The following is a 72,089-nucleotide window of genomic DNA, read 5'->3' as shown; positions in this document are numbered from 1 at the left end:
TGTGATTGAAGACTGCCTCAGTTGTATGTATGGCCACAGGATACTGTGGTTAAATTATATTACAACTGCTGTTTTTTCCCTATACTGCATGGATCATTTTTACAGGCCACAGTTTCTTAAAAAAGGAGATTGAATGCTCTTTAGTAAATGCTTTTTAAATCAACTAAAGGATGAGAGCAAAGCCAGGGTGCTTGATAAACACACTAACAGATCTCTTTTGCTCCTGAAAACTATAACAGGCATTGGACCCTACCTTGCAGCTGTTAGACATCCTTGGGACAGATCATAGCTTTCAACATTTTATCTGTGCCATCTGTACACTGATTTATTTTCCTCCGGAACAGTTTGATCCCCATGTACTTTTAGTTTGTCCCTGTGACAGATGGTCCCCCAAACCTTGATACATCTGGTTTTATTCTGTCGATTTTATGATTTTCTGCGCAAAAACTATTTCAAATCCAGGAGCTTTTGCCAATTTCGACCTGCCTTCTTACACCAACAGCTATTACCTGATCATGCAGTAATGCTGGTGGTCTCTTCCTATTTAAGAAGTGCTCTAAATTGGAATAAAATTATGAGTGGCTCATTTGCATTGATTTGATAACTAGGTTGCCCTGTTTTCCTTTACACTGTTTGCTAACCGCCTACTGAATGTATGATATGAGCTCAATATGGTGGCCTGTATGTTTCAATGTTTTTATTGTATTTATGTGGTTTTATGTGTTATCTTTTATGATTATGATGCATAATCAAATAACGCTTCATTACTTGTACGTACTGTGAATGTTTGTTTGGTCTATGCAATTCGGCGGTTGTAAAGCGCTCCGATACCCCTGGGTCTGGCGACCGCTGTATAAAACTTCATAATAAATAATAAATAAATAATACTTACTTACTTACTATGGTGCTCAATAACTTAGAAGGTGGTTAGTAGGGATTTCAGGCCAACCGCGATAGAGCGCAGGCCAGGTACATAACCTATGCAGAACCCTGTGACCAAAGTACCTTATCTTGGTCGGACCAGCAAGATGTGGTTCAGTTGAGTGATGCATTGCGGGCAATACATTGATTCTGCACACGACGTGCCGTACCATGTCGCATTGGTACTGAAGTGCAATGTCGAATTTCTCCACACAGTCAATCTGTTGCATCGATCTCTCATAGATGCGGTGACAGCAATGAGAAGTTCCTTTTTTTTTTTTAAATGTTTATTATTGCAGGAAGAACATCTTCATCAAATTTAAATACAACAAGAGAGAACAAAAATACAATTTCTCCTTTAACAGCTAAAGCAGGGAATAGACATATATAGTTTCAAAAGTACTGTTTAGCAAACCATAGTTAAGACAACAGATTTAACACTGGTCTCTAAACATAATTACAGTTAAAAAAAAAAAAGGTTCCCCAAATTTTTTCCTTCTTTTTTAAGCCATTGGGGCCATTGGGTCCTCTAAGTCTTGCTAAGGAAAGTTCCATAACATTAATTTCGTTTATCAAGCTCCACCATTCCATTACGCTTGGAGGATCTCTTAAGATCCAAGATCTAGCTATAACTAGCCTAGCACATACATATACAATTGTTAATAGATCCCTATACTGACTAAGATTGTCTTGAATATCGAGTAGGATCAGCTGTGGCGATATCGGCGGAGTATTCATTTTTTCCCTCAACAGAGCATCAGTTATCCCTTTCCAAAATATAGATAGCTTCGGACAATAAAACCAACATATGCTCGATACCTGCTGCTTCCATATCACATTTCGGACACTTAGTACAATCATTAGTCTGGTTACCAAGTGTCCAACTAGATATTCTTTGTGGAGTATAATATAGCTGAGTAACTGTTCGATATAGCTGGAGCCTTAAATTTGAGGATTGAACTACCCGGTTTATTTGGCATAGTGAGGGTGAGATCTGTTTAAGGTTAATGTTAACTCCTAGTCTAGATGACCATTTAGCCGCTAGATTCCCACTATCGTCCCGTTTGTTTGCAATCAGATAGCAATAGCTTATGCTTATAAGTGATTTAACTTTGTCTGAGTAGAGACATGTTAAAAGTCCGAATGTGATAATTCTACAATCCTCATCTTACAGAATAAAAAATCCCTGATTTGGATATATTTAAAATACATATCCTCATTTAATTCAAATGTATGCCTAAGAGTGCCAAAATCTAGAAAACCATTCGGGCCATAAAGGTCTCCCAGAGTGATAATTCCATGCCTAGCCCATATCTTCCCTAAACCGTCTGAAAAAATACCAGGTAGCCCAGGATTGCCCCACAGTCTAAGCTCAGCATTGTAATAAGAAATTTTTTCTAGAGTCATAATTTGGTCCCAGATTTTCTTGATATGTCTCGTGATCTTAAATTTAACTATTTTGAAGTAGTTGGGATCATGTACGCAAAATTAGAATTGGTTGCAGTCAGGTCCCAGCAATGAGAAGTTCCGATGCATCATTGCTCTCACCCCAATGCTTTGGTTCCAAGAGCGATGCGCTAATTCTACTCACGCAACCTGGTTGATGCACCAATTCTGCTACACGCAGACAGGAGATACACTGATTTCCATGATATAAGGGCCCTATTCACAGAATGAACTTAAGACTCAATCCTAAACTTACTACTATTTTGGCATTCACAGAATGAACTTATTACTTTTGGTATTCACAGAAGTCAGGATTTTGTCTTAAGACAAACTTAAGACAGACTTAAGACAAATTTATGACAGACTTAAGTTAGGATTTTGTCTTAAGTCTGTCTTGAGTCTGTCTTAAGTCTGTCTAACGTTTGTCTTAAGTCTGTCTTAAGTCTGTCTTAAGTCTGTTTTAAGTTTGTCTTAAGACAGTGCCACTTTATCCAAACTCCTCGCCAAGGTCAAATCAGGTTCCCCTGATGACATCTGTCCCCCTTACATTCTGAAGTGGGAACCAGCATCCCTGCGGGCATACTTCCCATGCTGAATGGAACGCTCACTCAGGGTAAAGTCCCAGACAATTTTAAAAAGGCCCTTCTTATCCCTCTGATAAAAAAAGCAGGAGCTAACCCGTTAGACCCGCATAACTACCGGCCCATATCTTTGTTGCCTTACTGTGCCAAACTTTTGGAAGCCCATGTCTGTAATAGCATTTCCAAATTTTCACCTTTGCTTTTTAATTTGTACTTACGTCCCCTTCTGTTCTCCCTTAGAAAAGCCAAAGTTACCATCTTCAACTATGCAGATGATTTGCAGCTCATTTTCCCTTTGAACACCAAAGACTCTGTGGTAGAATTCCAAAACACCATGTCCCACATTTTGAGTTGGATGAACTGCAATCATTTGAAATTAAATCCAGGCAAGACCGAGCTGGTCTTGCCTGGACAGAGTGCAGCTTTTGGCCTTCTAGCATGGGAGTCCCCCCTTCTAAGTCACCCTCGGTTAAGAGCCTGGGAATTTTTATCAGCGAAGACCTCTCCTTGAAAAAACAGGTAGGAGCAGTTGTTTCATCCAGCTTCTTCCAATTGAAGAAAATTAAGAAAATCTCGTGCTTCTTCTCTCCGGCTGCCCTTACACAGATTGTCATCTCCTTGGTCCTGTCCGGAATAGATTTTTCCAACAGTCTCTATTTTGGGCTTCAAATTGGAGAGCTTAAACGCCTACAGCTGGTCCAGAATCAGGCTGCTAGACTTCTTTTAAATCTCTCTAAGAGGCAGTCTGTTAGACTTGGCTTGAAACAACTACACTTGCTGCCTGTTGAGCAACGTGTGGCTTTTAAAACCGGATGCATTTTATTTAAGTCTCTGCATGACTCTGGTCCTCTATTCATTAGAGATATGTTTAAGAGATACACTCCCTCCCGCAATCTCCGGTCCATCCACAAATCCCTTTTGATCGTTCCCTCTTACAAGAGGAAGCTTCTCGGGGGCAGCTGTTTTGACCATCTCGCAGCTGGCTTCTGGAATTCTCTCCCCCTGCATCTGAAACTGAATGATAACATCCTCAGTTTTAGACAATCCCTGAAAACATGGCTCTTCTCTCAGGCGCATTGCTGAGCGGCCTATTCTCTACTGTGACTGATGTGCTATGTTCCCTCCTACAGCGCCATGAAGCCCCCGGGCGTACGAGCGCTCAATAAATACATGCTAACATTAACATTAACATTAAGACATAATCCTAACTTCTGTGTATACCAAAAGTAGTAAATTCATTCTTTGAATGCCAAAAGTAGTAAGTGCATTCTGTGAAGACCAAAATAGTAGTAAGTTTAGGATTGAGTCTTAAGTTCATTTTGTGAATCGAGCCATAAGTATCTGTGCCCACTTCCAGTGAACCAGACACAGCAGGAAGGATAGATACTTTGATATCCCTGAGTCTCAAGCAAGCAAGCCAACAAGCCTGTGGGGCACACTTGGTTGAAAAAGCAGTCTAATTTTTCTTCAGAACAGTCAGAGAGTAGTAGGCACTTGGGCAGCATAAGAGAAAAGCAGGCCTTCTAGGTCAGCAGTCAAGCAGGGAGTCATTTTGTGCAACACAGCTTTTCTTATGCCAGTGTTGCAGTTGTAGGTCGAGAAGTGTCTGTTTTTAGGGGGTCAGAGACCCAGTACTCATATCCAAAAGTATCTTTGAAGCGGGGTGACTTCAAAGAGTGGTCTTTGAAGTGTATAAGTATCCTTTCAAGCCAGTCCTGTCTACCAGGCTATCTGTGGGGGGCAATCAGCCCTTTGTGAGGGGTAGGATAACTACCTATTGAAGTGTAAGTGTCAGCCTCATCCTCACTTCCTGCTCAGGAAGGGCCATCAGAATGCATATGCACCTAGAAGGGTCACCCAGGCATGCATTGGAGACAGACTGCAAGGCACACAGTGCAGTCAGAGCAGAGAAATGCCCACTTTCTAAAAGTAACATTTCTAAAATAGTAATGTTAAATCCAACTTTCTAGTAAAGAGGATTTATCATTACGATTACAACGATGTAAAACATGATGCAGCTTCTCCTTTCTGATCAGGAATTTTAGCTTTAAAGTGTTTTAGGAAATACCCAATGCTAACCTTTGAGAGGAGTAGGCCTCACAGTAGTGAAAAACAAATTGCGCTGTTTGTCACTATCAGGACATGCAAAACATTAAAGTATATGTCCTACCTTTTATCTACACTGCACCCTTCCCTTAGGTCTACCTAGGGCAGGGGTGAATTTTGTGAAATAAAAAGGCTTGGCAGTAGTTTTAAATGCCAATTTGAACTGGCAGTAAACTACACACCTAGGCCCTGCAATGGTAGTCCTGTAACACAGGTAAGGGGCTACTTATGTGGGTGGCACAATCAGTGTTGCTGGCTCACTAGTAGCAATCAATTTATAGGCCACGGGCACATGAAGTGCGATTTACTAGAGACTAATAAGCAAATTTAATATGCCATTTGGGGAGGAACCAATATTAGCAAGTTTAAGGGAGAGAGCACAAGCAATTTAGCACTATTTAGCAGTGATAATCCAGCAAAGACAAGGTCAGAAAAAGAGGAAGAGGAAGGCAAAACATTTGGAATAACTCTTCAGAGGGGGCCATTTTCCAACAGCACTAGCAAGCAAGGAAACACAAATGACTAGTTCAGCGCCTGAGAACTGTATATCATCTTATCTTTTGCAGGCCTTCTCTAGATTTCTGCTGAGAAAGCCAAAGAACCTGTCAAAAATCCCACTTTGATCTTAAGTTTCTGTCACAAGTATATTTTCCATTGATACTTTTATAAAAAAGAAATGCATAAAAAGAGGTGACCTGTTGAAATGGTCATAATTGAGTACTCAATATCCCTGGAAGGCAAATTACTGATTGCTTATTTTCTCTGTTTGCCTTAATATCCATGTTTCAGACCTCAAGTAGGCATGGAGCCATTGATTTTCTTTTACAGGATTTGTATTCGTCTTTGGAGTTCACTCCATTGCAGGCCTGGTTACATACACAACATTCTGATTTAACAATGTTGTGCTTGCGAAAGGCCTAGGAGAAAGGAACAGGCCAACGTGTTTATATTTTTTTAGATGCGATATGTGTTATTCTATTGCTGTATCAAGATTAGGAAGGAACATAGTATTTCTTGTAAGCTATATTTATGAGGACAGCAGCTGAAGAAATAACAATCAGAGAAGAGACCTGTGTGTTCCTTCCTGAAGGAAGAGGGTAGGAAAGTAGCATTAAGCTTTGGCATTTGCCTTTGAGGGAAACTGACTTTTTAGATTTCCTGCAAAATGGTACAGGAGCCTCACCCTTCTCGCTCTACTGAAGGCCATGCGTTAACATGCACTGGCAAAGCCAATACGTCCGGAGTCGTCTGCCAGAATGACAGACTGGCAATTCTTGTTTTGTTCTTTCATGGCTTTTGCAAAGCTTTTGAATTTGGGAAGCTGCTGGGATTTTGTCACTCTAAAACAAAAATGACTAAAGGCCAAAATCTGTTTTGTTCTTAAAAAACGCACATTACGATAGTCCACACTGGCACTGAAGGGAATTGTGTGTGTGTGTGAATGTGCTCCTTGTAAAAGGCCAGCATGCCATAACTCATAGTGAAGCCAGCCAAAGGTTGGAGAGGGGTGAGACATTGTCCCTTGATGCCTCTCATGTGGGTTGGAGAAAAATGTACGTGACTACAAGCAAATGGATAAAGTGTGACTGAAACCCCCTCTACATCGCTACATAATAGACATAATTTTAATAAAAGCAAAAGGTCTTGGTTAACACAGACTAAAAAAAGCCAGTCATTGTGCCTTTAGCTGACAGCCACCAGCCATTGAGAAATAAAGAAAGAAGGGAAAAAAACGAAAGAAAGCAGGCAAGAAGGAAAGAAAGAAACAGGAAGGAAGGGAAGACGGAAGCAATGAAAAAGGCAAAGCCATAAAGAATGAAAGGTAAAGGTAAAGCAAGATAAAGGGAATAAAAGACAAATGGAAAGAAGTAATGAATAAAGGAAATGAAACAAAGAAGAAAGAAGAAATGAAAGAAAAAAGAAATGAAAGAAGGAAAAAATAATGAAAGTAAAAAGAAAGCAATAAAGAAGGAAACAAACAAACAAAGAAGGAAAGAAAGAAAGAGAAAGAAGAAAGGAAAGAACGCAATAATAAAACATTTAAATGTATTGCAAGTTAAACACGATAAAGGCCGGTTATCTTCCTGGGCAAAGTTAATTAAAGAACAAAACATTGGTAAAATTGAGTCCAGAATCAATGTATACCTAAGAATTGTCCACTTATGGATTCACATGTCTAATATTGATGCTTTCGCTAACCTTAGGAAGAATAGTTTACCCCCTCCCCTGCTGATGATGGAACTGCTCCGTCATCAGCTACAGTTGGGCTGTGCTGATGACGGTGCGGTTCTGTCATGGACTGGCCGCCGCGCCTGCGCGGCGCTGATTTTGTGCCTGCGCGGCAGTTTTAATGAGCGGGGCGGGTCATGACGGAACCGCTCCGTCACCAGCACACCAGAATAGCCGCCGCAGCAAAGGGGTTAAAGTTGATGTAGTTTATTATCCTATGAAATACCATCAGTCAAGCAATAAACAAAAGACACACCAGAAGGAATTTACAACAGCATTAGAAGCTTGGAGCAGGGGAAACCTGTTTCTTCACACCAGCGCCAATGCACCTTGGCAGATCTGCTTGGCAGGTTTACCCCAATCCTCTGCTGGCATTCAATTACAAAAATGTTCGAAGTCCTAGGTTTTCAGGGATGTTAGGAGATGCTGAGTTAGAAACAGCCTAGGGCCACAGGACTTCACCAACAACGCTTAGGATTCGAACCTCAATCCAGAAGGGACTACCAGCAGGGCCAGGGTCAGGTACAGTTGGTAATGGATAGCTGGTCAGCTGGGTACTTCAGGAAAAGGCCTCTTGCAGCTTGTTGTGGCCCTGTGCCCACTTCTTCGCTGTGGGTAGAAATAGGAGCCGGTCCAACCCTCCAGGTCTCCCCACTGGTCTCAAACAAGTGCAGCCTCTTTCTGTTCTTACGTAGGCCCAGAGTGTTCTGAAGAATGTGTGTTGTGCTGCTAACATTATGCATGGCTCTAGCTTGTGAATGGGGGTGACTATTGACCCCTTTCTAAGCAATAGTTTAAACGTTCCCAGGTCCTACTTTTGCTGCAGTTCATGTGTACCCTACTGCAAACAATCCAACAGTGCCCCCAATCACTAATTCAAAGATCAAGAAACCTTTAGCCCTTTTTGAAGAGCCATTCCAACCCCCCCCCACCACTGGGTTTGGTTCCTGTCACACTGGTAGAACAAAAAGGGACTTGTGCAGGTGTCATCTGACATCTGTTTGTGAGGAGGGAGGCCCCTTTGGAGTAAATTAGGTTCCTGAAAGCCAGCCTAATTGGTCTCCCTGCTAGATGAACAAAAGCACCTCCACACATCCAGGATATTATCTCTGGTCAAAGAGCAGTTTTCACATCTCGTTAGCGTTATTTACCAGCTGGGTGGCATTTGGATGGTAATGCAAATTAGAATACACGAGCTTCAGCAATGGAAAAGTTACATTTCTAAAAGTCTGCTCTCCTTCACATTTATGAAAATTCCACTTTCACCATTATGTTGGGTCTTTAATAAATATAAAAAAATAGTCTGTTATTCAGAGTGCTAGTCTCTGTAAGGGCATTTTAACCATACATTTCTGAATGTCCTACGTTTACATTTTATGCCCCCTGCCTTGTGGCCTACAAGGACTACTTAAAGGTGGCTTATTAATATATAAAAGGAATATTTTTTCATACCAAAAGGGTTAGCTTTGACAGATCTGTGTAAAGTTTTAAAACTGTGACAGCTGGCTAAGATAGCAGGCCTGGAATCATCTTTGTCTTGTTGCACCAATAGATGGCACAGTGTGGCTGGATCCTATAGGTGACATTTAACTTTCCATACCATGAGTGTACATTATATACCATTTACTATGGCCTTATATGTAAGTTAAAAATACCTTTTGAGGTTTAGCAAATTGCAGCATGCTTTAGAGTTCCGGACATATGAATTTTGGCCTGATTAGCAGTGTCCTAGTGCACAGAGTAAAACAAATAGAAATACAATTCGGCAAACAAAGCATTTTCTCATAGTACGTCATTTGAAGCACGGTGCACTTGATTGTGAAAGTTAAAGCATAGACTGACAAGCAATCATTGATTGCTTAATAGTGGACAATTCATAGAAAATAAGAACACCACACATATGTATACATGTACAAATCTTTATTTACTATGCAGAAGACACTGAGCATGACACAATGTAATAAAGTAACAGATACGAATGAGATTGAAATCATGATTGAGAAATCAATTTTGAAAAATCAGAGACAGTATATTACACAATGAACATTATGCCCCTAAAAGAAGTGTGGTTAAGTGTACTTCCTTTACCGTAGATGCAACAGATTTCTTTAATTTGGGAAACAGCTGTGAATGCACATATTATTAAGTTGTTTCTGAGAACATGACAAGGAAATGTGCCTCATTTGTTTTTATTTACTAATGCTCATTTTGAGAAAGGAGCATACATTGCTGAAAATTGCATCCTGGAGTAAACACAAAAAATATCACAAAAAGGCAACTATACTCGTGCAAACGGATGTGCACAAACTAATGTTTGCACATGCACACATTGTTGGTGATACAGGCTCTATTGTATAAACCATGCTAAAAATCCCATGAATCCCTTCAACATTGGATTGAGCAAGTTGCTGTCTCTAGAAGAAGGGCAGTCCATAAAGATCTTAGGATGCGAAGAAGTTTTCCCCGAGCAGCCCTTGATGAGCGAGATATTTATCAATTTAAAATGTTCTCAAATTTGAAGATTACTTCAAGAAGAAACGATGCAAGTAAAAAGGACATGAAATTGTATATTTGTTTATAAAATCTATAATGTTTGTACATCACATCATGCATTCTCCTGGTTTCCTTAGAGAACTAATTTCATATTTTTCTGGGAAGCGGTAGACAGAGAGTATGAAAGTCCAGCATTGGGGAGCTATGGATGAAGTATCTCCTCCTGTTATGCTATTCCCAAAGTGCAGTGACAGGGCCTGGGCTCTTTGTGAAGGAGATAGATATTGAAGAGACCCTTAAGCTCTTCAAATGCAGTTGGTGGTTTTCCAGTGATCTAATAGACCTGCACAGCTGGTTGCAAAGGAAGTCACCTATTACACACAGAATTCTTACTCTGGTTTAATCTTACTTGACCTTCTCTGATTGGTCAGAGTTGCCTGCCCATAGCAGGTATATGCACTAGGATGCCCTTTCTACATCCCAAGTCCTTTTAATGCTTGGCATTATGTGTTGTGAATAGGGCAAAATAATTTAATTCTTTGATACACTGGAAACAATCAAGGAAATGCCTTGTTTCATGGTCGCCCCCAAAGTTTTGGACAGATTCTGGTCTTTTTTCTCACTCTGAGAGTGCACTGAGGCTTGTTAACCAGGCCTCAGTGCTAGTGCCTTTGACCCTAAAAAATATAATGTTAAATTGGCTATACCCAAAGGCATCCTTTTACTCACTTACGCATATAGTATATGGTACTATAGTTATCTAGGGCCTGTATGTTAAAGTGTCCCACCAGGGCTACAGCACGGATTTTGACACTCTGGATGGGCCAAAGTGAAAACATGCCTTCCAGTTTTATCCTGGAGATCCCTCTAGTAAACCTGGTGCCGCAAACAGATGGCAAAAAACATGACAGCCCTCAAGAACGCCACCCACAAACACCACCAGCTGATCCGCACCACCAAAAAGACATCGTTCAAACGGCTGGACAACAACACACACAACAGCCAGGAACTCTTCAACATCGTAAAAGAGCTCTCCTATTCCAACACCAACAGCAACGACATCACACTGTCGCAAGACCTCTGCAACTCCCTCGCCAAATTCTTTCACCGCAAGAGCGCCGAAATCCACAACAGCTTTGGCACCCAGACTTTGCCCCCAGCCACTGAACCAACCACCCTCAGCGCTTGGACTCCCATCAGCACCGAAGACACTGCCCACGCTATGAACACCATCCACTCCGGCTCTCCTTCCGACCCATGCCCTCACCACATCTTCAACAAATCCGACACCATCATCGCTCCCCACCTACGGAACACCTTCCCAGAGAGCTGGAAGCACGCAGAGATCAACGCCCTACTGAAGAAACCAACAGCGGACCCTAAAGACCTCAAAAACTTCTGCCCCATCTCTCCTATTACCTTCCCGGTGAAAGTGATCAGGAAGATCATCAATAAACAGCTTACCGCATTCCTCGAGGCCAATGGATCCCTCAACCCATCCCATTCTGTATTTCGAGCCAACCACAGCACGGAGACTGCCCTCATCGCAGCCACTGATGACATCAGGACACTACTCGACAATGGGGAAACCACCACCCTCGTCCTCCTAGAACTCTCAGCCGCCTTTGATACAGTCTGCCATCGCACCCTAATAACCCGCCTCCACAACGCCGAGATCCAAGGCAAAGCCCTGGACTGGATCACCTTGTTCCTCTCCGACAGAACCCAGTGAGTCCGCCTCCCTCCCTTCTGCTCCACGGCCACAGAGATCATCTGCGGTGTTCCCCAAGGCTCATCGCTCAGCCCAACCCTCTTCAATATCTACATGAGCACCCTTGCTACCATCGCACGTAAAAACAACATCAACATCATCTCATACGTCGACGACACCCAGCTGATACTCTCCCTCACCAAATACCCAGCCACCGCCAAACTCAACCTCCAGGAAGGAATGAAAAACGTCGCCGAATGGACAAGACGGAGGTCCTCATCCTCGGACCATCCCCATCTGCCTGGGACGACCCCTGGTGGCCCACAGAACTGGGCACCGCACGACACCCACTGACCACGCACGCAACCTGGGATTAACCCTGGACTCCTCTCTCACGATGACCAAGCAAGTCAACACCATCTCATCTTCATGTTTCAACACCCTGCGCATGCTCCGTAAGATCTTCCGGTGGATCCCTACTGGAACTAGAAAGACGGTCACCCAGGCCCTCGTCACCAGCCGACTAGACTACGGGAACGCCCTATACGCAGGAACCATAATCAAACTTCAGAAAATACTCCAACGCATAGAGAACGCATCCGCACGACTCATCCTCGACATCCCCAGCCGCAGTCACATATCAGCCCACCTTAGAGACCTGCACTGGCTCCCCATCAGCAAAAGGATCACATTCAGGCTCCTCACCCATGCACACAAAGCGCTCCATGACATAGGCCCGAATACCTCAACAACCGCCTCACGTTCTACACTCCAACACGCAAACGCCGCTCCGCCAGCCTCGCCCTTGCCACCATCCCATACGTCCGCAGAAAGACCACCGGAGGAAGATCATTCTCCTACCTGGCGGCCAAGACGTGGAACTCCCTCCCCGCCCACCTACGTCTGACCCAGGACCACCTCACATTCAGGAAACACCTCAAAACCTGGCTCTTCAAGCAGTAGCTGCACTCCCCCTCCCCCCCAGCACCTTGAGACCCTCACAGGTGAGTAGTGCGCTCTACAAGTTTACTGATTGATTGATTTTACACTGCTAAGTCGACTTTGCCATTTAAACTAGTAGCACAGCCCAAACCTCCATTTTTAATTTACATAAGTCACCCCTACAGAAGCCCAAACAATTCTTAAGATGAGGTGCAGTATTTTGAAAAGTAGGAAATGTATTTGTAAATGTCCAAACAGTAAAAACCCTAAAGCTCTTGATGTTGATAATAAATCATTCTCTCCACAGGTTGTACCATTTTATCTTACTAGACGTACAAAGACAAATTCATCTTACATTTTTTTACCCTGCTTTCCATGAATGTAAGAAGCTACTCGATTTACCGCCCGCTCGAGTCATCCTGCGTGATTAGAGGTCTTCTAACGAACTTCAAGCTCCCGGATGAAGGGCTTTTCAGCCCGAAATGCATTGGAATATTTCTGAGAAATGCATATATGATGTGCAATTGTGACTTAATATTATGGAATGAACTTCAATTCCTACACTTTCATATGATGAACTTTTGAGAATCCTCAATAAAATTCTAAAAGAATACCGTATTACCCTCAGTGTGTCTTCTTTTTGGAGAACTAAAGGTGTGCCCTACTGAGGGACGAACCCACTCCCAGTGGCTGCACTTTACTTTTGACTTATTCCTTTGGCGTGCCTGGACGGACACGCTACCTCTAGGAAAACCCGAATTATTCAAATCCTAAGCACCTTGCTTTTAAAGTTACGATCTTTTACCTTGACACTAAGTGGCTGTGTGCCCTCCTATCTCAATATTGTCATTTCTGAATTAGAAGTATCCCCAGCAATCCCCCTGTCAATTACACAGCATGCTCAAAACATTATGGGGCAGATTTATGTCGGACTTGCTCCACGTTTACGCCGCCGTTGCATCCCTGCGACCTATTTACAACGTGACGCATCTAGGCAGATGCTTCACATTGTAAATATCTGCGCTACATGAAACCTGCGTCAGGTTTCATGTGGGCGTTCTGTCGCAGGGTGGGCGTTCCCTCGTAGGAAAGCCCCGTAAAACTGACGCAGTGAAATCTACAAGATTTCACTGAGTCAGTTTTACGACGCTGCTGGTTCAAATCCTTACGCCTGCTTGAAGCAGGCGTAAGGAGTGACGCACCACGTTATGTATGGGTGGCCTCTGTACATTGCAGGAGTTGCGTCGCACTTGAGACACTACTCCAGCAATGCGCCACCCGTACACCACAAGATGCGTCACACATCTGCCCTTCCTTGCACCATGGTGTGCCGCATTGTAAATGCGGCGCATCTGTGGTGCCGCAAGGAGGGAATTGCGTGACGCATCAGTTCTGGCGCATCCCTGCTGATTTGCAGAGATGCACCAGAACTCATAAATCTGCCCCTAAATCTTCAGCATTGTGTAATCCTTGCATCAGGACCCTCCATTGAAATCTATGGCAGTTCACTCATAGATCCTGGAACTGATCACAAGACTGCTTTGGTGCCAAGATACCTTCTAATCTCATTGGCCTCTCCTTTGAGTCCTAGTATAAAATGTATTCTGCGCTAATGCGATACTTGAGAAGTATCAAATGTTGTCTCCAAATTTAATAAAGCCTCATTAACTTATTGATTTCATCCTGGCCGTCATCAGGAATCAGGCGTGTAAGTGTTTTGTTCCAGTTGAATGCTCAAGACCAGGTTGAATTTCCAGTGAATTTTACTCGTGTCGATGTTAAAATGCTACGTGTTAGTTCGAACTGTGGTGCCTGAATGTGTGGATTTATAATAACTTTCAGAATGTTTGCAATGTTTTGTTTTTGATGCTCTAAGTGGGAAGGGACTGCCCAACCATATATCATGTGCTCACAACACCACTGGATTCAAGTTAGCCTGGTTAATGAGGGATGATACCCCCAGACCTGTAACAGGATGCATGTTTCTGGTCCACGGAGGACATTGTCTGGCACTTCTGGTTGGACGGTTCCCATAAAGAGCCGGGTCGAGCCTGATTTGCATATGGCTGTTTCCAAACTGGGGTAGCGTGGTGAGCAAAAAATTGATGAGTTAAACACAGGTCTAAGTCTGAGGGTGAATGCTTGGATTGCTCAGCATTCTGTCCGTCATCTGTTGTTTTTGTTTTTGTCACCCTAAGTGGGAAGGGTATACCCAGAATTGGGTCCTCTGCTCACTGTACGACTGGATTCAAGGTAGCCTCGCTGATGAGGGATGATGCATAGAACCTTTTCCAGGAGGTTTGTTTCTGGAGCAGGGAGGACATGAACTGGCAGTTCAGGCTGGATTGTTCCAAGAGGAGACGAGTCAAAATAGATTTGCATATGATGGGAGGCGTGGTGAGCAAAAAAATGATGGATTAAAGACACTATAATTGGGCTGAATGTTTGCAAACTTCAGCCTTCCGACCATCATCTGTTTTTTTACTTTTAGGAAGTTGGCATTTTTTACCTGCAGCCTGTACCTGGGTCACATGACTAGGTATAGTTAGGAGTTGGCCTTTGTGTGTCCTCCGAGACAGCATCCCAATAGAGTTTCTGGGTTCTGGCAGGATGGGCCATCATGGCTTAATGGGGGAGGGGGTAGCAGAACTCTCACCCACCACACTTGCACTACAAAGGCATTGGCCCAGCTCACATACAAAGGACTTCACATTAGCCTATTGTGCCTGCAGACAGACTGGGACCAGGGCAGGGAGGCCGGAATTTCCTGATACCTTTGTAGGGTGAAACTCAAGAAGCTTCTCGCACTTCAAAGTGTTTGCCAGGTTTAAAATGGGACTCACAGACCCACTCTTCAGTACACTCATGAACACGTGGATACAACAGAAGAACGATGTCCTTCTGAGCTCCAGAGGCCTCCCTGCATCGGCCCAGTTGACCTGATGCCTGGACCAAATAGACCTGATGGAGGCAAGCATGCCTTTGCAAAAGTGAGCCCCTGATCTAAAAAAAGGTGCCTCCCCAGGGCCCGGATCCTTAGTTTGCATCAGAGTGCACTCTCTGACTCAAACAGAAGAAATTCTTAATGTTTGGGCACATCGCAACTGCGAACGGGCCAGTTTGTGGCAAGATCTTGCCAACTGCAATGACCGCCAACATGAAGTGACAGTGAACCCACATTTTCTCGCAGAGTGACAGTCAGCAAAGATCTGTAACACAAGACCTGCGCTTCGCACTACAGCACAAACATCCCCCTGTGACTGCAAATGCGGATCTCCAGCAATGTTGGTCTGCAACACCCAACAGGATTTTCGCACTACAGTGAAAACCATCTGCTACGCCTGGTCTGCTCTTTGCATTACAGCAACGTCCATCCACAACGACCTCCCTGGTCCTCGCTGATTCCTCCATCATGACACAACTCTTTGCATTGGACATTAGAAGGTAACTTTATCAGTGGGACTAACCTGGTACCTGTATTAGGACTGCTATCCATCGCGTTCCGTGTACATTTATGACTTTTAACCCATCCTGCAAGACCAGATAACTGCAAAGGGTGCTTTGTGCTATTAGGTGCTACACTTACCTTAAATCTTCCAAACTGTATATATCTGGTCCTAGTGATTGGATGTTTGTTGTTTTGGTGTCAAATACATTATTGCATTTTACTCTATTTTTCTAAATTGGTGTGGGGTTTTTCAAGTGTTGTGTTTTTTTTTTCATCCTTCTTGCTGCTTGTATGCTCGATAAATACTTTACACGTTATGCCTGGCTGTTTTTGTGCAAAACTACCAGAGGCTTAAGCATAGGTTAATTGAATAACTTTCTGTGGTTCACTCTGACAATGATTGCAGCCTATGTTTCGGTAGGATTTCACCACACTCAACCAATGCCAGTTTACTCACAGTTGTTGATTATTACTTATTACTTTAAGTGGCCAAAAGTCAAGTTTGTTAACTGAGCCATAGCAGAAGTTACAGGTGATTTCTTCAAAGAGTTATTAATCAGAGAAGTGTTCCCTGAATCCATCAAGATCAATAAAGGTGTTATTGGTATTTTTTCAGATTTCCTGAAAGAGTGTGGTATTAAATACATCACCACCACACTGTATAATATGCAGTGCTGTAAATGTTGTATGGGCTCTGTACAATTGACTTGATTGCAAGGAGAATTTGAGAGATAATTTTTTGTTGCACAGAAGAACTTGTAGTACAAAGGAAGTATGTCAATGTAAGATTCTGAAGGGTAGGGAGCCCTCCTACCAGTTTGTGTCTGTTGTCGTTCAAAAGAAAAGTTTCGGGTATGATAATCTAGCTGAATCCTATTTTTAGGGAATTGCTGATTGATTCAAAAAATTGTTCACCAAAACAAAATTTGATAAGAGTTAGATTTTGTGTGTATATTGAGACCTGAATTCATACAGAAAGTTGAATCAATGTTTGGAAAAAATAGTCAGAATGGTAAAACAAAAACAGTTTGATATTAAAATATGGGAAAGTTTGGTCTCTCAAGTTTTGTCTATGAAGAGAGGCCAAATTGTATGTGAAGGTAGGAAGGATTCTGTTCCACTGAGAATAATGTTCCATTGAGGGATTGCTATTTGATGGAGGCATTTGCTGAATTTAATAAAAATAACCAATGTGGGAGTAATAGGGGATTTGGGAGAAGACCACAATGGCCCTATGGGTGGAAATTGCCAAAACTACAACTGATGCAACTAAGTCAATTCTGCCCAAGAGGAGAGTGTAGCCTGACAAGAATATTTTTGATTTCTTTATTTCTATGTTTTTATTTGTTAAAAGATGAAGGATGTGTTGTACTGCAATATTTCCAGGATACATTCTTATTTGTTAATTTTTTCAGTATTTAGTATTTAGTGTGGAGAAGTGTGGCTCAGTGGTTAGAGGCGGCAGACCTGGAAGCTGGGATCGACCGCGGACCAGGGTTCGATTCCCCGCCTCAGCGCTTCTCGGGCTCAAAAATTCCACGGCCTCGACAATTCTTGCTCCGGTGCCTACTCGACTCACTGGGTCTCACTCTGCAAATCTGGGCAATAGCTTGCTTAATCTCCACGATGGCCCCTCGCGGCGGGATGCCAGGCTTTCACCCTCTGGACACCCTGCCGGGGCCTCTCACAGGGGAATACCAGGACGGGTTCCCTAAGCAAGCGCCAGGATGCCCTTTGGGTGACAGGTTGCGCTATATAAATACACCTACATTTACATTTAGCTGTATGTATTTCATTTCACATTCCTGAAAGTGTTTCTTTCATTATTATTGTATATTTGCTGTGAATCGCATTGTTTAACTGATGTTCTTTTCTGCCAGTTGATGAAGTCGTGTGTGCCTTTTAAGGGCTCAATACATTTTCTTCAACTTATAGTTTGGGCTGGACTGTTCCCATATGACCAGCATTAAGACTGATTTGCAAATGGCTGGGTCCACACTGGAATGCCTCAGTGAGCAAATATATGATGGATTTAGGCCCAGATCTCTGTACTGGGGGTGAACGTTTGACATGGTTTACCTTTCCGTTCATCAATTGTTCTTTTTGCACTTTTAGGAAAGTTGACATTTTCTTTCCTCAGTCAGTTGGCGACTGGGTTTGGGTGACAGTTGGGCTTAGTGTATTCCTCCTGTAGAGCCACATACAATGGAAAGTTTAGTTGGGACTGGATGGACAATTATGGGCAGGATGGGATGGAGGATCTGGGCCCAGCCCCACTTGCACATGAATGGGCTGTTTCCTGTCCCTATACAGAGGGCTGCATAACCCCTGTATTTAATCTGGAGCCAGGAAGGCAGGGCGCCTCTGCACGCATTCCAATGGCATGCATCTAGAAGCTTATCCCCACCTCAAGAGTACAACTGTGTATAAATACTGGTCCTCAGACACAAACTCTTAAGAACTCTTCTGGACCTGTGGATACTCTTCCAGGAAGAAGAACTACTGTGCTGCTGAAAGGATGGCCACTCTGCTGGACTGCTGCCCTGAGGGAACTGCTAGCTTGATATGCCGACCTGATGCTGACTTGACTGGGTAAAAAGGATTGGACTTGCATCTTTGAACCCAGCCTATCACCAGTGGAGCTGATGTAAAGGAGAGAGGCGAGTAAATTCAACCTGCAGATGTCCCATTTAAGGATTTAGGTAGGGAAACTGGCCATGGAGAAGAAGAAGACTGAGCGGCACTGTAGGAGAAAAAGTTGTTACTGGCTCATTAACTGATTGTGAAGGAGCTGGAACTCAAGGCCAGGCAGGCAGAGTCCAGTATTGATGATGGAAGCATTTCCATAGTGACCTCTGGAGACACAAGTGCTCATATTCCTAAATGTCTGTTCCTTGACTTTGTCGTGGAATTTTGGGAGATCCATTAAAAATGATGGAGTGCTCCGAGCTTTTTAATGGCTGGAAACCCTGGAGCTCCAACATTCCCATGTTTGTTCACAGCTCCTGCTGTGAACAAAAGGTCTTATCGAGCCTGAGGGGATTTCAATCCCCTCATGCTCTATGAGGCCTTTTTTTTATAATTTAGAACATCCTGCACTCTAGGGTGGGAATGTTCTAATAGCCCTAGAGCTGTCCTTAGGGGCCTCTACCAGCCATTAAAGGCCCACTGCCTTGTTAAAGGTAGGAACATTAAAAAGAGAGAGGGCCTTTCATGGCTGGTAGAGCATGCAATGGCGGGCCCTAAGGTTATATCAGATTGCTTTACAGATGCACAGGATCACAAAAGGGGATTCACATTCACATATGTGGAAGCATATCCCTGGTAAAGGGAGGAACACCCTACTTGCCCCAGAGAAAAGGAAAAGTGTGATGTATCCCCCACGAAGGAAACTCTTCCTATGATATATGGCCGTACCCCAGAGAAGTATAGGCAGAAGTTTGGGGATAGCCAGAAGCTGCCCCAGCAGACCTGGGTGGATTGTGTGAATTCCTTTTGCAAGACACTGAATGATTGGGTGAAGGGCAGTGAATTAAAAAATTATCATGGGCTTTACAATTTGATCACAAAGGAGCACAAGTTCAATCTTTGTTTGGCAGATCTTCACCATCACCTGATTGACAGTAAACTCACTGACCACGGGGAGCGAGCGAAGGAGGCTGACCGATTGGACCGGCACATAGGTCCACATGAAGTAATCTGAGTGGATCAGCCGAAGGGTGGACAGGGTTCCCACCAGAAGAAGTAAGGGAAGACAAAAATAAACTAAAGGAGTTCTCGAAATGTTCATAAATAGTTCCACAGATCATGACTCCCATCCCCCAACTGAGAAGAAGTGGTTCCATGACAGTAGGTCATCAGAGAAGACACCTCTCAAGTGCCATGAGTACCAACAGGAAGGGCACTTCAAGGAGAATGCCAAATGTCCCAGGTGGGTACAGCTTCCCACTGAATTGAAATTATTTATTGTTGATTATTAAAAATCATTACAAACATAAGTAAAGAAAGAAAAAAATCATTTGGATTGCGAAAAAAGCTTAATTATACCAATTTGATCTAGCTAAAATCATGTTTTTACATATCGTAGCATATATATTGCATTCAATTGAAAATAATAACAAGGTACGTTATATAATTAATATTGGGAATTAAAAAATTTAAAAGTGATCTCGCTAGAAGGACCTACACTACCCCAGTTTTCCGAATTCATATCATAATTAAGGTACAATAGTTAAAGTGCACGAATACAGTAACTTACATTTAGCAGCAATAGTTTCAATCAACTCGATTATACCAATCCAATCGTTCTAATGACGCATCTTTTAGATAACAGCTACCCACCTACACTACCCCGACATTTAAAATCTAGATTTAAAATACCATAATTAAAATGAAAATTGTTACAATATTGTGTGCCATGTTTGACATCTGAATGTTTCGGAAGGTGAGTAACCCAATATACCCTTGCGGGCTCGGGCAGAGTTTAGTAAAGTATAAATTGGCCAGCAAGGGATTTCATTTATATGAATTTGTTTGACATCTAGCAGCAATTACTAAAGTGCACTTGTGGAATGGATTACAGCTGGCAGCAATAATTAAAGTGCACTTGTGCAATTTCTTAGGCAAGCATCTGATTTCAAAAGTCACACTCTGAGAATAGTTTTTTCCTGCGTTAAAGATAAACTTTACAAACAATATTGACAGGCGATTCATGTTCCCAGAAAGACAATTTCAGACAAAAAAAAGAAGAAAAAAACCCTTATTTAAAGTACATGAATTAAAGCATACCTCTGCACTGCTTTACATCTAGCAATGAGTAAAGCATATCTATACAATATTTTGCAACTAGCATCATTTATTAAAGTGCTCTTGTGCGGTGACTTTTTAACATCTTTTAAAACTTATGTTTCAAAACCATGCACAAAACTTCAAGAACAATATGTGCGGTTAAATTTTCCGTTTGGCATTTTTGATATCCAATAAAATCATTCATTACTATTTTTTAGTTTAGCATTTTTTAAGACTTACAAAATAATCCTGTGAGACCCGTCATTAACTCTCTAGGCAAGTATCTAATATCAGATGTCACACTCTGAGAGGAGTTTTTTTCTGCGTCAAGGATGTACTGTGTAGTCAGGCGAGAGGAATTCCCAGAGGGACATGTTATAATGGCTTGAAGACTTGTTCTCACCCCTAATTAATTAAAGATGTACTTTAAAAAAAAATGTCACCCTTCTAGCAGTAGCGGACAAGTGGATACAATATGCAATATGCATAAGAGATTCATTGCCGCATATACAACAGCTCACCGCTGGCTGCCTGCATAAACTCAAAAATTTGCGGAAATTTCTGCCTCTACTACCAGTCGAGTGTCGAAAAACGGTTGTTCACGCAACAATCACATCCCGACTCGATTATTCTAGTGGCCTCTATCTTGGTCTACCCAAATATGCGGTGCAACGCTTACAGATCGTGCAGAATGCGGCTGCGAGATTGATAAAATGTGTCCCTTTCAGGCAGCACATCTCTCCGCATCTGCACGAGCTGCATTGGCTGCCAGTGGCAAGCAGAATCAAGTTTAAAGTGCTTACCCTGGCTTTCAGAGCGCGAAAAGGCACGTGTCCCAATTATTTAAAACTCCGACTCCCTCGCTACCACCAAAAACGAGAGCTGCGCTCAAACTCCCTGCTCAAGCTAACTGTACCGCGCGTGAGGAAAGCTAGACTTGGAGGCAGGTCCACCTCGGCCGGCACGGCGAAACTTTGGAATACACTGCCCCCTGCCATCCAATCCGCCACGTCAGAAGCCAGCTTTAGGAAACTCCTAAAAACTTGGCTTTTTATGCAATAATACTGTTCTTTCTCCTGACTACTCACTCTTGCTGTAGGACTCGCTAGAGCCGGGACACCTCCCCAGAGGTAGCTGTTCGCGCTCAACAAGCTTCTGTATTATTATTATTATTATTATTATAAAGACCACATATCCGACAACTGTGGGCCAATTTAATTCCCATATAGGAATTCCATCTTTTGTGGGGTATCTTCCAAATCGTAATTGCATAAATCTGTTTCTTAAAGATGGTTTTAGGTGTGTTCTGAGGTATGATTGTAGTTCCAATTTAATAAAGGAGTTAATAACAGACCAAGAGTGTCTCTTTTTAGCGAAGTCATCCTTACCCAGAAGAATCGATAAGAAGTTAGCTGAGCTATTTATTGTCTGTTTAAACACCACTTTACTCCTGGTTTCATCTTCAGAGGGCGGAGAAGTAAAATTGTTTAAAATCTCAGTTAAATAAGCTATTCAACCCTTAGCATACTTGTACCTTATTATCTCCTGCCAACATTGATTCGCCAGAGAGCCCTTGTCTGAACAGAAAAAAGAATATAATGACTTTAAAAAGGCAGATTTTAGCATGCCCAATATACCTTGGGACCCTAAAAACAGATTTAAAACTTTCATTTGTAGGTTATTAAGTGACTTTGAGTGTTACCTAGAAAAATCACTGAGCCATAAGTTAAAGAGGGAATTAGCTTCGCTTTCATAATCTTAAGTACATACTCATGGTTTGGACATGCCAAAGTATCTCTCAGCTTTCTAAAAGCATAGGACAAGGCACTAACTTCTGCTTTTTGATTGATAACATTTTATTTAAAAGACAATCTGTCATCAAATGTAATACCCATGTATTTGTAAAATTTCACAGTTTCAATATGTAACCAGTTAATCTTCCATGCACTCTTGTCTAGTTTTGTACCACTAATCGTCATTATTTTTGTCTTCTTGGTATTCATTTGTAAACCTTTAACAGATATATATAGATATTAAATGAATCACCTAATCTTCTAAGACCTAAAGCAGTGTAACTTAACAGGTTAGTATCATATGCATACTATAAGTATTTAATTTCTTGACCTGAGAAGATAGGCGAGTGGGCATTGACATCTTTAAGATGTGACAATAAGTCGGCCAGAAAAAGATTAAAAAGATATAGTGCCAAGACGCAAACCTGTTTAAAACTATTACTAGTTTCAAGTTGACAGGTTGTACATCAACCGTCTCCTACTTTTACCTGGACCCATGTATTAGTATACAACAAAATAATCATGTCAAGCAGCTGATTCAGAACACCCCATGTAGGTAACGTAGCCCAGAGTAAATTACTGGGGGCAGAATCAAAGCTGCATTAAGGTCAACAAAACAAAGGTATAACTTTTACTTTTTATACTTTGTTCTTTCAGCAAGTAAGGTTAAAACAAATTCATGGTCGTTCATTCGCCCCTTCCAAACCGGTTTGAAATGTTCGGATAAGATCTTCTTTTGTTGCCCATTCTTCCTAGTCGTTCAACAGACAGCTAGGGAAGACCTTTGCCTCCACATCTGTTCAGGCAATCAGCCTATAGTTTGCTGGATTTTCTTGAGGACCACTTTTGTAAATTGGCCGTTTTATACTTCCCTGCCATGACTCGGGGACCTTTTTTAATTTTGATGGCATCATTTACCAAAGGTGTTAAAATCTCTGTCCAAAGATCTATCTTTGCCTTAAAAATTTTATTCTGAGGTCTGTTGGGACCTGGCGCACCATTCAAACTAATCCTTCTTATTGTCAATCCTACTAGATCTTTTTGCCATGTCTCATTAACTTGTGGTTTGGTTTTAATATGATGTTGTTTATTCCAGAGTGTTCCATTTTCTTTAATGATCGAGGTGGTTAATTTTTAAAAAACAATGTCATTGGTAGAAGTTGTATCTGCACAGGCCCCATGTAGGTTAAAAATAAAAGACCCCCAGCATGTATCGGGGATACGGGGATATTAGCACTATTTGCTCTTTTATTACCATTTTCCAGATTATTTATTATGCCTTAAAATTCTTTCACATTTTTTGTTTTGCAGGCAAAGTGCAATTTAGTCAATATTCCTTCATAGTACGTATGTTTAGCTTTCCATATTTTGCTTTTCTATGAACTTGTCAGACATTTAAGTTTCTGAAACTCCAAAGTTTTCAGGGCTCCATTTATTTTTTTCTAGGTGGCCCTTTTTGCTTTGTTAAGTTCTCTCTTTTGTTGGAGTAACTTATTTGTGTACCATCCTGATTTTTGGGCCTCCTAATGGACCCTCTTGAAGTAGTTGGAAGAGGAAAGAAATCTAAAAGGGAAGCACAAGGCCAAATATCCATCATTGACTTCCCTTTTCCTTTCTCTGTTAGCGCCTTAGCAATAGCAGGTTCTAAAAATTCTCATATTCCCATTTGATTTCCCACATCCTACACTAGCCTTTTCAGGCTGAAGGCCGTTGGCCCAATTTCCATAGATTTTACATGGGGCAGGTGAGCGACTGATAAGACCGGAGAAAGCTTTTTGTGCATTGTGGTCACTTTCTATCCTGGGGATCACATGGTAATCGTGAAAAGAGGATGCCAGCTCCTTTGAAATGATGGAATAATCAATGATAGAGAGTTGATCCGACTTTTTGAATGTAGGCTGACTCTTTTTGGAGTTTTGTGCGTCTTCATGTAATAACTAGAGATTATATTTGTTGAGCTGGGTACGGCAAATTTGTAATAGCGCTCTACTGGGTTTGTTAGCACAGTTTTTGGCTAGCAGGTGCATATTAAAGTCTCCTGAGTTGATTAGCATAGCTGATGGGTGTTCATGATACAAGATTTATATCACTTTCCATAGCATAGTAAATTGGGATATTTTAACCATTGTTTTTTAACTAAGATAAACATTTGGAAAACATATTGGTTGCTTGAAATCAATTTATTACACAGAAGCCATGCTAACTGAAATTCAATTTCATAATGATTAATATCCAGGTTTAATGACATGTAGGAAGATAAGCCACCGCTTGTACTGCCAAAAACATATGTGCGGGGTGCAAAATTTGAGTACTCATAGTATCCAATGAGGGGTTCTTTATTCACATTCCATGTTTCCTAAAACATTAGCAGCCTGATTCATGATCGGGCCGTTTTGCGAGGCTCAAATAGCGAATCATAAGGAATCGCTATTTGAGACTCGCAAAACGGTAATCATGTAGGAATCGCAATATTAATTGCGATTCCCACTGATTCCTTATTTGCGATTAGCTAATTGCTAATCGCAAATAAGGAATAACTCCCCATTCATTCATATGGGCCAAAAGGCCCATAGGAATGAATGGGGAGTATTCCTTATTTGCGATTAGCAATTTGCTACTCGCAAATAAGATAGCGATTTAAAGGGTGCCAGGGGTGTCCAAAGGACACCCTGTAGCACCCCTTAAATGCAAATTGAAACAGGTGTTGCGCACACACATGTCCAAAGGACATGTGTGTGTGCAACATGCAACTTAGAAAAATGCTTTTAAAAGCATTTTTCTAAGTTTTTGCTATTTACCGAGAGGTCTGACCTCTCGGTAAATAGCGGCCCAAAATTGCATTTTCGCAATTTTCAAATGCTTCATGAATTGCATTTAAGGAATCTCAAATAGAGATTCCTTAAATGTAATTCCTCGCAATTTAGCGATTTAGCAATTACCGATTTTTGCATTTGGGATGCTGAATCCCAAATGCAAAAATTGCACTCGCAAAGGGCCGGATTCTCAGAATCCGGCCCTTTGCGAGTCGATTTAGCCTTCATGAATAAGGCTGTTGGACCTTAAAATCCCTTGTTTTTTTACTGTATCTTGGTCCTCAATTAAGGATTTAACACCATTAGTGTCCCAGAAGCAAATGTAAAACGTTTTTAATTCATTTGTTGAACTTTCTAGGCATCAATCCTGTTCTCTAGCATTTCCTTTTGTGAGTATTTTTGGAATCCAGGCCCATTCATCACTTAGTGCTGTATTTTTCTTTAGTTCCCTGTAAACTCGGGTACCTGGGCTGCAGCTTGTTACTTTGATCCCAAATGGCAAAGATGGATTAGCTGTTGGACCTATGGCTCTTTTTAAAACCCTGTTGTGACCTTCTGTTGTTATGGATGTTATAGCATTATTAAACAGGGTTTTTTGTTATTGGCTTTTCATTCCATAAAGTTGGATAACCGTTTTCATCACATGTCCGTAGTTTGATGCCCCATTTCTCAAAGGTTGAGCTGTTATCTAGAATTTTAGAAACAGTCTTATCGCAGTGCCATGCCATATAAGACAATTCTTTAGTGGGATTGTTAGGATCTCGTTTAAATTCAACCGAATTTAAATCATCCGATGTTAAATCGTTAAGCTCTGAGATTGAATTCAGCAATTTATGAATATTACCACAGTTTAAAATAGCGTTAGGGCCCCTTGAGGTGTTCTGTTCTATAAATTAGAATATTAATTTCTTGGAAGTTTACAGTAATTTATCTAATGTGTTGCTCCCAACGCTCAGAATCCTCCAATTAATATTAATATTTTTTTTTGCTATTGGAAACTAGTAAGATGTGACCATAACAATCGATTTATTTTTGAGATGGTACGAGAGACAGCCTCCTTATTGTTGAATGCCCATTTCTGCATTCATGTATGATCTGCTTGGTGGCTGGATCCAAATATTGTTTTCCGAGTTGGATTTGGACAAACCGAATGCCGCTCAAAGCCTTTCCGACCGACACCGTAATCGGGCCCTAAAATGCAGCAATCAAACTCAAGTCCAGTACTTTCACTGTGACAGTTGTGGAAGGATCAGACACTTAAGTGACGATGAAATAGACAGATGCTCCAGTGAGGATTGAAGATCAAGATGTAATGTTCCTAGAAGATTTGGGTAGACCTCTCAAATGTTCATGAATAATAAACAGCTCCTCATTCGAAGTTCTGAAGAAATCCTATTGGAATTGGGAGTTAGGCAATAAATGCCACACTTGGATACATTTGTTTGTCTGAGCTAAAGTGTTAAATAAAGGCCAGGGTGGCAATTGGTGCAAAATAAGACCGATATCTCATGCGATGCCTCCTTCTGACCCACTGAAACAGGAAGAAGTGGTAATTACTGACCCACATACATGTCATAATTTATCAACATGGTTATTGCCACCTATTTACCCCATGACTTAGAACGAGTCCTGTAGAGTTTAAAGTGAATTCTAAACTTAGACAATACATTGGATCTTTATTGAATACAATCAAACATTGCTTTGAATACTGGCTTTTCTGAACACTAAAGTTTAATAGAAATAAATGTACTGAGGACAGCATAAAAAAAGAATTGTTCGGAACTGTAGCAATGTCTCTTGACAGCCAGATAGGGACATAACATTTTGTCTGGTTATCATTGAAAATCTAGTGATCTTTGATTAACTCACAAAACACTGGCAAGTAATAGAACAGGTCAAACAAATTGGATCGGATCCTATTTCATTTACTGTGAGGCTCAATTTTGAGAGGTAAAGCTGACACTAATTTACCAATTTATTTGATGGTCATCTGTAGATGATGACAGGCATTTTGATGTATCTATAGTGTATCCTATGGGGGAACCGATTATGAATGGTATTAAAAATTATCACAGGCCATTATACTTCTTTGACTTTATTAACTGTGTGCATTTTTCTTACTAAATAAGATCTTTTGTTTCTTTCGGGCCTTACAAGAATGATGTAACACTTAGGAAAGAATATAAACCCCAGCAGCCCTGCACTGGAGCACAAGATCGCAAACACCTCCACAGCCACCATGTACTTCCCCCGTGTGCTCAGGTATGCTGGGATGAAGGAGATCCACACACTGACAAACACCAGCATACTGAAGGTGATCAGCTTGGCTTCGTTGAAGGTGTCGGGGAGATTCCTTGAGAGAAAGGCCACTATGAAGCTGACTGTGGCCAGGAGGCCCATGTATCCCATCATGACGTAGAAGAAGATGGTGCCTCCTTCATTACATTCAACAATTGTTTTGTCATTATAATATGTCATAATTAGATCAGGAAATGGAGAAGAGTTGATGATCCATGTAACACAAATTGCAATTTGTACTAAAGAGCAAAAGATTACTATACAACATGGCATCTTTGAGCCCAGCCATTTACGTGCAGCACTATGGGGATCGGAAGCCTTGAAGGCAATAACAACAATAATGGTTTTTGCCAGAACAGTGGAGACACTGATGGAAAATACAACCCCAAACACAGTCTGCCTAAACATGCAGACAAGCCTACTAGGATAGCCAATGAACATAAAGGAGCAGAGGAAGCAGCACATGAGGGCAACAAGGAGCAGGTAACTGAATCCACGATTGTTGGCTTTGATGATGGGAGTGTCTTGGTACTTAAAAAAGAGAAACAGCGCAAATGCAGTCAGTAAGATCATGATGATGGCAGAAATAGTGAGAATCAGACCCAGCGGTTCTTCAAATGTTAGGAACTCCATCCTTTTTTTAATACATTGATCTCGCCTCTCATTGGACCATTCATTTTCTTTACATTTCTCACAATTTACTGCACCTAAATAGAAATGTAAACATTCAGTAGAATTCTAATAAATTACCAATAATATAAATCTGTAATCAGATCCCAGGGATTAAGCAGTTCTGATCTTGTTACAAACTGAGCTAAAATAGTATACAAGGATCAGCTTTGAAAAAATCAGTCTTTTTATGAAATTGGAATATAGATGGAACCTTATTGAGTAAACCTGTAACATCGTTACCCCAGATTCTGAAAGTGATATTTCAAATGTCCATGCTGCCTCTACATGTTGGGGTAATTTATAGAGTGTAGACCTCATGTGGAGAGGTAGAACAATGTCCACAGAAGTGGGCTGGCTCAGAGAAATGTAAACACAGCAAGGGACACAATCCAACACATCCCCCTACATAGATACAGCATAGAATCAAAGTTGACTATAATGCAAAATCAAATCTCTAAAGGACAAAATAATTTACAAAGGCATAAATAATTCTAAACGTTACCACGATGAATGTAGTCTTCCTTGGGTGGTTTCCTGTTTCTTTTGCTACTGATCAGTTCACCACTCTCTTGACCCCTCCATGCATCCACCAAACTTCCATCACATGGGCCTCCTCTCCGATATGGCCCCCTAAAATCTGCTTCTAACACCACTTCGTCAACACTACTTGATTCCATTTTTTATTCCGCCTCCTCAACACTACTCAACACCCCAATCCCATTCTTTATGGGTGCCTCCTACACATTCACTTCAAATGACAACATGGGCCCCTTCACATTCACGCCCACTAACAACATAGGTTCATGATCATCCACACATTCAGCTGCTCTTCTCCTTGGGACATGGCCAACATTCCTCCACCGCTTCTTTCTCCCCAACACTAAACATTTGAAGTCCCATGCCCTACAACACTAAGATGAACCTTATTATGTAACACTTTCACCACTTCAGCAGGATCAAAAAAAAAAGTTTTTCTTGGTTGTAAACCATGCCTGGCTTCTTTATGTAGACCAATTCACCCATTTAAACTTTACCATTGCTCCACACAAGAACCAAATAACCAAGCTGGATTAAACTTGGTTTGAAGATTCCTCCCTCTCACAATCAAAAATGGGAAAACCCCAGTTTCCTCTATACTCACTACTCTATAAGCCCACAATGTTTTCCCAATGGAACAGCATAATCAACTTTATAGGCAATAGCTGACAGAATTACTTCTTTAAGCACTAGGGTCAAGCTCTCCACCTTCTAATTGCCACTGGGATTGTACACGGATGTAGTTCTATGTTTCACACCAATTATCTTGAAAAACAACTTAGGGCCTCATTACGATATCGATCGAAAAGCTTTCTGACTTACTCCATGTCGTAATTAGATCTGATTGACTCGCAGTCGGAGGTTCCAACCAAAAGAATATGATGCTTCGAAACACTGTCCGGAAAGTATCCCATTGACTTCAATAGGAGCCTGTGTTCCGACCGACGACACAGGCTCTCATTGAAAAAATGGGTGGTTGCAGAAAACCTTGCACCCTGCGACGTGCACCCCATGGTGCCTGTCACAATGTGCATGGCTCTACAAGGGGGTCCCGTAGGTACTCCCCTGGCCCCAATTGGAGGCCTCAGGATGATGGGGGGTCTGCTAGGGGCCCCCAAACTCCGTTTTTGACTGCCTTTTCATGTCAAACGGACGCGTTGGAAAGGCTGTCGTAATCCAACATCGTAATCGGACGTTCAGAAGCACTGTCCATTGAGCTGTACAAATCAGCTCTGATCGACTCAGTTTCTGAATTCCGGTCGGAACCGAGTCGGAATGACCGAACGGTTTCCTTCTATCATAATCGGTCGGTCAGAAATGTTTCCGAGTCAGTCGGAAACATGGGTGCCGACACAGGTTAGGAAAATCCGAATGCCATTCAGTGCCTTTCCAAACAATATCATAATGAGGCCCTTAGACATGAATTGTGTACCATTGTCACTAATAACACTAGAGGGTATCCCTTCTAACACAAAACCTGATCCAAGAAACATAAAACAGATTCGTGTTTGCTATTTCAACAACTTCCACCACTGGCCATCTGGAATAGAATCAATAGGAACAATACCATATTGTTGTGGAGTGCCTATTGGTCACATAATATTACCAGCAACAATTTAACGCAAAATGTTTGTGGTTATGCTTCTTACCAATAGGTGGTCTCAAAGTCTACAGAGGTTTATTAAGTTTTGAACAATTCCCTGACATGTACTCTACAGTCATATCTACTCCTGGCCACCAACATAATTTCTTAACAATAGATTTCATCCTAACAATGAAAAATCGTTTTCATGGCAAAATTGAATTACTCCAGTAGGTTACTTAGAGGAATGATTCTGTCCACTCTCAAAATCACTCCATTTTCCAAGGAGAATTTAGATCTTGTTTCCCAGAATGACCTCAATGTTTTACCTAAGAGCTACTTCCTTGGCAACTTAGCAGTTATAAACTTGCACCCCTTTGCAAAATTTCATTATTTTGATATTCCACCTGCCACTGTTAATTTTTCACAGGCCGTACACCCTGATCATATGCCAAGGCTACCTGCAATTTATTCGATGTTTCATCCTCACATTCTTTCAATTGTGAATACATCTGGGATTAAAAATCTACAACCACATTGTCTTTTCCAGGTACATACACAACCATGAAGAAGTAGCCTTGCATCCACATGGACAGCCTTGCAGCTCTTGCTGAAACATTAATAGTTCTGTCGCTGCTCAACAGTTTCACCACTGTTTATGGTCACATTCAATAATGACAGTTTTCTCCACACAAATGTTCTGAAGTGGTCAAGTGCACACGCACATGCCAATGCCTAATTTTCAATAGTAGAATATCCTTTGTCTGTGGGACATTCTTTACTTTTCCCATCAATCTGTGTTAGTTCTGCTTCCAACCCCTTATTGCTGGCATCAGTCATCACAATAGAATCTGTATTAGGATCAAAACTTTAGGACTGTAGCGCTATTAATGGATGGTTCTATGTTACTGAAATTATCTTCACATTCTGTAGGCCACTCAAAATTAGCTTTGTTCTTCTAAAACTGTCTGATGTTGTACAATTTCACTGCATAATGAGGAATATATTTTGAGAAATATTCTACAAGTCCCAAACAATTAGCTGACATCATTCTTACTCTTCGGTGTAGAAATCTCCTTAAATGACATTCACCAATGTGGGTTTAGGTCTAGGACTATTTTCATTGAGATTGTGCTCTGGATATGTTGCATTATTCTTATTGATAATATTGTTGAATGTGAGGTCAATGTACGCACTAATATATGCACACATAACAATGTCATTACCGTTAAATGCGATGTCAATATACGCCATAATATGTGTACACAGACAATGTCAATACCGGTAAATACAATGTGAAAGTATGACATGACAAATGTATGCATAATATTCAGAATGTTGGTAAACATGATGTCAATGACTGCCATGTTATATGTACACAGAATGTTCTGTATTTTTATCATGGCCCGTTGTTGTTTTTCCTATATTAGCCTAGTTCTGCACATTGTAGGCAACTTTTATTTTGCACCCTTAACTACATAACACTGTTGCCGTTGAGCCACATTGTATTTTCACACAAAAAATGCATGCACATGTTTTCGTATTTCATTCTTTTCCTAGATAATGTCAAACAACATTGCCCCTTGTTATTCTCTCTGGTCAGACACTAACACATAGACATCAAGAGAATGCAGCGCTGTTTGTGAGTAGACTTATCATGTAAATAACTGAGGACAGGGGTTCTGAAAAAACACTCTGAGAGAAGGTCCTGAAGCAAGAGTGCTGTATCAGTTGAGGTGCAGAGCAGACACCTATGTGTTCTGAGGTACGGGGTCCACCACTAATCCCAGAGATCTATAATGTATAATAATTTAGCTTTAGTAGAAAAAGGGTTGTTTCAGCTAATTTGTCTTATAACATGACAGGGTATATGGTTTGTTAACCATGCTAATTATATTTTTTGATAGGCAATTGTTGTCTGATTGTGGTGCAAATATTGCATATTAGAGCACGATAGTTTAAATAAACATAGCAAACTTCTTTTGTGTCTTTTTTATCTTATTGTGGACAAGTACAAGTAAGAGTGAAAGGGTGCGTCATGTTACCACGATGCCTGAAAGGGTCGACAGTGTTGTCTTCTAGGCTGCCGAATCATGTGATTCTCTGGAAAGGTTGGGAGTGGGCAACTGAGGCTCCTTAGCTAGTTGGACGCGGGCTCATAGATACTGCAGTGATGTGATGACTCCCTCCCTTAACCATCATCAGAATGTATCTTGCCTTACGCACTTTTGGGCATGCAACATTCTTCAGTAAATTTTAAGATCAAATCCATTCACATTTGCTTGCTAAACACTGAGAAATGTTATCAACCTAAATTAGCAACAGACACACTATCTTCAACAATCATAACTTTTTCCTTACTATTTGGATCAATAATAATATGTAAATTCTTCTGATTGAACCAACCAAGAACTGAAGGTCCTTTCCCAGATATGTTCAATTCCCCACATGTATACCTGTGTTTGAATTTGAATGTAATCCATTTGAAACCAATCATATCCATCTTTCACTGCTGCACCCCTCCGGAGGTGTGTCTGGTTTTACCAAAAATTTCAAATTTTATACACAAACTTTTCCTTTCACACTTTACAATAGTATAAGGTGACCCCGAATCCGCATAAATGTTTATTCCAATCCCAACTATAATTATCCAGCACTCGGGTTTACAGTTACAACCACTCGCACTCATAGGTTCATTATATCTGGATTCTTCACTGTCAGACCCATTTCCAATACTGGTGTTGTCACCCACAAACTTTATCCCATTCCTCTTCCTATGAGCCCTTCCAAAATGGACCATTATGTCACAACTGTTGCATTCCTGCTTAAGAGCAGGACAGTGTTTGCCACATTTACATCTGGTGCCACCTTTGGGTTTCTATTTTTCTTTAGACTGTGGAGCATCGCTCTTAACACCAGAAATTTTATTAACTGAGTTATCCGCAACACAGCTCCACGGAATCTCTGCCTATCATACAATAGCTGTGTCTTCTGATGGGGAGTCGCCATTCAACCAAAGTCATTCCAGATTTGCAGGATTACTTGCATTCAGGACAATTTGAACACTAATAAGGTAACCCTGAAATGCACCAAACTTGCAGTCAGTAGACAATTTCTGTAGTTCCGCCACATATCATAATCATCCACTGATTCATCCTAATTTTGTTTCCTTTGTTAAAATGTATATCTAATTAAACCCATACATACTTTTGGTGCAAAGTACTTTCTAAACCAAGAATGTTCAGCATTGAACACATTACCATCACCTACAATAACTATTTTAGACATAAAAGTATTGTGCAATTTAACTCAATAGGTCTGAAAGAGTGCAAATGAATCATATTCTGCTTTTCCACCAGCATTTTCCCCTCTTGATCTATTTCTGCCAAGCTCTTTAGGAAATAGGCCTTCCATTCTACTCATCTCAGAGAAGGTTCCCAATAAAGAGACCAAAAAGGCTGAGGTGGACTAATGCTGACATTTTGGGAGCTCGGGTAGTAATGGACTACTTCATTTGCACCATGTTACGGAATCGCCCACTGTCCAATCTTTGCTTTTAACAGCCCATAGTCCCAAGTTCAGATTAACTAGTCCAATCTTTTGACGGGAGACCGCCAATGAGTCGCAAGGATCGCATCGTAATAGGTTATCGAGTAAAATCACCTCCATGAGACCCAGAACTTGCTCCCTCATGTTTTTCTCACAGCCATACAGTTCCCTCTAGGTTTCCATTGTCTTGCCAACCCTCACATGGGCAGAAATCCAAATCAAGAGGATGCATCCAATTTCCTAGACCAAATAAAGACACTTCCCCAAACCATAAAGGCGCCAACGCAAATTCACATGACCACACGTTCTAACATGACAATGCAACACAGAGGCTTACACCCTCCTCAGGAGCAGCAGCATGCAACCCACAAGAGGCATGAGGGACACAGTTTGGAGTGATGTGCAGAGCGGTGCCCTTTCAAAAGTAACAGAAATCCTACCTCATCTAGAAAGTGTAACAAAAATCCAATGCATTGTGGCCACAGTTGTTGCAACTGATGAAAGGTAAAGAAAAAAAACGAATCATTTACCAATGAAGTAGAAATAGTAATAATATAAAGTACTAGACCGCCGCATTTATGTTAAAAAGTACCTTATTCTGTTTAAGAATCTCTTTTAATCACCATCATTGCCACAATTCAGGAAGGACCTCAAGGCCTGGCTGTTCGAATGAACAACAGACCTAGCCCCCCCCCCCCGCGCCTTGAGAGTAGTCACGCATGATTAGATTCTGATTGATTGATTGATTGAGTCACAAAAGTAGCTACAGCCTCGGTGCCACATCATCTGGTCAGTCAGCGTCTCTCACACTGAGTCTCAACCTACATCAGCTGTCAATGGGATGTTTGTAAATACCAAGTCATAGGAAGGGGCAGGGGAGCAGGGTCAAAGGTAAGAGGTAAATGTGAACAAAGTGGTGGAGAGGTGTTAACTTATGATGATAGCAAAATTAACAAATAATTGCAACGTCCAATCCTCAATCAGTTGTCCCTGCAATCGTAGACCTTAGTTCCGCCCTAGGGGCACTCCAGACCGTGCGTCACCACATTGTAGTGACCCCAGACACCTCGGTAGTTGAGAATCGCTGCTTTATTGTCTGGAGTACAAAGTAATAGTGGAGCCCAGACACTGACATCTGCTCAGCTCCTCCACCAATCGCCCTCTCCCCAGTAGAGTCCAATGACGTCACAGGACATAGAACACTGCACAGGAGCACCAACGAGCCCACAGAGCCCATGTACAAAAACACAGAAACAACCGTGGAAAAACACAGTGGGACTGTAATAGCACTAGAAGGAAGAATTGTACAATATGTACAGTTCCACTAGGAGAAATGGCATTAACTAAGAGAATATTTGAAGCCTTCCCCAAGAGAATGCATTGTAAACTGCGATTCTGCAAGAACAGCTAGACATCACTAATATCATGAATTAATAACGCGTCCTATGGACAGTGCCTGGGTTGTTCTTTTCTGTCTCAGTTTTCTTTCAAACCCTCATACTCTCATTGCTTCTGTTAATGCTTCTGCTGTTTACCTGCGTTTGTTGCTGTTTGTGGAGCATGAAATATAAACTTTCATAATTTATAATGTCTCTGGGAAGATATCACTTGACATGCAAACGGCTGAAGTTTTTCATAAATGTCATACTTAATCACAAAATCCACAATCTGTAAACTCGCATGCATGCCTTAATGCACATGTAACCCACTCATCTCCCTACACATACGCACATGTATTTACAACATATTGATAGATTATTAAATAACATTGTTTCATTTCTAATATACATTTTTAGGGTTTTTGTCTTTTGAAACTTAACACTCAGCTGGCAAAACCTCTCTGGGGAATCCTATATGCGTATTCTGTACATGACTGCTTACGTCCATTGTAGATTTAGCCTACATTTCACTCCAGTGTCTGCTCCTTGGTGCTGTCAGCATTTTACTGCATTCTCTGTTGAGTCCCTGCCTGTCTGGCATTAACACATGCTGTCCAGATTAATCACAGTGATAGTAACACAGATTTACCTGGGCGGACAATAAGCCCTAAGTGAATGTCAAGAGGCATCTCACCTGTGATGTTGCTGACCTCTCCCTGGGAGCAGAGGACACAGTCGAAGCAGCAGGGGGGCTCCCCCTCTCTGGCGGCCCTTCGGTACCCCGGATGACAGGGGTCACTGCAGACAGAGCGCGGGACCTAAGGAGGAAACAACAAGAACCCCGATAATAAGCTTTGGCAAAGCCCATCAGACTGGTTTTCTATAATTGGAAACTCTTCTGCATTAATGGCTAAGTTTGTGATGTGTTTGTGGGTGTTTGTGTGGATGCGTGAGTGGGTGAACTGAGAATGAGTCAATGTTTGGAGGCATGGATGATGACACTTCATGGTTGTATCTGATTAGCGTTTGAGTGCGTGAATTGATGAATGAGTGAGTACATGAATGGATGAGGATTAGATTATGTTTAAAAGGTCTACATAGCATGACTTGTCATCAACATAGAAGAAGCCTTTGGACTGTGCGGTTCAGCCTATAAATGACAGCAACAAACTACATCTACAACTTGCATTCAATTGGTTGTACTATGCATACATATGGATATCTGTAGTATGCCAAGACTTGCTAATATGATGTCAGAAGTGGATAACTTTCATGCCATGGGTGTGAATTCCAGGGCCAGCAGTATGCTGAAGGTGGGTGCCATTATCGAGTGGGTGCCACAGTGTTCCAATGTGACCAGTAAACATGGTATTGCCTTCTGTAATGGCCGGATTTTCTGATTAGATGGGATCAGCCCCTAGGGGCCCCTCCAACCCAGCCAGAACGTAACCACATACCTCCTCAGGACCATCTATCCAGGCACCTGGGTACCTACCTGAGGATGGGGAACTCGCAATATACAAGCTCATATTATCAGAAACACCACTAAATCTATAGGGATACTAAGAATACTCACTAATTACTAAGGATATCCATACCCTACACCACACTTATACATCAGTTAGTCTCGCGGCCACTCAGACCCAGACTGATCTACCCCAGGGCAGACATGACACACAATCCGGCGTGTCTACACACGGGCCTGCAGAACCCAATGCTCTCTTTTCCAAATGATCTACAATCCGGCAGATCTCCACGTTGGTAATCCCCCCCAACGCTCTCATTTACACACGGGCCGCAATCCGGCAGCCCTCCACGCTGGTAATCCTCCCCAGCGTTCTCACTAACGCCGTATATCAACGACGACCACATTCCTATGAACACCTTCAGCTCTCTGTCTATTCACTAAGGGTCTGCTACTACAATAATATTATGGGATGGCCGAATTACTTAGTGTCAACAATTCCCTAGCTCAAGGGCTCCCTGTTCTCCCTAGTCATTCAGACTTACCGGATCAGGGGCAGCATCTGTTCTGGCTATAACATCTGACTAGGAGAAAAAGGTTACCTATGCTTTGGAACAGAAGACGCTGTTTACAGGATTATGGGAGGGTGTACTAACGTGGTCCCTTAGATGCAGGTCTCCTCTCTCCCTCACTATTACTTACCTGATCAGGGGTAGCATCTGTTCAAACAGTAATACCTACCAGGAAAGGAGATTACCCTCACTGTATGGGGATACATACTATGTGATTGAGTTATTTCTTGATTTAAGCGCTCCTACTCCCTTCTGATCCATCAGTGGCTCAACGGCAACTGGCTAGAAGCCAGGCTAGCTTTATCATAAAAAAACCCATGCACACTAATTCACTAATTAATGGGGATGTTTATTGTAGCAATGATAAAATACACATATACAAAACTATGGGGTCTCTATAACTAGCAGTAACTTTAACACACCGCTGAAAGAAAAGGATTAGACATACAATTTATTTGTGGGGTAGCAGGATACTTTAACACACCGCTGAAAGGGAAAAGATTAGCCTAGGGAATAAAGACAAGATTAAGATGCAAGTGTACTAGTTCAGACTACCTCACCTATCAGAAGGAAGATTTCTCTCTGCCTCTGGTGGGATTAGGGCTCTCTCTGTCTCTCCCTCCTTCACCACATCACCACGCCTCTGGTTCAGTTGCTCCAGCTGACAGCCTTCTTTGATGCTCTCTGCACTGCTCTCTCTCTCCTCATCTTCAGCAATCGTCTGCCTTCTTTCTCCATTCAAGAACTGCACTCTATTCTGCAGCTCCAGCAGACATCCTCTCTCTCTCTCCAAGCTGAACTGAGCTCCAAGCTGAACTGAGCTCCCAGCTGTTCTGAGCTCCAAGCTGTTCTGAGCTCCAGGCTGAACTGCACACAAGCTGGAATGAACACCACGCTGAACTGACCACTCCTCCTCTCCTGTAGCTCGCTAATATGGAAGCTTGTCCTTTCATGGAAAGTTACGGCCAGTAACCTGCCGCCCACCAAATTCTTGTACCTCCCCGTACCAAGGACACGTTCCCAGCTGGCCAGCCTGAAGTTGTGTCTTCGGAGTGGAGAAAAATACATTCCTTCGATAAGGGCCAGCCTGAGCCGGTTCTCTCCAAGCGAACAACAGCTTTAACTATAAACTTTACCTTTACTCTAAAAAGCCTCTCAGCTCCCTCAAGATGGAGTCGCTCTAGTACTAGGCCTGTAGGCCTGAAAGGGATGAAATACCCCTTAGCTCTGTCAGAATACCTACATAAACCATACCAATGTGTCTAGTATGTCAAAGCCAATAGGCAATAGACAGGTTAGAGTCAAGAATAAGGGATCTATCATCATATTAAGCAGCTATCCTCTTCTAGGTCTGGAAGAAAGGGCTTAAAAGGGCCAACACAAGCTAAGAATACCTATCCTAGATGTGAGCAAGACTAAGATCTATATCACTGCTAAATAGAGCCAAAAACTCTGCCATTACACCTTCCCATGTAAAGTGCATGTGGACCCTTTAGCTGCAGGAAGTGTAATTACAGCAACAATCATGTTATGAGGTGTCTGTCAAGAGGGAATGACAGGCGTGACATTGCGGTTCAGCCACAGGTGCTGAAAGTCCAACAGGAGCTGTGCTGAGGGAGCAGTAAGGGGCCACAAGTGTACTTTTGCTGCCATTAGATGCCCTCACCACCAAGGTAGGAGGGTGCACTGGATGGAGGGGTGATGCCACCACAAAAACCCAAAGGAGCCTACGTCATATCCTTTAAAAGAGGAAGGGCTGGGCATGGCATTTCAGACACCAGCCAGCGAGACTAGATCCAGAGCTTGCTGGAGAACTAACAGATTCCTCAACAATTTTCATATGAAGTGAGACAAATGTTATAGCCCTCCTGCTAAATCTAAAAAATACCCAGGAAGATAAGGAAGCAAAAATATAACCTAACTGTGCATTCTCGCACACCAAATGTACCACACAAATCAACGCTCATCATTACAATGACTTGTACAAGAGTCTTTGACTAAAAGGTAAAGTGATTAACATATGGATGCCAAGGCCCAGTGATGGAGGAGAGGCTGCTGTACTGCTTCTGGCTCTGTGCATTGACGGTATAGGCTCGGGGAGACAGAGAAAGCTATCTCTAGCCAGACCTCAAGAGGGATCCCTCGCTGTTCACGCACCTTAAATCATGTACAGGGCGTCACACCTTCTGAATCTAGTGGAACATCAACACCCTTGATCTGCTCAACAGGGCTCAAATGTTCCCTCTAAAATATCTCTGTTCTTACAACACAACTCCCTGTGTACCATGGTGCCCATATCTAGGCACACCCACCAACTCCAGTGTGGTAGTGATAGTTTCTTTACCGGAAGTAACATCTTTGGGCAACCCCTACCCACTTCAAGGATTACTGCCCAGTACTAGTTGAGAGTTACCATTCCTCGGGCAGAATCACTTGTTTCCTTCCCTTTGGGAAGTCTGAGCTTCAATGACATTTCAGGGTAAGGGGGAGTATTAGCCTCACCTGTTTGGCCTTCACTCAGTACTAAAGCATTACCAGTATCACTGGTAGGCATTGCCAATGTACTATGATGTCTATGAATGGTCAAACTGGCTACTAAAATGTGATGCAAAATAATGATGTTTTAATGTAAATCGATGCTTATGCGTGGTAGTACCTGTCCGTTCCAACACCTTCCAGCTACACCTACATGCTATTATCACCTGCTTCCACCCAAACCACTCCACAGATAGATATGTATAAGACCATTTTGGCTACCCTTACAACTTTATTAGCCTAGATGAACTATAATAGCTTGCACTCTTCCCTTTAAGGTTTCCTTCCCGAGCTTAAACCTGGAATGGTTTGGACTATGAACTGAAATCTTGCCAGAAAATGAAGTCTCTGATGACAATTCATCCTTGCAGACCATGAACTCTTCAGCCTCTACCACCTAGACATGTCTCCCCAGAGTGGTTACAACAGACCTGTGAAACCATGTTTCTAAGAGTCATTCATGACTGATGGAGATAGCCTGTTCTACCTTTAAACCACTATAACCATTGGCAGAGAGTTAGCTGTCAGATGATTACCTCATCACTCAAAGTGTTCATGATCCTAAATTTGTTATATTTGTTTTTTAATTTCTGAGCCTTCCTCAGATTTATATTGGTCCTGATGCACATTTGTGAGGGAACAGCTTGGCTAATTGCTTTGACATCCAGCAGGGTCGGTTTTTAATGTGTTCTTTTTGAAAGCAAACCTTTAGTACCTAGGTTGCACCCTAGCCTTTGAACAAGAGGTCTATGCAGAATTCAAACAGCAATGGGAATGTGATCACTTGATGCCCTAGATAAGGTCTTCGGATGGGTAAGACTAATAGTTATGTTAATCTTTACAGAAGAGCGAACAGAATAGACTAGTGTGGGTTTGATGATTGTGGAATCCATTCCGATTTTATTGATCACATTTTAAACAAAAGCCAGTACTTCCTGTCGAATTGCTCCTCTGCCTGAGAAGGTAGGAAGAGGTGACTGCCTTTAGTTCTGTCATGTGTCATTGAGTCTGTTGCCTGCCTCTAAACTTGTGCATGTGGTTCATTGCCTGAGTACCCTTAATACTGCAGGCAAGAAACCTGTCCACATTCTCACCCCAACAACTAAAGATTTGTGTTCAATCACTAGCATCCGCTGTTGTGGTAAGAGGGACTTTCTGTTCCATTCTAACCCTGTTGGAAATGTGTCCTGTCTGCAGGGCCACCCTGTGTCTTGCCTTTTTGCTAAACCGTATGTTTTTGCAGGCTATAGTAATCTGCCGACCTCTTCTTACCAGTGGTAAAGTGCCTGTGCTCACCGGTTCAAAATGATGAAATTGGCATACCGCTAATTAGAATGTGTAACTAATTCCCTAGTATATGGTACACAAGTGTGCCCAGGGCCTCTATGTAAGCAATGTTGTGGCAACTAGTACAGTGACAGTATAAACATGACTGCAGGTCGCCCCTTCATGGCCTAGCACAAGGCTAGCCCTTCCTCTTAAATATATATATTTGTTAGCAGTTTTATCTAGTGAAAATTCTGCTTAAGGGCATTTGGGCATCACTTACATTAGACAAGGTCAAATTCTTAGGCCCTGGGTGATTAAGTGCTTTAACCAGAATCAGAGGACTTTGAGCCACAGCCAGGATTGAAACCTGTTTCCCAGTTCCAACATCTGCAGTTCTGGTGTAACACCACATTCTCTCCCCTAATAAGCCATCCTAATTAAGCCTTACTGCCCATAAGGCAGGGATCATTGCATTTTAAATGTAGGGCATGTAAAGGTTAAATGCTAAACATGTCATTACAGTCAACAGTGCCTAAACACAATTTTCATTGTAGCAGGGGCAGCTGCTCCATGTGAAAGCATTGCAAAAAAATATTAAATATTCATCTCTGGCTGGGGAACATCTACAAATTTCATTCCCAATTTGTCCCACAAGTTGGGACTTCTTTTGAAAGAGGAGGGAAAGAAGAGATCCCATTACCTCTATTTTCTTTGAAAAGAAGCTCTAACTTGTGGGACAAATTGGTTCATACGACCCATTCAAGTGGAACTCTATGGGATCTCCCAGTGGTTCAAGGACGTTTTCCTTGCGGGGCGTGTGTGGCGTGCCCGCTAACTGAACATTAAAAAACAGTAGATATTGGTACCTGTAGACCGTGGGTGCAGACTAAACATACTAACTGCAATAGTGACAAACTTATCTATCTGATTACTTGGATATACCGCTGACACATCTGATAATGAGGGATTATCTGATCCAGGATAAGGCAATCTGTACTCCATGGATAAAATATCTGAAATCCAGTTTTGCCAGGCTTGGCCCCCTGGATCTGTTTGAACACCCAAGTCGGATTGTAAAAGCGGATCTGGAGTTAATTAAATGGGCCTTCCTTATGGACAGGAAAACCCAGAGGGAAGGTGTAGAGCTCCAGAAACAAAGTGTGAGAAAATTTGTTACATTGAAAACTTGTGAAACTATAGAGCCGTATTTGCTGGGCTCACTGACCTCTCATGAAAAGTTCCTGCTAACAAGGTTTAGGTTAAATCTTTTCCATCATCTGCTGATTAGGCCAAAAACTGATATTTTTAATAAACTTACAGCACCCTGCGGCTGCGACAGAGAGTCTCCGCAGGATTTGCTGCATTTTATGTTTTTATGTAGGTTTTATGAATACCCACGCATGCGCTATCTGGTTACTCTTTTAAAAAAACTTAATTTTATTCAGATCAGACCGGCATTAATGTATTTACAACTTTTGTATAGTGACAGTATTCTCCAAATTACTGCATTTTTAAAATTGACTGTGAGGCTGAGAATTTGTATGGACCGGTAATGGTCCCTTGTGATGAATTATCTACTTTTTGATTCTGTTGTTTGGAATACCGCCCATTCCTGCACCTTAGGCACTTTATCTGATATGTGTTAACAAATCATGTAGTTTAAAATTGTTTTATTATTGTATATGTACTTTTATGGTTTGTACAAAAACCGAAATAAAGTCTTTACTACTACTACTACTACTTGTCCCGGTAAACATCACTATGTAGGCATGACCGCTCTGGGAGCACAAAAGCTAAATGAGGTGTTGAAAACAGGCTACGAGTCTAACAAAACTTTTCCTTGACCTCAAAGATGCTGCAGATGACTTCACATGGACTGTTCTAGAACAAAAATTTATCCCGAGTCATATTATGAATGTATCAACATTTTTGTTATATAAAGAACAAAGGTGGGTGTTTAAACTTCAGAGTGATAAATTGGGGCTCACTGATGAGATCCCTTGAACTTCCCAACAGCTATTATAGTTTTTACCTGTTAATGAGTATTACTGAGAACTTAGTGGAGTAGATCTAGCAGACCTCTCACTAGTCTTCTTTGTCCTTGATCATTTTTGGAAATGTAGCTAAATCAATCCTTTGGACTTCATTTTTAGTCCCCACCTAATAGTCTCAGTAGCATGGGTTGGTCAGCGACAACATGGGATAACTTAGAAGAATTGATGTGCCCTTCTTGTAATATACCTGCTTTATATAACATCAATAGAGTGAGATATATTCACTAATTGCAGATTAGGACATATACATCTGCACATTTAATACCTACTATAGTGAACTCTAAGTCTGAACACTTCACATATTGATTTTACAGACAAGAGATTAGATATTGTCAGTCCCACTAGTTAAAAGACATTCCCTTCTATTGCCCGTTTTTGAACAGATTTGTTATGCATAATGGGTAATTCGCAATGAATGCATAATGCCCTATGTGCCTTGAACTAGCAGTCTCACGAGATTGAGTTCCTTTTTTTTGTCAATACTGTTTTGTTTAGTACGATATGAGCAATACGCTTAATCACACTTAAAACACGCAAGTCACATACGTATAAACTACACTTCCCTTGATTCTATGGGTCATTTTGTAGTTCGCCCTGCGGTGATGTCATCAAATGGCACTATACCGTGGGCAATCGGATTCCCCTCGGCAGAATCGATCATATAAAATTCTGGTTTCCCTGCCGTCGGTTATCTCCGTATGCGGCTCAGAATCAGCCCGGCGTACCGACGGACAGGTAAGAACTTTCATGGAGCTGTTTTAGGAACTATGCGTACTATCGATCTTACAATACCGTGTGTGTGCGCTGCTGAATGCTTGGGTTGCTTTTTGAATCGCTCTCCGCCACACTGGTTTGGAAGGCTTTTGCCTCTCTCTCTGCCATGCTGGCTTTCCTGAAATGGAGCGTAATGAGTGTATTTATTTTTCTGGCAAAGCCTGCTCTGGTACATAACTAGGCTATGTCTCTGTGCACAGCATATAGATTCCTTTGGCATTAATAATATCATGTGCGATAGGAACCAATGAGCAGTTACAATCGATATACACAGACACACTCATTAATCATGTCCATTCTGTTGTTATATCCATGACAGTTTTTGTAATGTAGGTGCTTTTGTTCACTATATTTTAACTGTAGATATTGTGACTGCATAGTGCTTATAATAGGCATGTGATTTAAGATAGACACTCTTACTTATGTCAACATCGGTTTGGTGTACACTCCAGTTGCCTTTTTGTACTGTTCAGATATACACAAATCTGGATTTTGATTTGTTTTTAAAATGTGGAGGAAAACAGCATTTACAGACTATGAAATGGACTTCAGGTCTGTTTACTACTCTCACCCTTTTCTGTTTATAGAGTGGGCCTCATTCCCTGAGCCGATGCCAGGTGAGGTGACATTGTTTTCTTGTGAATTACGGGTAAGCACACTTAAGTACATGTTATGTTGCTGTATACTATTCAGATACTTGCAATGCTGGTCATTGATAGACCACAGGTTGCATTGATATGTAACAAAAGCTTTTTGACCTTTTTTCCTGTTTTTTATACATCACCCTTTTTTACCTGCACGTGCCATCAGTATTCTGTAATTTCACGGAGGACCTATACATCAGGTCATATGTTTGTATTTGTTCCAACCTTGGGTTACAAGCTTTGTCACTTTCAGTTATTTATCACGCAGTAGCAATATTATATTGAGGTCCTGAGGAAGGCCCGGATTACATATAATCCACATGGCTGAAACATGGAGACCTTTTTTATACACCTATGCAGATATTATGTTAAAACTGCACTTGCACTGTTTTTAATTTGGTTATCAAGTGATAACTAATAAACTTTCTTTTCTCTTGCTACCCAATTGCAATCTCACTTCACACACTTATGCACTGCGTCCATCACTTACATTTATTACAAATCCTCACATCTGTTGGACCTTAGGAAATCCTAGAAAAACTAGATTCTCTCGAAAACATCAGAGAGCTCCCCCTTTAGAGAGGAGGATGTAGCCCTTGATCTCACCAGGTTGCAACCAGTAGAAGATCCCAGATGATGAAGAATGTCACTTCGGTGAGTGATGGGAATCCGGCCTTTTTAAAGGATTTTCATTTTTGAAGCTTTTAGGTTAAAAGGTCCCTGCTTCTGTGTAGGGTCTGTTTAGGCTCAGTAGACCCACTGATATTTTGTTGTTTTGAGAGTTATTTTTGGGGAATATATCCATGCGTAGTCTTTAAACGTTCCATTAGACCCCCTATTACTTGGTGTTTTTTTTAAATATATCTGTCGATATACTTTGTCTAGGGATTTCATTTGTTCTGTAACAGGGTGGTTTGTTCTTTGTACAAAGCTCTGATACCCTTTGGGTCATGTTCGAGTTATATATAACTCTTCAAGCGAAAAATAAAAAATGGCCATACACTCTCAACAAAGCCTCTGCCAAATCTGTAAAAAGGACAACGCTATGAACATGGCTAACTAACTTTATGTGTCAGCCTGGGTTTTCCTTTTCCCTCCTAATAAAGATCTGTTTTCCATAGCATTTGTGCTTTTGTTTTTATATTAGGATTTATTGAAACCTTCTTCAGACCAGCCATCTTTTTCTTGTCTTGACTAAAACCGAGATATATCTTGGGCTTTCTGATATCCACTTTAAAAAATCTAAAACCTTACTTAACCTACTGATCTTTTTGTTCTCTTCGCTCTGAGAAATAAAACTGTTTAAAGTTGCCTTCCATAAAAATTCTTACATGTGTTGACTTCTTCTCTCTGCTTGCACCAGAGTAATGGAACACCGTTCCAATTTTGCCTGTCCAGATATAATGCTTTCCAGGCAACTCTCAAAACCATTCATTTCTGCCTGTGTCTCTCAGGTCCTGCCTCTTCCAGGTATCCAGTGCCATGATAACTTCAGGCGGACTAACATTTTAGGAGTACCTTTCTCACTTGGAGAACATTCAAATCTGCAAGGTCCTTCGTTTGGGAGTTCAGGCATCCATAATCAGAGCCTCTGTAGCTCTACATGTCTTTTGTGCACTATTAGTGTCCAAAAATACCTTGTAAATTCTTGCAGAAAAGGTTACACTAAGGTCCTGTTTAGAGGTGGGTGGTAACCCAGGCTGCAGTCAATGGTATTCCACGTCTCCTGCCTGTCATTGAGGTTGTTTCATTTACAGCGCCCGTGTCTTTGCCTTACCACAGGCAGGCTGCAGCAGAACATTTTAACACAGTTTACCAAGTCCTTCAGACTTAGTTCCAGTCTTGATGTGAACAGCGTCTGAGTCTAGGCTAGGTCAATGTTTCTCATAACCGGGCAGTTCAGTCATCTGATGACAAACATCCAAAATACAAGCTCAAGGGGCCATGTAACCGATCAGGAAATTACCTTGATTCAATCTTCAAGTGTGTCACCTTTAGATGAGAGCTCCACAGCTCCTGCAAGTTTGACGACACCAAGAACAACTCCTCATCTACGAAACCAAAACAGTTATCCGACCCCAACCACCTACAATGCATCCTGCTCAACACCCGCTCGGTCCACAGACACGCCATCGACCTCTGGAATCTACTAGACACCACCTCTCCGGATGTCGCCTTCCTAACAGAAACATGGATGAACGCCACATCAGCCCCAGACATCACCATTGCCATCCCGGAAGACTATAAGATTATTCGCAAGGACCGTACCGGCCAAACAGGAGGAGGCATCGCTATCGTCCATAAGAAATCCATCCGCATCTCAACCAGCTCAGACGTCAATCTCGCCAACACTGAACACCTTCACTTCCAGATCCACATCGACCCCAAGACCACACTCAGAGGCACCCTCCTCTACAGGCCACCAGGACCCCGCGCACAATTTAGTGAAGACATCACGGACTTTATCACCCCACACGCGCTCCCCTCCGAGGATTACATCCTTTTGGGAGACCTCAACTTTCACCTTGAAAAAAACAACGACCGCAACACCACCACCCTTTTGGACAACCTCGCCAACCTCGGACTTAAAAAACTTGTCACTACCCCCACCCACATCGCAGGTCACACACTCGACCCTATCTTCACCTCCAGCAAACATATCTCTTTCAGCCACACCACAGCTCTCCTTTGGACTGACCACAGCTGCGTTCACTTTACCTACAACAAGTCCACATCCAACAACCACCCCCAACCCACTCTGCGAAGAAACTGGAACAAAATCACCATCGACCAGATCTCCTCATCGCTTCTTCAAAACCCCCTGCCCACTCTTCAAACCCCAACCAAGCAGCCACTAACCTCACCCAATGGTTATCCAACAGCGCCGACATCCTAGCACCACTGAAAAAATGACAAATCAAACTAGGCAGCAAGAAGGCCTCCTGGTTCAACGATGATCTTAAGAAATCCAAGAAACTCTGTCGCTCCCTTGAGAAGGCCTGGAAAAAAGACCCAAACACCAGCACCAAGGACGCCTTCAAAAACGCCACCCGCATACACCACCAACTGATCCGGAATGCCAAGAAAGCCGCTTTTAAGGACCGACTAGATAGCAACGCCCACAACAGCAAGGAATTATTCAACATCGTCAAGGAATTTACCAACCCCTCAGCCAACTCCAACGACATCACCCCCTCTCAAGCCCTCTGCGACTCCCTAGCCTCATTCTTCCACAACAAAATTGCAGACATCCACAACAGCTTCGACAACCGACCCGATGACCAACCCACCCAACCCTCTGCATGACCCCCACCCCCCTTGAACATCCTCAATGACTAGAACCCAATCTTCACTGAGGACACCATCCGTCTGATGAACTCTATCCACTCAGGATCCCCCACAGACCCATGCCCTCACCACATCTTTAACAAAGTAGACTCCATTATAGCACCGCACCTCCGAGACGTCATCAACTGCTCCCTCAACTCCGCAACCTTCCCGGAAAGTTGGAAGCATGCCGAACTCAGCGCCCTTCTGAAGAAACCCACAGCTGACCCCACCGAACTCAAAAACTACCGCCCTATCTCGCTCCTCCCATTCCCGGCTAAAGTCATCGAGAAAGCGGTCAACAACCAGCTCGCCGCCTTCCTCGAAACGAACAAATCCCTCGACTCCTCACAGTCCGGCTTCCGAGCCAAACACAGCACTGAAACCGCCCTCATCGCAGCAACAGACGACATTCGAACTCTACTGGACAATGGAGACACAGTCGCCCTTATCCTCCTCGACCTCTCCGCAGCCTTCGACACAAGTCTGTCATAGCACCCTTTTACAGCGCCTCAGAAACGCCGGAATCCAAGGAAAAGCACTGGAATGGATCACCTCGTTCCTCACCGGAAGAACCCAGAGAGTCCGCCTTCCACCATTCAAGTCAGAGGCCACTGAAGTCATCTGCAGCGTACCACAAGGATCTTCACTCAGCCCCACCCTCTTCAACGTATACATGAGCCCCCTCGCGGTCATCGCACGCCAACACAACCTCAACATCATCTCTTACGCCGATGACACTCAACTGATCCTATCACTCACCAGAGACCCCAACACTGCCAAAATCAACCTGCATGAAGGAATGAAAGAAGTAGCCGAATGGATGAAACACAGCCGTCTGAAACTGAACTCAGACAAAACAGAAGTCCTCATCCTAGGCACCTCCCCCTCCGCCTGGGATGACTCTTGGTGGCCAGAGGCCCTTGGAAAAGCACCCATCCCGACGGACCACGCACGGAACCTGGGCATTATCCTGGATTCCTCACTCTCGATGAACAGACAAGTCAACGCCGTTTCTTCATCTTGCTTCAACATTCTTCGCATGCTCAAAAAAACATTTAGCTGGATCCCCACCGAAACTAGAAAAACGGTCACCCACGCACTGGTCACGAGCCGCCTGGACTACGGAAACACCCTATACGCCGGTACCACCGTAAAACTCCAGAAAAAACTCCAACGCATCCAGAACGCTTCAGCCAGGCTCATATTAGACATCCCGCGTAAAGAACACATCTCTGGTCACCTGAAAAACCTCCACTGGCTCCCCGTCAATAAGAGGATTACTTTCCGCCTCCTAACCCACGCACACAAAGCACTTTACGAAATTGGACCCGAATGCCTCAACACACGACTGTCCTTCTACACCCCCTCCCGCCAGCTACGATCCTCCAACCAAGCCCTTGCCACTGTACCTCGCATCAACAAAACCACCATGGGAGGGAGATCCTTCTCCTACCTGGCAGCTAAAACCTGGAACTCGCTTCCCATTCACCTTCGCCTCACTCAGAACCACCTAGCATTCAGAAAGCAACTTAAAACGTGGATTTTCGACAAGTAACTCCCCACCCTTCTTCAAGCGCCTTGAGACCCTCTGGGTATGTAGCGCGCTATATAAATCTCTTGACTTGACTTGTAATGTAGGCAACCACTTGAAGGGGCATTTTTGATGTTATTCCCCTTGTCCTTTGACACTTGAGGCTGAGTGAACTAGTGGGACAACAACAACAAATGTGTGGTGGGGTGTGCATGGTACATTCATACACAGACATCTACAAAACAGATCTCAGTGAATCATTCAGGGATTTGATAAGATGTACAATCCAGTTGAACTAGATCACATTGGACCATACAACAGTGTTTGTCTGAAGTGTATCAGTAACACACATCCACAGTAGGGTCTACTTCTGTGCTGAGTAGGAATATTATGATGTGAATCACCTTATCTAGTGGTCTTTTGATGTGAGACTCCAGTATAAAACACAGGTACATAGGACAATGCTCTCACCTGTGAGGATCCATCACCCCAGAGGATGGTGCCAGTGTTGACAGTGATGTGTTTACCTTCTTCTGCAGTGGGGTTTAGAGTGCCTACTTTTATCAGCTGGAATTCTTGATCCTGGTATATTTGCACATTCAGGATTTCGTAGGCAGCTGGGGCATCACCATTGGAATCAAAGAATATTTCTTCCCCAGTGCGAGTCTTAAAGCGAAGATTTCTCACATAGTAAAGAATCTATAAATACAAACAATATTAAAAAAGCTGTATTATGTATAGGATATCTCAACACTGTGAGCAATGTCATAGAGAACATCTTTTCAAATATTTGTTCATTTACTGCACATGCTATTATTTAAAGGTGTCGTCATAATTCCTCTCAAAGCCTATTCTATGAACTATTTTTCACACCAGCCTGATCACAGCAGAGGGTATGGTACTTTGATAACTATGCCCTAAAATAAGTTTCCCTGTCATCAAAGCCCACTAGCCATTTTTTTTGTCACGGCCCAGCGTAAGAAAGTGAAGTATTAGTTGGGCGAGAGGAGAGCAAGTACTCACCTCAATTAATAATCACAGTCCTTGTCAGGGTAACCACTAGTGTCACTAAATAAGCCTGAGCTCAACCCTCTGCTAGCTATAACTCAAAGCAGACAGGCGTAACTTAGAGGTACTGTGTAAAGTATTTGGTGAAGCTGGTCTTGTCTGCAGCACAGCCCTCAAACATTTTATCTTCACTCCTCCTGCTTTGCCAAATTAATTTTTGATGGTTTTCAGACTCTCTGTACTTTACCTCTGCTAAACAGTGCCAAAGTGCCAACAAGTTTATACTCTCTCCCTAAAACATGGTAACATTTACCTACACCTGACTGGCATATTTAATTTACTTGTAAGTCCCCAGTATATGGTACTATGTGTACCATATACCAGTAAGGTAAATGCTATCAGAGGATCTTCTGCACTTGTTGTGCCACCCACTAAAGTATCACCTTAAAACATATCTCAGGCCTCACACTACAGCCTGTACTGCAGTTTCAAATTGCCATTACGACCTGGAAGAAAAGACCTTTTGCCAGACATAAACCTTCCCTTTTGAAACCTATAAGCCACCTCTAAGCTAGACCCTGGAATCACAGGGCTGTGTGCATGGTATTTAAAATGCATGACATGTATGTTAAAATTTTAAATGTCCTAGTAGCGAGAAACTAGTCATTCTTCACTCCTGTAAGGACTCTATCCTCCATTGGGAAACACAGGGTACTGTATTACATTGAATAAGTGCTAACTTTGATCTGGGAGCACATAGAAATATGCTGCTTATTTTTCAAGTGAATTGTACTTTCAAATCCTGTTTAATGGTAATGTTGGATTTTTTCTTGGCCCAACCATTTGGAGCCTTCTGCCAGTGTCCTCGCTCAAATGACTGTGACTGGTCCTCCTGGTACCAGCCAGGACCACGGGGGACCATAATTGGGTTTACTGCAGAGGACTCTTCTCTACCAAATCGGATCGGGGATCAACCTCTGCCCTCGAGCCCCAATTTCTGTCGAAAGTCCTTAGCATTGAATTTATTTTAATGTGTCTGTGAGTACGCCGACATTTTGTACCACACACCTTAGCACGTGTGTAGGTACCACATTGGTTTTTCACGTGGCCACATTTCACCTTTCGCCACTCACTTATCACCTTTCTGGTCCTGAAGAAAGCCCTGTTAATCACACAGAGGTGCTGAAACATGTAGACCGCCAAACATAAGCCAACTTATAGATAATTACTCCTTAATAGTTGCACCACACATATTTTAACTATATCCTGGGCTGCCAACATTAAAAATAAAGGCAAGGATTCTAAAAGGTATTTTCAACTGTAGAATATAACATCACATCACTTACGCACCAACACCAGCTCCGCTGTAATCAGGCGTCGTAGCACAACCGGGGGTCACTCGGCCGCCCGGTTGGGACCCCAATGATGAAGCATGACACCAACTAGGTTGGTGTGTGAGGGGTCTTTTAACAACACCTAATGGGCCTAAGCTCATGCCACAAACAGTGATAAAGTAAATACATAGACATAGTGGGTCTGTCCACATTGTTTAAGTTTATCATCTGGGTAGGTCCAGGATAATTTTGGCTGATGCATTCTGGATTGTTTGGAGGTGCCTGAGAAGGTAGGTGGTCGTTACTACTTTGTTAAAATGAGTTTCTTTGAGTTTTGTATTGAAATATTATCACATTGGTTTATTTAATGCATCTAATGTTTATTGCATGAGTTAAATAAATGTTAGGTAAAAACAAAGTATTCCTTTAGGGGGTAAAGGTAATTACCAATTGGCACACATACTTCACTCAGTCAAGAACTCACTCAATCAAATATTATCAACTAATTTGGGAAAAGCTCAACAACGAAAACAAGAAAAGTTATGCAAAATATACCATTTTATTTACCATAAAAAAACATAAATTGATCTACAATTTCATTAAAACCTAGCACAATACATGTTAAAACCACCTAATGTGGAAAAGGAGAAATGTGAACCAAAACAATAAACTTTGTCTTGGTGTTGGTTAATTCGGACACTTGTTTGACAACATTGGGAAGTTATACATTTCTTATACCCAACTCTGAGTTGACAACTCCAAATTTAAGCCTTTTTTGTAATGCGTCGAAGCGTTTCCGAGACCCTTGATGTTTGTATCCTCCGTCTTCAGGACAGTTTTTTTTAATTTCTCCAAATAGTAATGTTTCACCTAGTATATATAAAATATTGCTATTAGCTGGCATATCTCAACTATAACATTTCCTAAAGTAGCTAAAGGACCAAGTCTTAACAGTTAAAAACATAGACAATAACCATCATATTCCTATATTTTATTAAGAAAACACATCAATATGTCTGTTCTAGCATTTCACTGACTCTTACGATGTTCTCTCAACAGACCCATGAGACCAGGTACTATTCTTGCATTCTTATTGTCCTAAAAGAACTCTAAGCATGTAAAAAAATTTAAAAACAATTACTTAAACAACTTCATAAACAGATTTTGTTTAACACACCTCACAGAAAGGAACAATACCATTCTTTTGTTTTCATTACATGTAGCATTTCCCAACTTAATGATACCCATACATTCGACTTTCAAGCCCCATTTATGCACCACTGATGAATCAGTTGATTTACGCTTACCTATGTGAGAGCATCTAGGTGAGCGAGGAATTATTCAAATTATATCCTATGTGGGGCCTAATCTTTCTTCATTGTTAAACTCCCAGGCTGTTTATGAAAAGACAAATAAATGGGTGCAATCTATTAGTGACTCCTTATGGATGTTGCTTCGATCATTGTAGCATCTCATATATTACTTTTGTTCCTTTATATTTCTACTAGCAGCCCGTCCCGACGTTGTCCGGGAGCAATTAGGCTTCTGGGCCCCCGCCCGCCCAACGTTTTCTCAGGCTTCAGGGCCCCAGCCCACCCCGACATTGTCCGTGGGTCCCTCGGAGCACACCCGCCACTTTCAGGGCCCCCAATGAGCCGCACACGGGCCGCTTCACCTACCTCAGCCGCCGCTCCTCCCTGCCTGTCCGCTGCTCCTCGCCGCTCCTCCCTGCCTGTCCGCCGCTTCTCGCCGCCTGTCCGCCGCTCCTCACCGCTCCTCCCCGCCTGTTGCCGCTCCTCCCTGCGCTCATGTCCGCCCCTCCTCCTCGCGCTCCTGTACGCCGCTCCTCCCTGTGCTCCTGATGTCAGCACGCATGTCGCGGCCGGCGCTACTTCCAAGGGACTTCTTTTTTTAATTGTAAATATTTTAAAGAACGTATATTTTATTTTGTTATATAACCTATGTCTATCTGCAAACCCTGACAATTACAACGATGTATCGGGTGTTTGGATTGGCGCTGTGGTTCCTGAGTTTACCCGCCTCAAAGGTTTAAAGTTCTCTTTTATAATAGTAGTATAGATTATCTATACTACTATTATAAAGATAGAACTGTTAAAGTTTTTCCCCGAACAACGTTGGTAGGGGCTGCTAGTGTTTAACCTAAATAATGGCCCAGAATTATGTATAGTTCTGTTTGTGAGCATTGGGAAGTGTGATTTTTTGACTGTAGTTAATGGTGCTTTACATTGTTAATGGTTAACTGTGTTGCAGAATGCAGTATTGTCTTGTGAGTGTGAAAGTGGAATGGAATGGCAAAGATGGCTGTATTTGAAAGTGTGCAAGAGAGCACAAATTCCTGGAGCTATTATTTGTAGTGTGTGCGCCTGAAGTGTGAACTTTCTGTATTGTGTGAATAGTATTTTTTGCTTCAGAGCAAAGTACCATGAAGATTGCATACAGCAGCTGTTATTGTGAAAGTATATTTTTATTTATGTGAAATTGCGATGTGTGTTTTGATGTTAGCCCCCTGTGGCAACCTCTGATGTAGTGCTAAGTGTAAAAGGGTTTTTGTGTTTGTGCTGCAATTACACAGATGAGTGCGAGAATTGTTTATTGCTCAGTGTTGAAGTAATGTGCGCACGCACTTTTCTAAACATTGTGGGGCAGATTTATGAAGGGCTTGCGCCACGTTTACGCCGCCGTTGCGTGACGCAACGGCGCGGAAACGTGGCGCATCCCTGCGCCCTATTTACAACGTGACGCATCTATGAGATGCGTCACGTTGTACAGCACTGCGCCATGAGGAGGTGTTCCTGCGCAGGGGGGGGGCGTTCCTGCGCAGGAACGCCTCTTGAAAGTGGCTGAGTGAAATCTATGAGATTTCACTCAGTCACTTTCAGGGCAATGCTGCGTGAAAACCCTGCGCCTGCTTGAAGCAGGCGTAAGGCTTGAGGCAGCATTGAAAGAATAGGCCCCCCCAGAGCATTGCTGGAGCTGCGTCGCGCTTGCGACGCAACTCCAGCAATGCGCCACATTTCCGGCACAGATGCGTCACGCATCTGTGCCGTTTTTGCCCCATGGTGCGCCGCATCATAAATGCGGCGCACCATGGGTGGCGTAGCTGTGGCGCACTGTGGCGCATGTTAACTGGCGCATCCCTCGGGATGCGCCAGTTAACATAAATCTGCCCCTGTGTGTCTGAGAAGCAAGTTTTACTGAGGTTTGACAGAGCAGTGCGAATAGGGAAAGCTCGGTGAACAATCATACTGCACGTCTGTTTCCTGAAGTGCAATGAGCCTTCTTTAAATCGGCATGTGCTTGTTTCACTGTCAGCCCCCTTCTCTGAACCTTTGATGTAGGGGAAATGGTGAAAGTCTGTCCGCCTTTGCTTAGCAAATAGAGTGATTCCTCTGCGAACGCCTTTGCCCAGCCCCCAGCAAGAACCTTTGATGTCGTTTGAAATGTGAAAAGGGTTTGTTTACTTTGTGCTGCAATTACAGTGATGAGTGCCTGAAGGTTTTAGTGTCTTTAAATGAAGTGCGCAGTTAGTAATGCAATAATTGTTGTTTTCTAATCTGCTTTTATGCTTGTTGGGACGTTAGTGTGCGACAACGGTACTCGCCATTAATTAGCTTACATCATGCCAGTTTCGGCAAGGTAAATGAGGCATAATCAATTCGGCATGTTTTTATTTTAATGTCTGGCCCCTGCCTAAATTTCCGTGATCCCTCCGTGAACGGCTTTGTCCCTACGACGGGGATAATGTTTTCCCTGCGCCAATGTTTGATGTTGTGCAAAGGCTGAAAGTGTCTCCCTTCCTCGCACGCGAACGCGTTTGTGCGTACTACCGCGATAATGGGCAGAGTGCGTGAAGCAATCACTGTGGTATTTCTTTTTTGTCACGTGTATGTCGGACCAATGTTTAAACGTTTAGCATACTTTTTGTTGTAAGTACTGTGTTTTTCTAGTTAATGGAGCGTGATTGGTTGATTGGTTTAGGCGCGCCCCTTTTGTGTGCTGTGACTTGGGCTCTGACGTATGTTAGCTTGCCCCTCTGTCCACGCCCCTTTTGCTTACGAAGCCGCGCCCCTTTGTTTATGTTTGCTCCAAACCCTGCTTTACGAAAGGCATGAATGTATCGAGGTTGAGAGTGAAGTGAGTACCCAGGCCATGGCACAGATTGAAATTGTAATGTTTTTGTTTGTAGGCATGCCCCTATCACAATGATACCGCCCACATGTTTATTTACACATAACGACGGTCCTCAGTAACACGGTAACACTACTGAAGGTTTTTTCATGTAGTGTACAAAACGCTGTTTATGTGTCTAGTGGCACCTGTATGAAGGCTTGAAGGCAGCTCCAGTTTGATGCATTTTGGGACATGCCCCTCTGACAATGTTGCCGCCCATAGGTTTAGTTTGACACGCCCATGCTACTCCCTAACAGCAGAACAACGCCCACCAGGAACTACTTTAGCCCTAATGTTGTTTGCCCTTTGTAATGTATATGTTGGAGAAATGTATAGCCTATGTCCATCTCCTAGAACTCCCCTTTCCAACGCTGTATTGGGTGTTGGGATTGGTGGTGTACTTCTGGAGTTTACCCGCCTCAAACGTTCCTAGTTCTCGCTTTATAATAGTAGTATAGATTACATCCGGGTATTTTGTACGAAAGTCCGCCTTAATAGGTGAGAGCTCGCATAATTACATACCATCTGAGCCGTAAGGTAAGCGTAAATCAACTGATTCATCAGTGGTGCAAAAATGGGGCTTGAAAGTCGAATGTATGGGTATCATTAAGTTGGGAAATGCTACATGTAATGAAAACAAAAGAATGGTATTGTTCCTTTCTGTGAGGTGTGTTAAAAAAAATCTGTTTATGAAATTGTTTAAGTAATTGTTTTTAAATGTTTTTACATGCTTAGAGTTCTTTTAGGACAATAAGAATGCAAGAATAGTACCTTTGCATAACTTTTCTTGTTTTCGTTGAGCTTTCCCCAAATTAGTTGATAATATTTGATTGAGTGAGTTCTTGACTGAGTGAAGTAAGTGTGCCAATTGGTAATTACCTTTACCCCCTAAAGGAATACTTTGTTTTTACCTAACAGTTATCTGGAACTCCATTTCCTTTCGGGTTATACGGAGTCCCTCTCTTTGGTTTAAGACTAATGAGTTAAATAAAGCCAAACCCATTTTTCCATCCAAAAAATAGGGGTTTACGTATAGGACAGAATTAACCACCAAATTTGTACTCGGGTTATTTGACTGCCTTCAGAATCATTTTGCATATTGTTCATCATAATATATCAGTCAGAATTTAATTGTAGAGCAAGATCAATTTATGAAAATGGAGTCAAAGAACAGTTTTTTCCCTTCAGTGACCATTCTGACCTTTACCGGGTATGCTGATTTGGAGATGGCCAGCCTTGGTAGAGTCATTATGTTAAACCCCCCCAAAAAATTAAGGCGTGATCTAATGATGATAAGATTGAAGGCTATACATCTAAAATGTCAAAGCCAATGTCTGGATGACTTGTTCTGAGCAGTCTAGGTACTGGAAGAACGCTACAAATTCTAGATTAAAGACACATATGTGATTTGCTCAAATACATCTGGATTTTACTTTTATTTTCTGCATATTATGGGCAAAATGAAGAAATGATCTAGGCACTTAGAGAAGCAAAGTGACCATTTACGTGAGGAAAGTGAAGGAAGGTGAGCGCAGATAATGCCCAGTCTCGCTCAGGTGATCAGACACAATTGTGTTGCCTTATTTGTTATGTCCATTTAATACATAAGGGCAGTAATTTATATCTCACTGATGCCCCTCCAATGGTTCCTCACAAAGGCCTGTTTCAGAACTGAAATGATACTGACCATAAGGAGAACATGGAATCATCATGTCCAAGAGAAGTAATTAGAGTCTTTGTTATCCAGTCTACAAAGTACCATTAGTTTTCTTATTGTGAATATTGTGTTTTTCCAGTGTTAGGGTATTTCTTTTATATATATATATATATATATATATATATATATATATATATATATATATATATATATATATATATATATATATATATATATATATATATATATATTTTTTAAACAACACATGCATAACTGTGGTTTTATGAATAGCACATTTATAGCATGTTCTTCTATTCCACAAATATGATCTAAAGTAGTGATGATTAAGCTGATGCAAGTACATTCTTGATAGTTAAACATCTTCACTTGAACATTTAAGGGCATATTTATGTAGCTTTTAATGCAGAAATGCATTGAATGTGACATATTATAATGCATCCCTGTCCTTTCCTTGCACTGGCAACCTTTTATGCTACCTAGCCCCAATGCAGACACCCTTGCACCATGGTGTATGTAGGATTATTTTTGTGAAGGAAGGGGCACCTTCCTACACAAAAACTATCCCTTCAGGCATTTGTCTCTCTCTATGTGTGCTGTAGAATGCAGCACATATAGAAAGAGGAAATAACAAGGAGAAATAAAGATATTTCTCTTCACAAAGCCTCCCCTTGGGCGGCATAGCGTTTTGATGTTGGTAAATCTGGGAATTCAGCACAATCATCACCTAAGCTCCACCCATGGAACGCCTCCCTGGGGTAAAGTAACACAACGAAGCGTGGCTTGATAAATCATTGTTAAGGGTTTTGCCGCACTTGCGGCCAATTGCTTGGTTCAAGAGTGGCACCGCTATTTCATTAGTTATTAGATGTTACTAATGCATGGAGTTTATACAAAATAAGTGACTGCAAGGATGCTTTGCCATCCTATGCTTTTGTTTGTTTTAAAATTATTAAACAAGCTCTCAAGCTCAGCCTTATTTATTATGCTAATAATATTCACCAAGCTCCCTGGCTAAACTTTCCTTAATGTTCATGTTAACAACCTACAATGCTTTCCCTGAACAAATCCTATAGAAACCCATGTATCACACCATAGGCTAGAGAGGAGCTTTGCACCAGAGATATCAAAAATGTGGAGCCCAACTTCATCACCAACTCCAACCGAAGGTTGCTATGTGGTTGGTGACCTTTATAGGAGACTCGCTGTACACTAATAGGCTTTTGACTGAGATGACAGGTTTGCTATCCAGCTAGAATAATAGGGCCTTTTTTTCTGAAAACAGGTATGCCAGGTGGGCTCACCTGGGCAGTTTATATTAATTTGCTAGAACCAGCATAGTGCCTAGGAGCAGCACAACAATGTTGCTAAGATGTAAAAAGCAAAACCATGTTTAGAATTTTTCCTGTTAATGTTATTACTTGGAAATTGTTTGGCCTCATCACTGTTTGTTTTCTTTGTGGTTACAATTCAAATCATAGGTACTATGTTAGGATTTTAAAGTAAACATTTAACAAGTTTTTCTCTTGCCTTTGATGGTGTTATACCTTCATGAAAGAGGGTGTGGGTGTCCACTAGTTGTCCCTGACATATCTTTTGGGACTGATACTTACCAGGGCACTTCTTATGCAAACATTGCTCAGTGAGGTGTGTATTGTACTGCCTACGTTTCTGGAAGAGAGACGGTTTCTCCATGATACCCAGTCTGGCTTCAGGCCCCTTCAAAGCACGGAATCTGCCACAAGTGTTGCGAATCGGAGCCGATGAAGGAAGGACAACTGCTATGATTCTTCTAGACTTAAGTGCTGCGTTCGACACGGTCTCCCACGGCCTTCTGCTGCAGAGGCTGTGGGAGGCCTGGGTCGATGGTGGCACTTGCGAATGGATGAAAAATGTTTTGCAGAACTGTTCCTTTCAGGTCCTGCAACATCCATTTCCTCTAGAGTCTGTCCTCTGTCACAGGGGTTGCCTCAGGGTTCGGCTCTGAGCCCAACCCTGTTTAATATTTATATGCGCCCTCTGGCTGATATTGTATTAATGCATGACATAAAGCTGGTGTCATATGCTAATGACACTCAGCTGATTTTTTATGCTGGAGCAAAAGGAGTCTGGCATGGCATCTAATTTCAAGATCTGCATGGGGAGCTTGTGGACTGGATGAATTACATCTGCCTCCAGCCGAATGCGGGTAGACAGAGGTGATGGTTGTTGGTAAATAGCCCTCCCTTTGGTCACAGTCATGGTGGCCTGCAGTACTGGGACCCATACCGGTTTGGTTCAATGATAATCTGTCTTTCTCTGAGCAGATAACGGCTGTGGCCGGAACCTGCTTTGGTATTCTTAAAATGCTACGCAAAATTATGGACCTGCTCCCCCCTGACGCCAAAAGAACTATTGTTCAGGCTGTTGTTACTTCACTCCTTGATTATTGCAATGTGTGGGAGAAGCTCTGAAGAAACTTCATTGGCTCCCAATACAATCCAGAGTTACCTTTAAAGCCCTATGCTTTGGTCACAGGATTCTCAATCAGAAGGGGCTGCACTTGTTGCTTCCCCTTCATATGGCTTACCAACCAGCAGGGGATTTAAGATCACTGGGCTCTGCCAAGGTGATTGTGCCCAGGGTGCGGAAGGTTTGGGCTGGGAAGAGATCCTTTGGCTTCCTGGTAGCTAAGGCATGGAATGACCAACCTGCGGATTTTAGGACTTGCCTGTTGGAGCCCCTGTCCTGAACTTTTTTTAAAACCTGGCTCTTCCGACACTCTTTTGGTAATTGTTAGTATTATTCCCTAACCTCTATGATTTGATGGTCGTATGCACAGGATGGATGGTAGATGAAGGACAGTCGCTGGGGGTTGATAATGTTCTAGCGCTGGGACACTCCGTTGGAGTAACCAGGCGCTTTACAAGCTAAATATTAATAATAATAATAATAATAATTGTGTGGAATTTCTGATATGGCTTCGCACTCTTACTACCAGGGGTGCAGAAAAAGATATCCTGCAGCTCTAGTGGGACCTATAGAATATATAATCTTTCTTCAAGACAGAATCTGGCTTTAGCTCTGAAAATTAAAGCCTGAAAGCACAGCATACTGTATTTATTCTGAGCGGATATAATCTGAAGCTCTCGCTACCTTTCTTTCATCCCCCACTGTCTAACCCAATTCTACTAAATTTCAATAATGCATCAATGTGTACATTATTTTTAACAGCTTGTTGCAGGATATTTACATAGTATTAGATCCAACCATACAGTATGTTTTGTATTAGTGCAACAGGTGATGTGCTCAATCTTTCATCTTACTCACTAAATTAATCCCCCCTTTGTGTTACCTGCCAGGGTCGTATTTCATTGATATCAGCACACGATCCATTGATGAAAGGCCCTCTACCTGCCTCGCAGGAGATGAGAGTGTCCATAGCATGTGCAAAGACGTAGACTGCTAGGTAACTGTGGTAACTGTAGCTCAGGTCATTCAACTCAAATAAAAATCTGGCCACCTTCTCTAAGGTCTCCTCTCCCGAACAAGTCTTCAATCCTTTTGCGGTGTCTTTGGAGGCAGCACTTCCAGTCTCATTTCCTTCATCAAATTTGCAATGGAAGGCATTCTCCCAGAAGATTTTCATGAATATATCATCTGTATGTTTATTAGGATGAAGGTGAGACAAAAACTCTTCAAAATCTGGCATTCGCTCTGTGTAGGGTGCTAGTCCCAGAGACCCATTCAATATTTTCCATGCCTGGTTGTCCAGCAAGAGTCCAGGTCCCAGTGTAAAGGCTGCTGTGAATATCCAGACTTTGTCAATAACATTCTGTTCATAAAGTATTTCCAATAACAACTTGACATGGACATCGGGGCTGTGAACAATGATCACCTTCACGGAATGTCCACGGAGTAGTTGAACAACCTGCAAGATCCTCTCTTTGGTAAATCGAAGATTGACTTGCTCCATGAAGGCCACACATCCACCATTGTCCTCGATGAATTTCTTTATACTGAGGCCTCCTTGCAAGCCAACCTCATCAGTGGAAACTATCATTCCCACCCAAGTCCACTGGAAGTGGCCAATCAGTCTGGCAATGGCAATGTTCTGGAATGAGTAATTGGGCACAGTGCGAAGAAAGGATGGGAACTGAAGCTTGTCACTGAGAGAAGAGAGCACAGACCCATGGCTGATCTAAGAAATCCAAAACATCTGGTAAAATAATTTTTTGCAATTCATATTGTGACAGTACTGATTGTGCCATATTTATCTCAGTTTGGATCTGCTATTTCTTTAATAACTGTTGAAAAAGTAATTATGTAAATTTGCACTTTTAGGCTGTGATAATATGTATTTAGTAATATTTTATTTGTATGTTATGTATTTAATTGCAATAATAACAATATATATAAAATATATAAGTAGGTAGGAGTAGGATTAAGATATAACAACATAAGCAGGATTCAGATATAGAAAATAAATTGGATGCTGAAGAAAACACTATACAAAGGAACCCTCTACATCACCTTACACATCACATCACCTGAGACTCATGCATTTCTCCTTCATTTTCACATTCAGCATATTGAAGCATTATGTTGAGAAATATGACTATGTTCCCTAGGCACCAGTCTCTGCTTGATGATTTAAATAATTTGTTGTTTAGCCCACAGAAAGAAACAAGAAATCGTAACAATCAACGCACGTTCTTTCTACTATTTTTATAGAAGGCAACAAAATATGTTGGTAATTAGGCAACTGGCTACAAAGTATAGACAAGTTGATGCACGCTTAAGTCTTATGATTCTGCAACAATGTCCATGTAGTGAGAAAGAAATAACCAAAAATATGTAATGACTTGTATTGACCCGGTAAAATCCCTTTTGTATCCCTACCCAGGAATTGTCATTATCCGGAGTCCCTGTAATTGTGGAGGTGGGAAACAAGCTCCACATAAATAATTGAAAATACGGTTCAGAGCATCAGGAATACCACTGACGGAAGCTCTGTTGTCGCTCTATTGTCTCCTAGCCAAGCCTAGCCAGCCCAGCAAGCGAGGACGCAGGACACAGGATGGAGAGTCAAGAGTCGAGTGCAGAGCCGTGGAGAAGATCGCGGGTAGGGCGGCGAGCACAACGGCTACAAGACCGCGAACGAAACTCGCGGTAGGATTCTTGACAGACTTTTTTAAAAAGGAAAAAAACCCGCCGAAAAAGCCCAAGCTCCTAAAAAGCACAGAGCCTTGAGCCCACTCGAACCTGCAGAAAACTGTCTGCGCAGCCCAGCCCGACCCTATCGGGCGCGCAGCGGCGGTACAGCAGGGGGGGGGGAGGGGCCGGCACTGGTGCACAACAGCAAGATGGTGCCTGAGGAGCCCAAGAGCCAAGTGCAGTACTGAGGGCAATTTTGCCCTGGGCAAAACCTGAGTACATCAACATTGCAACATTGCGAAAAGGAGGTGAGCTGCCAGGAACCCGGAGTCCAAGGGAAAGCGTCCCCGGGAAGGTGCTCAGGAAAAAGTGCACAAAAAGGACGGCAAGCCAGGCTGGCAGATAAAAGGCACAACAGAGGTAAGTGAATGTATAAGGGAATGGAGTAATATATACTATAGTAAATTCAACACCCTGATAACTATAAACCATAAATAACTCCCTGATAACGATAAAATACTGTGATCTGGGATTATACAGGGCATCATTGCGAAAACGCCTGAGTAAAAGTATTAATACTGGAGAAAGATGGCCCCGAAAAGAATCCAAAAATCAGATAAAGAAGTGTGGTTCTGAAAATTCTGAACCTGTGTTTAAAATATCATGATTCTGTTATGAATTTGGTATCAGTGAACCGCAAATGACGAATGCGGTATGCATGAGTATTTTCATCATGTTACACCAATGGATTCACTGTACATTTGAAGGTTTTGTATTGAACACTTGGGTTTCATCTTGTGAATAGCAGCCATGTTATGCATTGCCCTTACAGTAGGCTCTCCCCATGGCAGAACAAGCATTTAAAGGACATAACCTTAGCATGGGTTTGTGCTGACTTCTGCATGACCTGACGACAGCTGACCCTGTAGCTTGAGGCTAACCTCGCCAAGCCTGTTCCTTCTTCAGCAGCTGGCGCAATAAAGATCAAAGAGCAGGACATGTCCGATCTTTTATGGCACCGTTCCCACCGCTCCTATCTCTGTCCCATATGGCTGAGATACCCGCCACCCCCTCTCAACACAATCCCCGAAAGGAGGGAAACCGGAAACAGTTCTTGAAGTTTTTGGAAGTGGGAGGGAGTGACCCCCCCGGCCGTATTTATTAAACAAAATTAAAACATTAAACGTTTCATGTTATGTACAATTTCATTACCACATTGCGATGTTTGGCTAACCTTAACATATTCTCTAATACAGAGGTCTCCTAGCCGAACTAGCATCCTACAAAACATTTTTCAGAACTATTGAAATTGTACATCCTAACGTTTAAGGGCCAACGGCAAGGTCATAACCGGTGTCAAGATCCCTAACCAGACTTACCCCTCCCACTTGGGAGGGGCGACCGCACGGAGGCTTACCTCAAGTGCAACTACTATCAATTTCCCTTGACTTGACGGGGGCACTAAAGAACTCGACGCCAGTTAAAGGTCGTTCGAATACTCGTGTGAGGTATCTAGAAGGTATCGTAGACCTCCCCCCAACCCCACACAACTTACCGCATCTGCCGTCGCAGATGTCACTGGCCCCGGGAAATACCACAGGAGGGGGCTGTAACCCCTCCTACACAGGAAGGGGCCTTGACCGCCTTTCCTTTACTTCCGGCGACCCATCCTTAGAAGGGACCGCCTCCCCATTGAGGGGCCAATGGCCACCTCACCCGAGCGCTCCCATCCGTGTTGGGTGACGCCCACTCATAGGGATCTACTAATTAGTGCTCACCGATCATGACCTTACCGCCTACCAAAATAAATACGACAATGCTAACCAAAGCTATGAAAACATTGGTCACTATGACCGAAAGAGCATGCTTAAAATTCAACACTAAATCGAATCACTTTTAATCGCAAAACCTACAACATACACCATTCTTTATTACAATTAACATCAACATGATACTATCACAAACCTGTAAACGAAAACAGAAACATAAGTCTAAATTAACTTTATTACAAAACAACTGGCTGTCCTCAGGGGCTGGTGGGTGGGTCAAAATTGGCTCTTGGTTCTGTCCCGAGCTCACGTGTAGCGAGGAGGTGCAGCTTCAGAGCACAAGAACAAGAGGACGTCTTCTGGTCTTGCGTCCCTTTTATCCGTCTTCAGGGCGGGCGAAAACCCGCCCCTGCCTGCCCCGAGGGCGTGGCTGGCTGCGTCAGTGTCTAGGCCAGCCCACTCTAGGGCGGGAAAAAGCGCGCCCCGGCTACGCCGCTTCGGGCATACCAGCCGAGACGCGCCTCCCGCCCAAAAATGGCTTCCCGGGGGGATCGAGGTACTCTGCCATACGTTCGGGGGGACCGAGTGGTCGCCCCTTTCCATATGGCTGAGATACCCGCCACCCCCTCTCAACACAATCCCCGAAAGGAGGGAAACCGGAAACAGTTCTTGAAGTTTTTGGAAGTGGGAGGGAGTGACCCCCCCGGCCGTATTTATTAAACAAAATTAAAACATTAAACGTTTCATGTTATGTACAATTTCATTACCACATTGCGATGTTTGGCTAACCTTAACATATTCTCTAATACAGAGGTCTCCTAGCCGAACTAGCATCCTACAAAACATTTTTCAGAACTATTGAAATTGTACATCCTAACGTTTAAGGGCCAACGGCAAGGTCATAACCGGTGTCAAGATCCCTAACCAGACTTACCCCTCCCACTTGGGAGGGGCGACCGCACGGAGGCTTACCTCAAGTGCAACTACTATCAATTTCCCTTGACTTGACGGGGGCACTAAAGAACTCGACGCCAGTTAAAGGTCGTTCGAATACTCGTGTGAGGTATCTAGAAGGTATCGTAGACCTCCCCCCAACCCCACACAACTTACCGCATCTGCCGTCGCAGATGTCACTGGCCCCGGGAAATACCACAGGAGGGGGCTGTAACCCCTCCTACACAGGAAGGGGCCTTGACCGCCTTTCCTTTACTTCCGGCGACCCATCCTTAGAAGGGACCGCCTCCCCATTGAGGGGCCAATGGCCACCTCACCCGAGCGCTCCCATCCGTGTTGGGTGACGCCCACTCATAGGGATCTACTAATTAGTGCTCACCGATCATGACCTTACCGCCACAGGTCCGGATAGTTGACCGGCTATCCGGACCCCCCACAAAAAATTCCTACCTAAAGGTCATGTTTTAAAGTTTTTAACCAAGCTAAGAAGTCCCCTATGAGTAACTCATTCCCCACCCGCGACAAATGCACACCATCCCCCAAATACATACTGTCATCGTTAATACAACTATGCGAGATAGAATGCAATGTCTTGGAACGGAACAACCTACTCACTTTGTTATTAAGTTTTCTAACAGAATGATTCAAAGCAGGAATCGAAATAGCCCCCCGCCACACTTTTCGTGGGATCATATGAGACCACGCAATTATGCACCCCGGAACTCTCCTCGCTAACCAACTTACAGTGGAAAGCATTGCCTCTAGGAGAAGTCGTCGACCGGTGGTGACCAAATCATTGCCCCCTAAATGTACTATGACTATAGACGGCGGTGACCTCGTCCGCCCTAACAAACCCTCAAAGAATGCTTGAAATTGGTCAATACAGAGACCGCCTCTTCCGTAGAAGGACACTCTGTACCCGTATTCCCCAGGTACGTGAATCATGTCACCTGCTTCGAATACGTCTGCGGCACGCCTCACGTATGAGTGGCCCACGACCCACACCTCCTTTTTCACAGCCGGTGATGTCTGACCGCTGGCCTGGTGTTGGGTCGACTGCATAGTCCGCCCTGCCTCGTAGGCTTGCGCAACTGAAAACCAAACAAAAGACAAGAAGCGTGAGTACATTATTACAGCTTCACAACATGTGCAATCGCACATATCTCTTATAACAATTGGAGGACCAACGCCCCACTCGTTTTACTTGCTCAACATTAAGACCCCTGGCTGTAGCTTCAGTGGCAGCCCCTATTCGAAAGGAATGGGTCCCGAATTCGCCCGGGTCCAAGCCCGCTGCGGCAATGGACATCGCAAGCACCCGCTGAAACTGAAACCTCGTCAGTGGGGTGGCGTCTGCGTGTCTCAACAATGTCCCCCCCCATGATGCCACCCTTCGTGCTAGGTAATCTTCTAAACACTGTACCGGACACATGGAGGACCCGGGGATCCTGCGGATGATCGTGCAGTCTCCCATCCCATCCTGATCGGTCTTGGACCTGACAAAGGAGACAATCATCGCTTCACCCCTGATCTGAACGTGCTCCCGGCACAAACCCCCCACCACATCCTGTTTATTCCTCGCAACCAGCTCACTTATCCTCATCGCCCCGTGAAATGCCAGCGTGAAAGCAGCTCGGAACAAACACGTCTCGAACTGAGACGAGCATGTGGTAGGGAGTGTGGCCAGCAACTGGGACAATCTCTCCAGACCTATCGGGCGCCTTTCATCTACTCTGCGACCCTCAAGGCGTTGCCACCCGCGCAGCGCCTTCTGTACCACAAAAGACGCTGTGGGGTCCTGGATATTATGGGCCCTGGCAACGAAGGAAATGGCAGCACGATGCCTCTGGGCCGTCGCCACCGACTTCCCAGCCCTACGCAAGGACATCAGAAAATGCACTACCCATTCCTCCTGACCCCAAAGCCCCTCTCTTTCCAACCCCAAAAAGGCTAAATAGGCCCGGAACGCCCCTTCATATGCCTTCCTCGTCCTTGGCGCTAGACTCTCTCCCACGAGGTGACGAAGTTCGGGGCACCGAGAGACCAGAGAGCTTCGGGGAAGGGGGCCGGCTCTAGGTCCGCAGAGGGAAGGAAACCCCAGAAAGCCTGCATTTGAAAACGAGACAGTGCATCAGCCGCCTGATTCATCACCCCTGGGACATGTTTTGCTCTGAATATTACGTTCAGTTGCATACACAGTAAGACAATTTCTTTGAGCAGCCTTAAAATCATTTTACAACGTGCTGCCTGACTATTGATGCATTCTACAACGGTCATATTGTCAGACCAAAACACCACAGAATGATCTTTGAACCCTTCGGGCCAGGTTCTGAGGGCCACCAGGATGGGAAACAGTTCAAGGAAAGCAATATTACTCGTCAGCCCCCCTTCATGCCACCATGGGGGCCACCTTTGTGCCGACCATCTCGTGCCGAAGATGGCGCCAAAGCCCATGCTTCCTGCTGAATCTGTCCATAGACCCAGCTCTTCAGAGGACACGGCTGGTTTGTTCCAAATGACTCGACCATTGAAGTCGGCCAAGAATGCTAACCAAATACGCATGTCTTGGCGGACCTCAGCCGATAGTCTCGTGCGATGATGACCCTCCTTTAGGCCAACCATCGCTTGGGCAATTGAACGGGAAAAGGGGCGGGCCATTGGGATCACCCTCAGGGCAAAATTCAACTTCCCCGCCAATCGTTGCAATTGATTCAGCGTAACTTTAGATGCGTTTATACATACTTGCAGGGCTGCCCTGAATTTCGACACTTTGGCAGCTGGTAAACGAAAACAACCTTCACTAGAGTCCAACTCGATCTCCAGAAACTCGAGACAAGTCGTAGGACCCACAGTTTTTCCTGGTGCCAATGGCACGCCAAATTGCCCCATTAACATACAAAAGTCAGACAAGGCCTGGCGGCATTCGTGATTTCCGGCGGGCCCAAGGAACAGAAAGTCATCAAGGTAATGCATTACATTTTGGAAACCCGTTGTCTTCGTGAATACCCATTGCAGAAAAGTACTGAATTTCTCGAAATATGCACAGGATATAGAGCATCCCATTGGCATACACCTATCCATGTAATACGATCCCTGAAACATGAATCCCAGAAGACGCTGGTCGTCTGGGTGTACCGGGAGCAACCGGAACGCTGACTCGATATCTGATTTCGCCATCAACGTCCCGGGCCCCAGGCGATTCAAAATGGCCACTGCTTCATCAAATGATGCGTACCGCACCGAACATACCACTGGATCAATTGCATCGTTCACCGAAAGGCCATGCTGAGCTGACAGATTATGAATTAATCGAAACTCACCTGGGTCCTTCTTGGGGACCACCCCTAACGGAGAACAGACAAAATACGGTACCGGGGGTTCACTATACGGGCCGGCGACCCATCCCCGGCTAACCTCTTTCTGAATCTTATCTTGTACTACAGATGTATGCTGCAAAATGGAAAGTTGATTTTTGCACGTCCCGACACCCTGAAAGTCTCCTACCGGGATGCGGAAACCATATGAGAAACCGTTCCGCAGCACCCCAGCAGAAGTACGATCTGGGTATTCACTGAGCCAGGGAATCATCGCCAAGGTATCAATCGGGGTTGGTAGAGGCGCCCCCCGGCCTGTGTTAGACCTGTTTAGCGCCTCCTCTACCCCCGTTCTCACCCGTTCTGGCTCTGCACGAGGACTCAGGATGGGACGACCCGCAAGTACTACATTCGTGTTTGAATTTACACGATCCCGGAGGCCTGTTACATTTACCTTTGTTGAAATTGAAGCAGAAACCCCTTTTCCCTGTATTGCCGGCAGGTCTCGGGTAATCGTCGGTGCCCGTACCTGACCGAAAGGACGTCCCCGCATTTTGGCGGGAGTATTCAACAACATTGCTACCTACCAACGGCATTTTTAACATTCCTGACTCTTTCATTTTATCCCATGTCAAAGAATCATAACAGTCCCAAGTTAAATTTTTGTTATGCTCCTTTTCCTTCCTGAAAAGGTTGTCATAACAGAACCAATGGTTACCCTGATACGCTGTCGAGTAACCCATAATTCGTGACTGGTAAATTGGAAACTCAGGAAGCAACTCGGGCCTACGTTCCCCCAAAATAGATGTAAAGATACCCCACGCATTGCCCCAGTTGCCAATATTCTCATTCACCTTAAAGGCGGCCATTTTTGCGCGCCAAACACTCGGATGCATTAGGTCTTTCTGACTCTTAACATGCTCCACCTCATAATGATCGACAAGCAAGGAGAAAATATTCACATACTCCCCCGCCCAAATCTTTTCCTTTACTGCCAACGGAACATGTTGCCCCAATTTCTCTCTACGAGAGGGTGCTGACTCATCCCTTGCGATCGGCAATGGCCGCTTACCTGAACCGGAGGCTGTTTCCGCCACTTGTGGCTTGTCTATCACCGCAGCCGGCGCGGGCACCTTGGCTGCATCTCTTTTTTCCCTCAGCTGTTTCATCAGAGCCTGTGCCTCGGCAGCCATGGCGCCCTCACTACTATCACCCAACCATGCTGCTAGCTGTGCTGCCAGCTCGGGGGCATGTCCTCCTTGGATGTCGGTGTGACGACAACGGGGATCGGATTCCCCTCCATCGGCACCGGGGTCGGCGCCTCGAGCGGGGGAGCGGGAACCGGGACGTCTCCCCCGGCTGGAACCCTTCGTGGCCTCTTTGGTCTCCCTCCAGCCGGTGGACGCCCCGATCCCTCCCCCCCGTCTCGCTCCGCCAGCCGCTTCTTAATGTCGGACATCTCTTTAAAGAGGACCCGAACCATCTGATCAGTCGTCATTCTCTTTGCGCCTTTCTTGGGCATCTCTCCGACGAATTATCTAGAAGACAAAGAAAAAGATCAAAACGCTCAAAATTGGCTCTTGGTTCTGTCCCGAGCTCACGTGTAGCGAGGAGGTGCAGCTTCAGAGCACAAAAACAAGAGGACGTCTTCTGGTCTTGCGTCCCTTTTATCCGTCTTCAGGGCGGGCGAAAACCCGCCCCTGCCTGCCCCGAGGGCGTGGCTGGCTGCGTCAGTGTCTAGGCCAGCCCACTCTAGGGCGGGAAAAAGCGCGCCCCGGCTACGCCGCTTCGGGCATACCAGCCGAGACGCGCCTGCCGCCCAAAAATGGCTTCCCGGGGGGATCGAGGTACTCTGCCATACGTTCGGGGGGACCGAGTGGTCGCCCCTTTCCATCTGTTTCTGCCTTTCCTTTAAGACATGTTCATCGATCTGAGTTGAAGGTTTTATGATGGGTTTGTCCGGCCTGATTGAATAGGAAACCAAGCATGTGTGCGATCCTTTTTTTAGCCTCGACTTATCTTGAAAGTGGTGCTTTGTGTGCACGTCCTGGGAATCTCCAACATAATGCACTTCAAAGCCGGAATGTGTGCTTAAGGCGCAATATTCTGTATTAAAGGCCTGTGCGGAGGCCATGCAGGCAGACTCTCTCATCCAATTGCTTTAAGCGTGGCTGGGCGACGGAGCCTCACAATAATAATAAAGATGTCTTTTCATATTTCAGATTCTGTGTTGATTTCTTTGCCACTTTTGAATGGACTACTTATTGGTAAGACCCCTGAGAAGGAGTATTGTAAATATTTGGTTCTTCAGTTGGCGCAACCAACGCGGGCCTCATCATGAAGTGACTACCTGGAGGAGAAATTTTTCAGAGAACAGAATTCTGCTGGGGAAGGCAAGACAGAAATCTACTAAAAGAGGTACTCTGTGCACGGAGGTTCTGGGGGATTCTCTGTCTTTGCGGCCCGGCATATTTTTGATTTTTCTGACTTAAAACTCTCCAAAAGATGTCACTCCTGACTGAGCAACCCTTTTTGGTGTAAGTTTTTTTAAAGAGACTGTTAGTGCAGTTAGAATTTGGCAGTTAGATTTGGATAACCATTTGTTTGATACAGCTTTGATAAGTTTGTATAGGTTTGTATATGCGAATTGCAATTTGTGTAGGCAGGTAATGTGCTTTACTTGAGGTATAAGTGGGTCGCTCCCAGTCCTTTGTTGTTCTACTTGAGGTATAAGTGGGTCGCTCCCAGTCCTTTGTTGTTCTTTGTTTGATTCTTAGTATTTAAGTGGGTCGCTCCCAGTCCTTCGTTGTTCTTTGTATTAGTCCTTAGTATTATTTGAAGATTGCAATTTTCAATAACCGAGGGTTTGCATATTTGCAAATGTATCGATGGAGATAACCCCTTGAAGTTTGAAGCTGGATTAGTGAGCTATAAGATGCCTGATCTTAGCAAATTTGGAGCTTTGTATTGGCCAACTTTGTATACGCTTGAATTAGCCGGTTTATCTAAATAGGTTAGATTTAGAAACATATTTCTTCCTTGGTGATTTTGTATCCCCAGAGAATTAAAATATGACATAATACATAACAAGGATCCTTTGCTCTGTGCAATTTTATCAATGGTTATGCAGAACGATTTTTGGTGTTCTGCCAGCTACAGCTAGAGAATTGAGTGTATTTTTGGTTTTTACACTGTTGAGCAGTGTTTCTTGTAAATATGACTTACAGCTACGTATAGTCCGGACTG

At 43.1% G+C, this 72,089-nt stretch overlaps 1 protein-coding gene across 1 annotated transcript; it reads right to left on the bottom strand.

Moving 5' to 3' along the window:
- Nucleotides 1–27,350: 27,350 nt before the first annotated feature.
- On the bottom strand, nt 27,351–61,712 carry LOC147693309 (extracellular calcium-sensing receptor-like). Its single transcript, XM_086935920.1, has 4 exons — nt 61,005–61,712; nt 49,934–50,161; nt 35,983–36,106; nt 27,351–28,276 (listed from the first exon to the last, which is right to left on the bottom strand). The coding sequence occupies exons 1-4, from the start codon at nt 61,710–61,712 to the stop codon at nt 27,351–27,353; spliced, it is 1,986 nt and encodes a 661-aa protein (XP_086792046.1).
- Nucleotides 61,713–72,089: the final 10,377 nt, after the last annotated feature.

The sequence above is a fragment of the Lissotriton vulgaris genome, chromosome 8 (genome assembly GCF_964263255.1).
Source record: "Lissotriton vulgaris chromosome 8, aLisVul1.2, whole genome shotgun sequence".
In the NCBI taxonomy this organism is placed as follows: domain Eukaryota; kingdom Metazoa; phylum Chordata; class Amphibia; order Caudata; family Salamandridae; genus Lissotriton; species Lissotriton vulgaris.
Note: the sequence above shows the minus strand (reverse complement) of the source record. Positions and strands in the feature narration are given on the sequence as shown.

What these genes read in the sequence shown, in the direction of transcription:
- LOC147693309 (XM_086935920.1), bottom strand. Translation starts at nt 61,712, where the DNA reads ATGATAGTTTCCACTGATGAGGTTGGCTTGCAAGGAGGCCTCAGTATA. An exon ending in GGGGTGATGGATCCTCACAG is followed by an intron (nt 36,107 to 49,933) that starts GTGAGAGCATTG and finishes TTTCCTCCTTAG; the next exon opens with GTCCCGCGCTCTGTCTGCAG. An exon ending in AGAGGTCAGCAACATCACAG is followed by an intron (nt 28,277 to 35,982) that starts GTGAGATGCCTC and finishes ATTTCTATTTAG; the next exon opens with GTGCAGTAAATTGTGAGAAA.